This window comes from Salvelinus namaycush, chromosome 1 (genome assembly GCF_016432855.1).
Source record: "Salvelinus namaycush isolate Seneca chromosome 1, SaNama_1.0, whole genome shotgun sequence".
In the NCBI taxonomy this organism is placed as follows: Eukaryota; Metazoa; Chordata; class Actinopteri; order Salmoniformes; family Salmonidae; genus Salvelinus; species Salvelinus namaycush.
In genome coordinates this window covers 56,305,499-56,377,587 of record NC_052307.1, presented here as the reverse complement: position 1 = coordinate 56,377,587, position 72,089 = coordinate 56,305,499, and the positions used below count along the sequence as shown (strand labels likewise).

General features: G+C 43.9%; 1 protein-coding gene across 1 annotated transcript; it reads left to right on the top strand.

Moving 5' to 3' along the window:
- Positions 1-36,296: 36,296 nt before the first annotated feature.
- LOC120052260 (V-set and transmembrane domain-containing protein 2B-like) lies at positions 36,297-60,013 on the top strand. The gene is made up of 5 exons (XM_038999080.1): positions 36,297-36,369; positions 37,090-37,277; positions 38,132-38,161; positions 38,801-39,200; positions 59,925-60,013. Exons 1-5 carry the CDS (start codon positions 36,297-36,299, stop codon positions 60,011-60,013), a joined length of 780 nt encoding a protein of 259 aa, XP_038855008.1.
- Positions 60,014-72,089: the final 12,076 nt, after the last annotated feature.

The following is a 72,089-nucleotide window of genomic DNA, read 5'->3' as shown; positions in this document are numbered from 1 at the left end:
ATGCCCTGTTCCTTCTCCCCGCACTCGCCTTGAGGTGCGTGTCCCCAGCCCGGTACCACCAGTTCCGGCACCACGCACCAGGCCTACAGTGCGCCTCGGCAGGCCTGAGCTGCCCGTCTGTCCAGCGCCGCCTGAGCTTCCCGTCTGTCCAGCGCCGCCTGAGCTGCCCGTCTGTCCAGCGCCGCCTGAGCTGCCCGTCTGTCCAGCGCCACCTGAGCTGCCCGTCTGTCCAGCGCCGTTAGAGCCTTCCGTCAGTCAGGAGCCGCCAGAGCCGCCCGCCAGTCAGGAGCCGCCAGAGCCGCCCGCCAGTCGGGAGCCGCCAGAGCCGCCCGCCAGTCGGGAGCCGCCAGAGCCGCCCGCCAGTCGGGAGCCGCCAGAGCCGCCCGCCAGTCGGGAGCCGCCAGAGCCGCCCGCCAGTCGGGAGCTACCAGAGCCGCCCGCCAGTCAGGAGCTGCCAGAGCCGCCTTTCAGTCCGGAGCTGCCTTTCAGTCCAGAGCTGCCCCTCAGTCCTGAGCTACCCCTCAGTCCTGAGCTGCCCCTCAGTCCGGAGCTGCCCGTCAGTCCGAAGCTGCCCCTCAGTCCGGAGCTGCCCCTCAGTCCGGAGCTGCCCCTCAGTCCGGAGCTGCCCCTCAGTCCGGAGCTGCCCCTCCGTCCAGTGGCGCCCTCTAGGATGGTCTTCAGTCCGGGACCCGCTGCAAGGGTCCTCGCTCCAGAGGCGCCACCTAAGCGGGTTATGACTATGTTGGAGTGGGGTCCACGTCCCGCGCCCGAGCCGCCACCGCGGACCGATGCCCACCCAGACCCTCCCCTATAGGTTTAGGTTTGCGGCCGGAGTACGCACCTTGGGGGGGGGGGGGGGGTACTGTCACGCCCTGACCATAGTTTGCGTTGTATGTTTTATGTTTTGTTTGGTCAGGGTGTGATCTGAGTGGGCATTCTATGTTGTATGTCTGGTTTGTCTATTTCTATGTGTTTGGCCTGATATGGTTCTCAATCAGAGACAGGTGTTTTGCGTTGTCTCTGATTGGGAACCATATTTAGGTAGCCTGTTTTGTATTGTGGGTTGTGGGTTATTGTCTATGTTATGTTGCATGTTTGCACAGTGTTTATATAGCGGTCACGTTCGTCTTATTCGTTTTGTTGTTTTTGTTTAAGTGTTCTTCATTAAATATAGAATAATGTATTCAAACCACGCTGAGCTTTTGTCCGCTTCTTACGACGATCGTGACACAATTAAACACATTTAAAATAGCTCACAGGATTATCCCCCATCCACTACCTCTCTCTTCATTTCCAGCACACAGACAAGCACCAGCTTTACATGTAGATAGCGCCTTGGTTCCAGGATACAGTACATTCAAAACCAAGAGTGCCTTAGATAACTGCAAGCTCTGTGTCACTGTTATTACAAACTGAGAAATCAGAGCTGAATTACATTTATTATAAGTTATGCATTATGTACACTACCGTTCAAAAGTTTGGGGTCACTTAGAAATGTCCTTGTTTTCCATGAAAACATTACATGAAATGAGTTGCAAAATGAATAGGAAATATAGTCAAGACGTTGACATGGTTATAAAATAATGATCTTTAATTGAAATAATAATTGTTTCCTTCAAACTTTGCTTTCGTAATGTGAAGAGTTGAGGACTTGTGAGGCATCTGTTTCTCAACCTAGGCACTCTAATGTACTTGTCCTCTTTCTCAGTTGTGCACTGGGGCCTCCCACTCCTCTTTCTATTCTGGTTAGAGCCAGTTTGCGCTGTTCTGTGAAGGGAGTAGTACGAAGCGTTGTACGAGATCATCAGTTTCTTGGCAATTTCTCGCATGGAATAGCCTTCATTTCTCAGAACAAGAATTGACAGACGAGTTTCAGAAGAAAGTTCTTTGTTTCTGGCCATTTTGAGCCTGTAATCGAACCCACAAATGCTGATGCTCCAGATACTCAACTAGTCTAAAGAAGGCCGGTTTATTGTTTCTTTAATCAGAACAACAGTTTTCAGCTGTGCTAACATAATTGCAAAAGGGTTTTCTAATGATCAATTAGCCTTTTGAAATGATAAACCTGGATTAGCAGCAGTTAGCCTAGTAGCCTAGTGGTTAGAGTGTTGGGTCAGTAACCGAAAGGTTGCTGGATCAAATCCCTAGGCTGAATGTGTCCTTCTGCCAGTGAACAAGGCAGTTAACCCACTGTTCCCTGGTAGGCTGTCATTGTAAATAAGAATTTGCTCTTAACTGACTTGCCTAATTAAGTAAAAAAATAATTAGCTAACACAATGTGCCATTGGAACACAGGAGTGATGGTTGCTGATAATGGGCCTCTGTACTCCTAGGTAGATAATCCATTAAAAAATCAGCTTGTGCTTTTCTTTCCAAAACATGGACATTTCTAAGTGACCCCAAACTTTTGAATGGTAGTGTATTTATGAGTTATATATGGGTTTTGATGAATCAATCAGGATTATAAGCAATACTACAAGTTCATAATATTATAATGTCTTGAATCGACAGTGTTTCCCGTTTTCTCTTGCGGTGTATACATACAGTAGATGTGCATCTCTTAACCAGGCTCATTATGCCTCCATGATTACTCTATTTATCATTACCTGTCACACTTTATAATGGCAAAACCCTTGCTCATAATTGAAAGAATTTAGTCATTTCTTCATGTAAACTTGTTCAAATGAGACCAGGAAGTTTAGCAAAAACATTAAGTTGACCAATTATTTTGACCAATCACAAAACGGCATACTGTAGAAAAGTGAGTAAAGCCCACATTATATTTCTCACTGCACGTAGATCAACTTAATCCTGATCAACTCTTCTCTTGTTGAAATAGATGTAAAGGTATTTTGTTTGAGTTAGCCTTTATCTTGCTCAGGTCTCTGCCTCCAATTGGCGTTTTCCACCTTGACTACCTCTGAAACAATCAATGAAATGGACACAGATTGAGGGAGGCATGTCGATATGGAAGGTGGGTGGGTGGACCAGGGGCTGAAAAACTCAATGAGGCAACAAGACTAGCCATCAGCCATCACCTTCACATACTGTATGAGTACACCAGCAAGAAGAAAAAAATATATATTCTCAGGGTGTGTGTATTATCAACCATTTATTCTGCAATTTACTTTTGTTTTGTCAAATATATGACATTGTTAAAACTCTCAGATGACTGTGGCCTTATAAAGAAATGACCAGTATCATAGACAATACTGCTAGCTTTGAGTATTGGTTGACATTTACTCTCCTATATTCTTTATACGGTACTCCTATCAAGTGTGTCTAGAGAAGAGAGACATAATAACGTAATATAGCATAAGACATTTTTCAAAAATGCAGGGAATGACCTTCACATTAAACCATATTCTGTCTGGCGTCTGGCAGAAAGGTCTATATTATCCACTTTTGCAATCATGTCTAGACTGAAGTTACTGCATCTTCTGGAGAGTTTCAATTGCTTCTGAGCCATCCTCTATGCAAAGAGCTTTCAATTGCCCTTGGATCTCTATTTGCAATGCATTCTGTGTGCTGTGGCTACTACTTAATTTGAACAAGAGCAAAGAAAGACGTATCTTTCAGAAAGTGTATCTGAAAGTTGTGTCAATTTTAGATTCTTGTGTGTAATAAATAATCCTTGTCACCTGCAGAGTTTTTATATTTACTTAATTAAACAACCACTCTTACTATGACGTGTAAAAATTGCTCCAAAAAGTCCCCACTCTCCTCGACCTCACTGCATGGATGTTGACATTCTACAGTAGGTGACATACAGGAAAGGTTTCTGATGGGCTGGGGGGGGTGGGGGGGGATCTTTTGTGAGATTAGGGACGCAATTACAGTTGAGGCCCTTCCTGTGACATACACACATATAGCGTAGTGGAGTGATAGCAGGGTGGGGGTGCTGACAAATGAGCCAGCCACAAAAACTCTCACTCACAGCTAGTAGCAATAACCTGGTATAATGGAGGGTGACCTTAAAGCTCTCACCCTGAAATCTTCACGTTGATTACGCTAGCAGAGAGGCTACACTCAGTCGGCGCTGATGCGTCAGCCTCACTGAAAAACATTGCCTCACTACACTACTGTAAAAGAAAAGGGGTCAGCCAGAAGAACAAGAGGTTGTTTCAATCTTACATTGTTGCTTCAAGTATCAGCCAATTACTGGCCCTTTATACACTGTATTGTCCTCCATTCATTCCTAAAATGTACGCTGTTATAGGCCTACTTCATAGCTGCAACTCGCTTGGCCCAAGAACCAACCAGTGTGAACCGAATGTTTTTAAACCTAAATTCAAGTGAACATGAGATAGGGAAAATAAGGTTCTTTCAAATCAGGGCTAATTGTGTTTTGAGAAAGGGTGGACATTGGGTGAACTATTGGTGCTGTTTCTTTGTAGTGCAAAGTGTGTGGTCTGCCAAACGTAGCGGCTGACTAAACAAGGACGCTCCGCTGTTCCAGGCCAGAAACAACTCACTTGGGCTTGGTACTGCACACATTACCATGTGGCAAACCAGCCAAATTAACAAATTGTTTTGACTTTCAGAAGTTGGATATGCATGACTTGTTTTGATTAAATCTGACATCTCATTATTGTTGTGTAATGGTGGTACCCTGCAACAAAGATGAGTCATTAGGACGTTCCCAGAACGTCACAAAATGGTTACCTAAATTCGTCAGGACGTTGTGTCATTGTCCGGGGGAGGTTTTATGTACTTCCCGGTTTGTTCCCGGGACGTCCCTAAGGTCAATATTAGGACGTTCTCAGGATGTTGTGTCATGGTTACATGCAGGTTTTTGTCTGCTTCCTGGTTTGTTCTGGGGACGCCCTTCCCCCTAAAAAAAATGATTCTATCCAGGGCACGCGCACCCTAGTTTCATTACACATCTCCCTTGTTACTTTTGCCAAGCCATCAAAGACCTGATTGGTGAACCACTGATCCATTCACAGCTCTCTCTGTTGGCAATGTAAGGGCCACCCACACACAAAAAGTGTTTTTAACATACAGTGTTTTCAACTGAGATATTTGACACACATGCATGATTACATTGTGTATGTTTATTTAGTCATTATTATTCAACATGTCCTCACCTGTCTGTGTCAATGACTGATTTCACCTGTATTCCTACATTTTGCACTTTGCTCTCAGCTCTATTAAAAAGACACTCAAGAAGAACTATTATATTTAGGAGTGACATTAAAGCAGAATAATATACCGCACCAACATTAGACAACTATACAGAAAACCCTCAAATTACTGAAACAAGTCAATGGAATCAATGATGAGAAAATAGTCAGATTAACCTTTAGAACTGATCACTCGTGCCTCAATCTAAGTAACATAATAAAACCAAATCCCAACAAAATCCGTCAGTTTAAGATAGAGATATCAGGTTCTTTGCACGGGCTGCGTCTCAATCTACCACATCCGCCTATGTCGGCCGAGCTACATCGGTGTTTGTCAGACCATGAGACACACCAAAAATTGGTCTTCTCACAAAAATTGGCCACAGACATCGGCGAATGCGGTGGATTGAGACAACAGCCCATGCAACAACAACAAAAAAGTCTCTATCTTAAACAGACATATTTTTGATGCCAGTGCTGTTATTATGCTAATTAGAAGGCTTGAATTGGTTCCAAGATTTTGAGTGAGACTACTCTGAAAAGATTAGCTATCAAAATGCATTTTGTCGATGAAGAAACAGGAAAGCTCTAACTTTCATCAGATTGCTAGGTGGTGCCAGCAGTTAGAGCCCTCTTCTCAGCAGCTTTCCCAAAGAGCCATGTTTTATAGGAAATAGGAGTGGAGAAAAGAGACAGCACTAAGCAATGCGGTTAATTCTCTTCAGGGTTTATTGCTCGGCCTCATTAGAAACACTAGACCTTTAAAAGGCTTTTAAATGCCCAGTTAACTGGTGATACAAATGATCAGTGTCAAATATCTCAATGAAAGGAGGAAAAAAATCTGCTGATTAGGACTAGTGATAGATACTGAGTAGAGGAAAGGGGAGAGCGAGGAAGGCTGAGTACAGAGTGCACAAAAGGAGGGTAAGGTGAAGGTGAATTGGAAGAAGGGTGTAGAGACGAGACAGGGACAAGTAAGACCTTCTTTTGAAACAAAGATGTACATTCTGTTTGAACAAGAAAGAATACACAGTGGGTATTTTCAAACGGTAATTCACTGTATGTCACCCAAGGATAACGCCAAGGCACAGAGACCAACATGTTCATCAACATGTTCATGTTGTACTTTTCACCACATGGTGAAATGTTGAGTCAGCCTTGCCTTGCCTTGCTGAGATGTTCGTCACTGAGTGATAATGAACATGTAGAGGAAGAGTTCATTTTGGCGGGAGGACATCCTGTCAGGTAGCTGTATATTTAGCTTGACTGTCACAATAGAAAAGCTTCTTTATTTTAACTAGGCAAGTCAGTTAAGAGCAAAGTCTTGTTTACACTGACAGCCTAGGAACAGTGGGTTAACAGCCTTGTTCAGGAGCAGAACAACAGATGTCTACCTTGTCAGCTCAGGGATTTGATCTAGCAACCTTTCAGTTACTGTCCCAACACTCTAGCCACTAGGCTACCTGCCGCCACAGTGAGGCTTCCAGAAACTAAATTGCATAAGAATCATTGCTAGATCCTGCAGTTTAGCCCAAGTAATCTTAAAATTGGATTAATCAGCAACAATGTCTAAAGGGTTGCTTGTTAACTACCTACCTACCATGGCAATGCTGAGTAATGTAATTGCTCAGCATTGCCATTAAATTAGTGTATGGTATAATGAGTTTAAATTGCCTCTTGTTCCTGAGGTGAGCTTCTGCTGACTGGGGCCAACGTGGCAGGGCTGGAATTGACTCACAATCGCCTCCCGACATATAACTACCTTGGAGAAACATTGAATATGGCGGTGTACAGCTGGAGACCAGCCTGCCCACAATGGATGGAATGATCTAATTGGAAAAATGTCTAGAAAGATAGACAGATGTTAAAGATCAAATAAAATCAGATGTTTTTTGTCACATGCTTCGTAAACAACAAATGTAGACTAACAGTAAAATGCTTACTTACAGGCAGGGGTGTGCCGAGAACTCGGACAAAACTAGTATTGTAACAGATATAGAGAATTTTCAGAATTCAATTATGACACGTATTTTTTGCAATTATCTGTATTTGGAAAGAAAAAAAATCAGCTGCCAGCACTTATCTCTTTCACTCAAACAGTGTGAAGCACTGTGTGCTCCAAAAAACGATCAGATAGCTCTTGTAAAGAAACTTGTGGAGTATCGGTTGAGCCTGCTACAACGATTGGATTAGAACAAGCCACTCTCCATCTGCTCTCATTTCCCCAGACAGACACACGTGCGCAGCTGTTTCAGACACCCACAGTCACGTCTCAGGGCACAAGTCTCCCCTTCTCCAAACATCATGTATGAATCAGAATCCGTAGCTCGTCATTGTTGTTGTGCTCCTCTCAAAAAGTGAAACAATATACTGGGCAAGCAAATTAGCCAATCTTCATCTAAATCTGTGTCTGGAGTAAATGCAGGCAGTAGTAGCCAGCCATGCATTAGTATAGTATTAGCCTATTTCATTGATAATTGAATAGGACTAAGTAAATAGCCCTAATGTGCATTTTCATCTGTCGAGGTCGTGTACCTTTGAACAATGTGTGTGAATGAGTGAAGAAACATAACGATGCGATTTGATTGATAGTGCAGCTGAGGTATAAGCTTTATTCTGGTTTTCCGATCAGGAGTTAAACTGATTACAGGTATCAAGTGTGATAAAACGAATACGAGTATGACGAGATCGGCACACCCTTACTTACTGGTCCTTTTTCAACAAAACAGGGTTAAAGATTTTTTTGAAATACAATCTGTTTGATTGAATGTGTGGACAGGTGTCTTTTATACAGGTAACGAGTTCAAACAGGTGCAGTTAATACAGGTAATAAGTGGAGAACAGGAGGGCTTCTTAAAGAAAAACTAACAGGTCTGTGAGAGACGGAATTCTTAATGGTTGGTAGGTGATCAAATACTTATGACATGCAATAAAATGCAAATGAATTACTTAAAAATCATACAATGTGATTTTCTGGATTTTTGTTTTAGATTCCGTCTCTCACAGTTGAAGTGTACCTATGATAAAAATTACTGACCTCTACATGCTTTGTAAGTAGGAAAACCTGCAAAATCAGCAGTGTATCAAATACTTGTTCTCCCCACTGTATATGAATAGTGACTCGAGGAATAAATACACAGTGAATAACGAATAACAATTTTGTATTTGTATTTATTAAGGATCCCCATTAGCAGCTACTCTTCCTGGGGTCCAGCAACATTAAGGCAATTATATACAATTAAAAATATTACATTACATTTCACAACACATTAAAGGTGCTCCCTCAGGCCCCTACTCTATAATCACATATCTACAAAACAAAATCCATGTGTATGTGTGTTTAGAGTGCGTGTCTTGTCATGTGTATGTGTGTTTAGAGTGAGTGTCTTGTCATGTGTATGTGTGTTTAGAGTGTGTGTCTTGTCATGTGTATGTGTGTCTGTGCCTGTGTCTCTTCACAGTCCCCGTTGTCCCATAAGGTGTATTTGTATCTGTTTTTTTAAATCTGATTCTACTGCTTGCATCAGTTCCTGATGTGGATTAGAGTTCCACATAGCCATGGCTCTATGTAGTACTGTGCGCCTGTTCTTGACTTGGGGATTGTGAAGAGACCTTTGGTGGTATGTCTTGTGGGGTATGCATGGGTGTCCGAGCTGTGTGCTTGTAGTTTAAACATACACCTCTGTGCAATCAGCATGTCAACACTTCTTACAGAAACAAGTAGTGATGAAGTCAATCTCTCCTCCACTTTGAACCATGAAAGATTTACATGCATATTATTAATGTTAGCTCTCCGTGTACATTTAAGTGCCAGCCGTGCTGCCCTGTTCTGAGCTAATTGTAATTTTCCAAGGTCCCTCTTTGTGGCACCTGACCACACGACTGAACAGTAGTCCAGGTGCGACAAAACTAGAGCTTTGTTGATAGTGTTTCTAAAAAGGCAGAGCAGCGCTTTATTATGGATAGACTTCTCCCTATCTGTTGTATTAACATGTTTTGACCATGACAGTTTACAATCCAGGGTTACTCCAAGCAATTTAGTCACCTCAAATTGCTCAATTTCCACATGATTTATTCCAAGATTTAGTTGAGGTTTAGGGTTTAGTGAATGATTTGTCCCAAATACAATGCTTTTAGTTTTTGAAATATTTAGCACTAACTTATTCCTTGCCACCCATTCTGAAACTAACTGAAGCTTTTTGTTAAGTGTTGCAGTGATTTTGCTCGCTGTAGTGAATTATGTGTATAGTGTTGAGTCATCCGCATACATAGACACACTGGCTTTACTCAAGGCCAATGGCATGTCGTTAGTAAAGATTCAAAAAAGTAAGGGGCCTAGACAGCTGCCCTGGGGAATTTTTGATTGTACCTGAATTATGTAAAGGTTAAATGAAAATATATTAATAAGCGTGCTGAAAGTCTGTTATCAATTTGTTTACAGTAAAATAGCATTGTATCTGATCAAACACAATTTCTCCAAAAGTTTACTAAGGGTTGGTAACAGGCTGATTGGTCTGCTATTTGAGCCAGTAAAGGGGGCTTTACTATTCTTGGGTGCCGGAATTAATTTTGCTTCCCTACAGGCCTAAGGGCACATACTTTCCAGTAGGCTTAGATTGAAGAGATGGCAAATAAGAGTGGCAATGTCATCCGTTATCATCCTCAGTCATTTTCCATCCAAGTTGCCAGACCCAAGTGGCTTGCCATTGTTGATAGACAACAATCATTTATTCAACTCTACCCCACTCACTTTACGGAATTCAAAATTACAAAGATTGTCTTTTATAAATGCCTACATTTGATAATCTTGCCAATTAAAAAAATCTTTAAAGTAATTGCCAATATCAGTGGGTTTTGTGATGAATGAGCCATCTGATTCAATGAATGACGGAGCTGAGTTTTTGCCCACAATTGTACTTAAGGTGCTCCAAAGATTTTTACGATCATTCTTTATATCATTTATCTTTGTTTCATAGTATAGTTTCTTCTTCCTTTCTATTCAGTTTAGTCACGAGTTCACTTTTTGCTGTACATTTGCCAAATCGATTGTGCAGCCACACTTATTTGCCATGCCTCGAGCATACAATTTTTCAATTCCATGGGGATTTAATAGTTTTTTCAGTCATTTTCTTAATGCTTATTAGTAACTGGAATAAGCAATTTTATAAATGTGCAGCGTTTGGTTGCTCCTCATTACACACCACAGACCAACAAATATTCTTTACATCAACAACATGAGAAGCACTACATAATGCATTGTATGACCTCTTACACACTATATAAGGCCCAGCCTTTGGAACTTTGGTTTTCCTAGATATGCCTGCTATATTGTGATCACTACATCCAATGGATTTGGATACTGCTTTCAAGCTAATTTCTGCAGCATTAGTAAAGATGTGATCAATAAATCAAATCAAATCAAATGTATTTATAAAGCCCTTCTTACATCAGCTGATGTCTCAAAGCGCTGTACAGAAACCCAGCCTAAAACCCCAAACAGCAAGCAATGCAGGTGTAGAAGCACGGTGGCTAGGAAATGCATGTTGATGATTTCATTCCTGTGCTGTTTGTAACTAGGTTGACTTATAACCTGAACCAGGTTGCAGGCATTAGTTACAGTTTGAAGCTTTTTCTTGAGTGGGCAGCTTGATGAAAGCCAGTCAATATTTAAATCACCCAGAAAATATACCTCTCTGTTGATATCATATACATTGTAAATCATTTCACACATGTTATCCAGATACTGATTGTTAGCACTTGGTGGTCTACAGACTCTTCCCACAATAATGGGCTTTATGTGAGGCAGATGAACCTGTAGCCATATTACTTCAACAGTATTTAACATGAGATCCTCTCTAAGCTTTACAGGAAACTGGTTCTGAATATAAACGGAAACACCTCCACCATTGACATTTCTGTCATTTCTGTAGATGTATTGTATCATCAAAGTATTATTCAACCCTTCTGTAGTCTTAACATTCTGTACTCCCTTTGTCCTACACGGGATCTTCCTCTACGGACTGAGTCGAGGAAACTGTCACAGAAGTTCATTGGTCCGTTTGTGGTGGAGAGAATCATTAATCCTGTTGTGGTTCGACTCAAGTTGCCTGCAACGCTTAGAGTACACCCCACCTTTCATGTCTCCTGCCTCAAGCCGGTTCTCCTCAGTCCTCTGTTGCCCCCTCCTCCTCGTCCTCCTCCTCCTCGGATGATCGGAGGTGGTCCTGTCTACACGGTGCGCCGCATCATGGACTCCAGACGGCGGGGTAGAGGGTTCCAGTATCTCGTGGATTGGGAAGGATATGGTCCAGAGGAGAGGAGTTGGATTCCTCGGCGTCAGATCCTTGATGCTGACCTGCTTCGTGACTTCTACCGCCTCCACCCTGGCGCTCCGGGTAGTACGCCCGGTGGCGTTCGTCGGAGGGGGGGTACTGTCACGAATCCCGCTTCCTGAGTCTGTTTTTGCCTGTGTTCTGTCCTGGAGTGTTTTTTCCGGTGTCCTGGAACGCACCCTGTCTGGTTGCCGGGCGACGTAGCTGGTTGGGAGATCTCTGATTACCGCACCTGTTTCCAATCCGCTATCTGCACACCTGGTCCTGATCATCACCCCTCCACTTCATAAGCACTGACCTGACATCCATTCCCTGCCGGATCGTTAGCCATGAACAGTATGTTGTGCCAGTGTATCAGCCTCCAGTTTGATAGAGTTTGTTTTGTTGTTTTGTACGTTTTGCTTGCCTTGAACTCACCTCCGTTTTTTCTGTCTACAGTCATTCACCCGGAACACTCATCTCATCCCTACCTGGTCGTCGGTGACTTCAGTTACTTCATTGGATCTGCCTATTCAATCCCATCAACTCACCTCCGCTGCCCGCTCCGTCACTTGGATTTTTCTATCACTACATTCAAACTTGTAAATAAATACTCACCTTCGTCTTACTCCCCTTGTCCTGGTCTGCTTCTGGGTTCAACTTTAGAAAACCGTGACAGATATAGCACTTGTATAGCCTAAGAAAGTAGCAGAAATGTGCATGAAATAGTTTGAATGCATTTTATTGAATGGAAACAATAACAGTCTTGAACTTTTTTGGCAACATGGTGAGATATTCTTATAAACTGTACTGTACAATGAGGAATTCAACTACAAAATACTAGTCTTCTCCCATTTGTTTAACCATTGCTCCCACCCACAAGGTGTATAAACAACAACAATAAATACGAATAAGATAATAGATACAAAACAAAAATGTGAAGAACATCAATCAGTCAACTCTAATTAGCACATGTAGGACAGTATACACGTGTGTGTGTGTGCATGGACTTTGCAGATGTATTTCTCACGTGCAGCACATAGTATTAGTTTTACAAACCTTCTTTTGGGGGCAGAATTGGCATCTCCCCCTCTTGCCTGCCCCATCTATTTTGTGAAGTGCACCAGTCCCTCCTGCAGCAAAGCACCCCCGCAACATGATGCTGCCACCCCCGTGCTTCACGGTTGGGATGGTGTTCTTCGGCTTGCAAGCCTCCTCCTTTTTCCTCCAAACATAACCATGGTCATTATGGCCAAACAGTTATATTTTTGTTTCATCAGACCAGAGGACATTTCTCCAAAAAGTACGATCTTTGTCCTCATGTGCAGTTATGAACCGTAGTCTGGCTTTTTTTTTTTTTATGGCGGTTTTGGAGCAGTGTTTTTTTCTTGCTGAGTGGCCTTTCAGGTTATGTTGATATAGGACTCGTTTTACTGTGGATATAGATACTTTTGTACCTGTTTCCTCCAGCATCTTCACAAGGTCCTTTGCTGTTGTTCTGGGATTGATTTGCACTTTTCGCATCAAAGTACGTTCATCTCTAGGAGATAGAACGTGTCTCCTTCCTGAGGGGTATGACGGCTGCGTGGTCCCATGGTGTTTCTACTTGTAAACTTCCAACTTCAACTGTACATATGAGACGGGTGATGCAATATTTATACACAATTAAAGTGACTAAGATACAGTAGAAGTATAGAGTGTAGAGTACAGATTATACATAAGAGATGAGTAATGCAAGATACGGAGACATTATTGAAGTGGCTAGTGTTTCATTTCATTAAAGTGGCCAGTGATTTCTAATCTATGTCTAAAGGCAGCAACCTCTGATTAGCTGGAGATGGCTGTTTAACAGTCAGTGGTGTAGTATAGAATACAATACAGTATATAAATATGATCAAATCAAATTGTATGAGTCACATGCGCCGAATACAATAGGTGTAGACTTTACAATGAAATGATTACTTACGAGCCCCCAACCAACAATGCAGTTTCAAAAAATACGGACAGGAATAAGAGAAAAAAGTAACAAGTAATTAAAGAGCATCAGTAAAACACAATAGCGAGACTATGTACAGGGGGGTACCGGTACAGAGTCAATGTGCGGGGGCACCGGTTAGTTGAGGTAGTATGTACATGTAGGTAGAGTTATTGAAGTGAATATGCATAGATGACAACGTCGGAGAGTGGCAGAGGTGTAAAGAGGGGGGGGGGGGGGGGGGGGGCAATGCAAATAGTCTGGGTAGCCGTTTGATTAGATGAAGAATCTTTTGAGGATCTGAGGACCCATGCCAAATCTTTTCAGTCTCCCAAGGGGGAATAGGTTTCGTTGTGCCCTCTTCACAACTCTCTTGGTGTGCTTGGACCATGTTAGTTTGTTGGTGATGTGGACACCAAGGAACTTGAAGCTCTCAACCTGCTCCACTGCAGCCCCGTCGATGAGAATGGGGGCGTGCTCTGTCCTCTTTTTCCTGTAGTCCACAATCATCTCCTTTGTCTTGATCACGTTGAGGGAGAGGTTGTTGTCCTGGCACCACACGGCCAGGTCTCTGACCTCCTCCCTATAGGTTGTCTCGTCGTTGTAGGTGATCAGACCTACCACTGTTGTGTCATCTGCAAATTTCATGATGGTGTTGGAGTCGTGCCTGGCCGTGCAGTCATGAGTGAACAGGGAGTACAGGAGGGGAGTGAGCACGCACCCCTGAGGGGCCCCTGTATTGAGGATCAGTGTGGCGGATGTGTTCTTACCAACCCTTACCACCTGGGGGCGGCCCGTCAGGAAGTCCAGAATCCAGTTCCAGAGGGAGGTGTTTAGTCCCAGGGTCCTTAGCTTATTGATGAGCTTTGAGGAAACTACAGTGTTGATAGCTAAACTGTAGTCAATGAATGGCATTCTCACATTGGCGTTCCTTTTGTACAGGTGGGAGAGGGCAGTGTGGAGTGCAATAGAGATTGCATCATCTGTGGATCTGTTGGGGCGGTATGCAAATTGGAGTGGGTCTAGGGTTTCTGGGATAATGGTGTTGATGTGAGCCATGGACAGTCTTTCTAAGCACCTCATGGCTACAGACGTGAGTGCTACGGGTTGGTAGTCATTTAGGCAGGTTACCTTAGTGATCTTGGGCACAGGCACTATGGTGGTCTGCTTGAAACATATTGGTATTACAGACTCGGACAGGGAGAGGTTGAAAATGTCAGTGAAGACACTTGCCAGTTGGTCAGCGCATGCTCGCAGTACACGTCCTGGCACGTCCATTCCATCTGGCCCTGCGGCCTTGTGAATGTTGACCAGTTTAAAGGTCTTACTCGCATAAGCTGCGGTGAGTGTGATCACACAGTCTTCCAGAACAGCTGGTGCCCTCATGCATGTTTCAGTGTTATTTGCCACGAAGTGAGCATAGAAGTAGTTAAGCTCCTCTGGTAGGCTCGTGTCACTGGGCAGCTCTCGGCTGTCCTTCCCTTTGTAGTCTGTAATGGTTTGTAATTCATGTCACATCCTACGACCGTCAGAGCCGGTTTAGTACAATTCGATCTTAGTCCTGTATTGACGCTTTGCAAGTTTGATGGTTTGTCTGATGGCATAGCGGGATTTCTTATAAGTCCCGCTCCTTGAAAGCGGCAGCTCTAGCCTTTAGCTCAGTGCGGATGCTGCCTGTAATCCATGGCTTCTGGTTGCGGTATGTATGTACGGTCACTGTGGGGTTGAAGTCATCAATTCAGTTATTGATGACGCCAACGACTGATGTGGTGTACTCCTCAACACATTCCAGTCTGTGCTATTAAAACAGTCCTGCAGCTTAACATCTGCATCATCTGACCACTTTTTTATTGATCAAGTCACTGGTGCTTCCTGCTTTAATTTTTTCTTGTAAGCAGGAATCAGGAGGATACAATTATGGTCAGATTTGCCAAATGGGGGGCTAGGGAAAGTTTTGTATGCATCTCTGTGTGTGGAGTGTAGGTGGTCCAGAGTTTCTTTCACTCTGGTTGCACATTTAACATGCTGATAGAAATTTGGTACAATGGATTTAAGTTTCGCTGTATTAACTTCTTCGGGGTAGGGGGCAGCATTTTCACTTTTGGATAAATTGCATGCCCAAATTCAACTGCCTGCTACTCATCCCCAGAATATAAGATATGCATATTATTAGTAGATTTGGATAGAAAACACTCTGAAGTTTCTAAAACTGTTTGAATCATATCTGTGAGTATAACAGAACATATGTAGCAGGCAAAACCCCGAGGACAAACCATAAAAATAAAAAAAGATTGAGGTCACTGTCTTTTCAATGAGGTTTCATTGGGACACCAGATTTCTAAGGGACTTGTTTGCAGTTCCTACCGCTTCCACTGGATGTCACCAGTCTTTGGAAATTGGTTGAGGTTTTTCCTTTGTGTAAATGAAGAAGTACGGCCATCTTAAATGAGGGTCACTTAAATTGTTTGAGAGAGGGACATTACCAGAAAAGTTGTGTCAGTTTGTTTTCTTTTTGTTTTGAACACAGATCATCCCGTCTTCAATTTGATCGATTATTAACGTTTAAAAATACCTACCGTTGTATTACAAAAGTAGTTTGAAATGTTTTGGTAAAGTTTACATGTAACTTTTGATATATTTTGTAGTGACGTTGCACAAGTTGGAAGCTGTGTTTTTCTGGATGAAACGCGCCAAATAAATTGACATTTTGGATATATATCGACGGAATTAATCAAACAAAAGGACCATTTGTGATGTATATGGGACATATTGGAGTGCCAACAAAAGAAGTTCGTCAAAGGTAAGGCATGAATTATATTTTTATTTCTGCGTTTTGTGTCGTGCCTGCAGTGTTGAAATATGCTACTCTCTTTGTTTACTGTTGAGCTATCATCAGATAATAGCATCTTATGCTTTCGCCGAAAAGCCTTTTTGAAATCTGACATGTTGGCTGGATTCACAACGAGTGTAGCTTTAATTTGGTATCTTACATGTGTGATTTAATGAAAGTTTGATTTTTATATCATTTTATTTGAATATGGCGCTCTGTATTTTCCCTGGCTTTTGGCCAAGTGGGACGCAATCGTCCCACCTACCCCAGAGAGGTTAAAGTCCTCGGCTACTAGGAGCCCCACCTCCGGGTGAACGTTTTCTTGTTTGCTTATGGCGGAATACAGCTCATTCAATGCTGTCTTAGCGACAGCCTCTGACTGTGGTGGTATGTAAACAGCTACGACAAATACAGATGAAAACTCTCTAGGTAGATAGTGTGGTCTACAGCTTATCATGAGATACTCTACCTCAGGCAAACAATAGCTCAAGACTTCCTTAGATATCGTGCACCAGCTGTTATTTACAGAAATACATAGTCCACTGCCCCTTGTCTTACCAGACACTGCTGTTCTATCCTGCTGGTGTAGCGTGTAACCAGCCAGCTGTATGTTGATAGTGTCGTCGTTCAGCCACGACTCTGTGAAGCATAAGATTTTACAGATTTTAGTGTTGAATTGGTTGTTTAATCTTCCGCGTAGCTCGTCAATTTTATTCTCCAAAGATTGCACGTTTGCTAGCAGAATGGAGGGAAGTGGGGGGTTTATTCGATCGCCTACAAATTCTCAGAAGGCATCCTGGCCACTATTTCTCCGCCTCGTCTTCACGCAAATCGTGGGGATCTGGGCCTGTTCCTGAGGAAGCAGTATATCCTTCTCATCGGGCTCGTCAGAGTCGTGAAAGGAAAAAAAGGATTCTGCTAGTCCGTGGTGAGTAATCGCAGTCCTGATGCCTAGAAGGTATTTTCAGACATAAGAGACGGTAGCGACAACATTATGTACAAAATAAGTAAAAAAGTAAGTTACAAACAACGCAAATAAATTAACAAAACAAAAACAAAGGTTGGGGACACGTAAAACATCTGTCTTCCTCTCCGGCTCTATCTTAATGGCGCCAGAGAGGGTGATAGTGGTGATGCAATATGTAAACACAATTTAAAAGGGACTAAGATACCATAGAATAGTGTAGAGTGCAGTTTATACATATGAGATGTGTAATGCTAGATACGGAAACATTATCAACCCTTTCACACGTACCATCACACGGGTGTGATCATTCTACAGTGGACCCTGTAGCATACGATCACACCGATGTGATTAGAACGCTTATTTAGAACTCTTAATAAGAACGGCCAGTTGTGAATGACGTAACAATCAGCATTTGAGTTGGTCACACTTTTTTCAGAAACTTTTTCCACAAACACAGTCCTTACAAAGTTATGTCCAATGTGAGCAGTTTATTTTTGGATGCAATGTTCAGCCATTCACAGAAGTTGCTACAGCATAACACAATCATCCAAACCGGAAAAAATGTAGGCTACATTTATCCTAGCGCTAACTGAGGAAAGATTGACGTAACACAAGCGGTCATATTTGTATAACTCTCGGCTGACAAACTACAATATGAATTAGCTAATAGCAATTACTATAATTACTGCTCCTCCAGCAGCTCTCTCATGAGGTTCTCTCTATACTTTTGGTGGGTAATTACTTTACCTATGAGGGAGTGGGGAGGATGAGAGAAGGGAGAGGATGATGAGGCAGTGGGTAGGTGGGTGAGATATTGTCACTATAATTGCATAATGAATTTGTATCATATGCTCAAGCACTATTGAGCACATCTGCAGCAATTAGTGACTGACTGAGCTGACAGATGACTTGACAGGTGACCTGCCATGATACTATGCCTTTAGAGGTGGGTTGGTGGAAATTCAGTTGTTGTTCAGTCACTGCATGAATATTAAATATGGGTTATGCATATTCAGTTTTTCCCCCTCTAGTTAAACAAGTTGTTGAACCAACCACCACCAAAACTGTAATATTACATGCTGTATTGGCCTATGTGCTTTCTTGCTGTGTTCTCATCCAGTAAAACTGTTAAGGAGTGTACGCTAGCGTACAAAAGCTGGCCTCAATCTTCAGCTCGAAAGATATCCCTGTCACGAACGTTGTAGAGAGGAGACCAAGGCGCAGCGTGATTAATATTCATCTTCCTTTTAATAAAGAAGAAGACTGAACAAACTATACAAAATAACAAAACGAACATGAACACTAATAGACATGCGTGCAGACATGCAACATGACATAGACAATAACCCACAAACCAAACTGGAAAAATGGCAACCTAAATAGGATCCCCAATCAGAGACAACGATAAACAGCTGCCTCTGATTGGGAACCAATCTAGGCCACCATAGACCTACATATGCCTAGACTACACACACAACTAGACATACAAAAACCCTAGACAATACAAACAATCATATCCACCCTCGTCACACCCTGACCTGACAAAAATAATACAGAAAACATAGAATACTAAGGTCAGGGCGTGACAATCCCGCTCGAGTTCCAGTTATGATATTGGCAAATACTGTTTGTGGTTTCTGAAAGTACAGAATAAAGAGGAATTATTCATTAGAATACAATATAAGGATATAGCAATCAAGTCATTTAACCTTTACTGCTCCAGCGTTCCGCCAGCGGAACTCCTCCCACATTCCACTGAAAAGGCAGAGCGCGAAATTCAAAATATATTTTTTAGAAATATTTAACTTTCATACATTAACAAGTCCAATACAGCAAATGAAAGGTACACATCTTGTGAATCCAGCCAACATGTCCGATTTTTAAAATGTCTTACAGCGAAAACAGCACGTATATTTATGTTAGCTCACCACCAAATACAAAAAGGACAGACATTTTTCACAGCACAGGTAGCATGCACAAAGCCAACCTAACTAACCAAGAACCAACCAAACTAACCAAGAAACAACTTCATCAGATGACAGTCTTATAACATGTTACACAATAAATCTATGTTTTGTTCGAAAAATGTGCATATTTGAGGTATAAATCAGTTTTACATTGCAGCTACCATCACAGCTACCGTCAAAAATAGCACCGAAGCAGCCAGAGTAATTATAGAGACCAACGTGGAATACCTAAATACTCATCATAAAACATTTCTGAAAAATGCATCGTGTACAGCAAATGAAAGACAAGCATCTTGTGAATCCAGCCAATATTTCAGATTTTTTAAGTGTTTTACAGCGAAAACACAATATAGCATTATATTAGCTTACTACAATAGCCTACCACACTACCGCATTCATTCATCAAGGCACGTTAGCGATAGCAATAGGCACGTTAGCGTTAGCGAATAAACCAGCAAAATATATTAATTTTCACTAACCTTCATAAACCTTCCTCAGATGACAGTCCTATAACATCAGGTTATACATACACTTATGTTTTGTTCGAAAATGTGCATATTTAGAGCTGAAATCAGTGGTTATCCATTATGCTAACGTAGCTTCTTTTTCCCAGAATGTGCGGATATTTCTATTAGACTCTCACCTATTCTGACCAAATAGCTATTCATAAACATTACAAAAAAATACATGTTGTATAGGAAATGATAGATACACTAGTTCTTAATGCAATCGCAGTGTTAGAATTCTAAAAATATCTTCATTACGACATAAGGCTTATGTTATAGCGAGAGAGTGGCCAAAACCTGGGCGCAAAACTACTAGTACACAGTTCGACAGATATATGAAATAGCATCACAAAATGGGTCCTACTTTTGGTGATCTTCCATCAGAATGTTGGACAAGGGGTCCTTTGTCCAGAACAGTCGTTGTTTGGATTTAGAACATCGTTTTTCCCTCTTGAATTAGCAAGCACACTGGCCAAGTGGCACGAAGCTCTCCTTTCTGAACAAAGGCGCACAACGCAACACGCCTAACGTCCCGAATAAATTTCAAAAATCTAATAAAACTATATTGAAAAAACATACTTTACGATGATATTGTCACATGTATCAAATAAAATCAAAGCCGGAGATAGTAGTCGCCTATAACGACAGCTATTCAGAAGGCAAATCCAGGACCAACTTCGCGCCTTCCTGAAAACATGAAATGGGTGACACGTCATTCCAAGAGGACGTATTCCATCTCAGACCAAGATAAACACTCCATTTCTTCTCTCACTGCATCTTGACATCCAGGGGAAGGTGTATGACGTGCATGTATACTAATAGGTATCATGCCCATTTATAGGCAGGACCCAGAAGAGAGCATAGTTTTCAGATTTTCCACTTCCTGGTCAGGAAGTTTGTGCCAAATGAGTTCTGTTTCACTCACAGATATAATTCAAACGGTTTTAGAAACTAGAGAGTGTTTTCTATCAAATAGTAATAATAATATGCATATTGTACGAGCAAGAATTGAGTACGAGGCCGTTTAAATTGGGCACGTTTTTCCCCCAAAGTGACAACAGCGCCCTCTGTCCTCATCAGGTTAACAACAAATTATTATTTACAATGACGGCCTACACCGGCCAAACTCGGACAATGCTAGGCCAATTGTGCGCCGCAGTATGGGACTCCCAATCACAGCCGGTTGTGATACAGCCTGGATTTGAACCAGGGTGTCTGTAGTGACGCCTCTAGCACTGAGATGGAGTGCCGTAGACCGCTGTGCCACTTGGGAGTCATAAGGCCAGGGTAGCTTCAAAATAAAACACAAGATAATACTTCTCTGATGCAATTAGCATTGTTTTACAGAGCTAATAGAAGAATGTAGCTCGCTGCATAAGCATGATTGAATATAACACCATAAAGGTTATGAAATGAGGAACGTTACCTCACGTGTCCGCGGTTATAAGGAATATGCACAAATATATTATGCTCCATACATACAGTAAGCTACAATAGAAACGACATACAGAAACTATTATAACGTAATAAGGCACTTACTTTGATAGAAACGCACACATTTCCAAAGTTATTATAAGTAATGAAAACAACAATGACTGCGATGCAGGCAACAGATGGAAAATGTGAACACGTGTGTGTAGATCCTGTTCTGACGGGAGATGCGCAAATGTCTGCAGACTTGAACAGCACAAACAACTGGGAAGTGCTTGGGGAATTTTGTCCGAGTCAGAAATGTCCCAAAAATTCATTGTCCGCAGAAGTAAAAAGGATTATTTTTATGTGAATGAATGAGGAGGCGGAACACACCTCAATTCAAACTGTTCTTAGAAAATAAAAACTTGTTTGAAAATCATTTGGAATTGATGTTGAAACAGCCTATGAATAAAAACAGGCTAAGTGCCTTGGTTTGAGGGCAATATACTGCTGAGTAACAATCATATTCTGGAATGGAGAGAACGTTCAAACATCCCCAGCATAAAAAAACTCACGCTGGGGCGACCATTAGAGATTATTGGAACTCACGCATGAAAAGGTTAAAGTGGCTAGTGATCCATTTCTAAAAGTGGCCATTGATTTCTAATCTATGTCTATAGGCAGTCGCCTCTGATGTGCTAGTGATGTCTGTTTAGCAGTCTGATGAGATAGAAGCTGTTTTTCAGTCTCTCGGTCCCAGCTTTGATGCACTTGTACTTACCTTGCCTTCTGGATGATAGAGGGGTGGCTCGGGTGGTTGATGTCCTTCATCATCTTTTTGGCATTCCTATAGCATTGGGTGCTGTATGTGTCCAGGAGGGCAGGAAGTTTGCCCCCGGTAATGCGTTGGGCAGACCGCACCACCATCTGGAGAGCTTTGTGGTTGTGGGCGGTGCAGTTGCCGTATCAGGCGGTGATACAGCCTGACAGGATGCTGTCAATTGTGCATCTGTAAAGGTTTGTGAGGGTTTTAGGTGTTAAGCCAAATTTCTTTAGCCTCTTGAGGTTGAAGAGGTTCTGGTGCGTCTTCTTCACCACACTGTCTGTGTGGGTGGACCATTTCAGTTTGTCATTGATGTATACGCAGAGGAACTTGAAGCTTTCCACCTTCTCCACTGAGGTCCCATCCTTGTGGAAAGGGAGATGATTCCTCTGCTGTTTCCTGAAGTCCACGATCATCTCCTTAGTTTTGGTGATGTTGAGTGAGAGGTTATTTTCCTGGCACCACACTCCCGGAGCCCTCACCTCCTCTCTGTAGGCTGTCTCATCGTTGTTGATAATCAAGTCTATTAATGTTGTGTCATCTGCAAACTTGATGATTGAGTTGGAGGCATGGGTGAACAGGGAGTACAGGAGGGGGCTGAGCACGCACCCTTGCAGGTCCCCAGTGTTGAGAATCAGCGAAGTGGAGGTGTTGTTTCCTACCTTTACCACCTGTGTGCGACCCGTCAGGAAGTCCAGGACCCAGTTGCACAGGGCGGGGTTCAGACCCAGGTCCTCAAGCTAGATGATGAGCTTGGAGGGTACTATGGCATTGAACGCTGAGCTATAATCAATGAACAGCAATCTAACATAGGAATGCCTCTTGTCCAGATGAGACAGGGCAGTGTGCAGTGTGGTGGATCTATTGGGGCAGTAAGCAAATTGAAGTGGGTCTAGGGTGGTAGGTAAGGTGGAGGTGATATGATCCTTGACTAGTCTCTCACACCACTTCATGATGACAGAGGTGAGTGCTAGGGGGCGATAGTCATTTAGTTCAATTACCTTTGCTTTCTTAGGTAAAGGGACAATGGTGGCCATCTTGAAGCATGTGGGGACAACAGACTGGTATATGGAAAGATTGAATATATCTGAAAACACAGATATATTCTCCATTATAATCCCAGTCCCCATTAAAAATAAAAACAGTTGCTGGAGCCAGGTAGAGTATCTGTATTGACCAGTGCTACCCAGAGTGTAATGTATGTTCAGTTGATATTTCATGGCAAACTTTCCAGCAAAGAGTTGACCAACTGTCCCACCACATCTGATTCTTCACAGAGAACAAGTTAACTCTTAAGTGCATTGTCACAAGCTCTGTAGAATGATGTTGCTGTGGTTACTCGTAAATCACAAATACACGCTGTCCCATTTTGCCATTTGTTATAACATCATATGTACAGTTGGTGGCGAAAGTATTCACCCCCCTTGGCATTTTTCCTATTTTGTTGCCTTACAACCTGGAATTAAAATTGAATTTTGGGGGTTTGTAGGAACACCTTCCTAATATTGACTTGCATCCCCCTCCCCCTTTTGCCCTCAGAACAACTTCAATTCTGCAGGGCGTGGACACTACATGGTATCAAAATCGTTCCACAGGGATGCTGGCCCATGTTGACTCCAATGTTTCCCACAGTTATGTCAAGTTGCCTGGATGTCCTTTGGGTGGTGGACTGTTGTTGATACACACATGAAACTGTTGAGTATGAAAAACACAGCAGCGTTGCAGTTCTTGACACACAGAAACCGGCGCACCTGACACCTACTAACATACCCCGTTCAAAGGCACTTAAATATTTTGTCTTGCTCATTCACCCTCTGAATGGTACACATACACAATCTATGTCTCAATTGTCTCAAGGCTTAAAAATCATTCTTGAACCTGTCCCCTCCCCTTCATCTACAGTGATTGAAGTGGATTTAACAAGTGATCAATAATGGATCATAGCTTTCACCTGGATTCACCTGGACAGTCTGTCATGGAAAGAGTGTTCCAAATATTTTGTACACTCAGTGTACATACGTGTAGGACAGTATGCTTTACTTAAAGCATTACATGAACAGGTGAATACATGGTCACATTCCAGAGCTTTACATTGCATAAACGCAACTGGCTTATCCAGTCAGATCCGGATTTACCCCAAGGCGAGGCATTGATTGGATTTAGTCTCCACTCACTGAGGTCAAAGTGCGTATGGGTACCCCCTGGATGGACATACAAGCACCAGAAAAGAGAGATGTAGATAGAGGTAGAAAAGGTAGAAGCCCTACATGTCTCCCTAATGACGAGGGGGCCTCCTAGGTGCAGTGAGCTGTCACTAAGAGTTGCTGACGTGAGAGCTTTAACACGCCAGGCCCACATCCATAGAGTCGTGTAGACAGTTGGATATGATGGCATAATTGATTTTTTATCTCATTGACAAATTCATTATTTCACAGAATCCATCAGTAATGCTGGTGGCAAGAGTGACTCCAGAATCATAATTGTGATTGTGTTTAACCTGCTAATGATAATAACGTAATGATGACCTGGCAAAGGCATCTTCTCTCAATGATGCATAGTAAGGAGGAGAGGGGAGGACAGGTGAAGACTGAAGAGTCTGCTTCAGCTTCTGCTTATTAAGCAGGTAGAGACCCGAAAAGCTTTGGGCACCTGGCAACATGCTAGAAATACTCAGATAAATATGACTTGTGCAACCAGAACCATGCAGAGGTTTGCTTCGTCACGTCTTCATCATCTCTCTCTTTTCCTCCTTCTCCTGTTCCCACAACACACTACTCTGAAAACTTGCTGGTGTCACGCTACACTGCACATTTGCTAGTCCCCATTTTTGGGAAAGGGGGATTATGCAGTCTGAAAAAGATATTGTGCTTAATTATTTTATGATCTGTCTCAAAGGTAGAACTGCATGGCGGACGGTGGGGCCATTTCTGTTGATGAATGTAGGAAAGCTGTGAATCATTTCAGTGAGAAAGGACATATGAGTCACATTTTATCAGCAAGGTTTCAGCTGAAGAAAGAGCACAATGTAAACGTATGATGATTTCCCCATCCCCTTTGTCTCTCATGTACATTGAAAATATGCCAATCAATCTGTGCCCATGGTAGCCACCTCCACCCCACTGTCACAGCTATACAAATAGCTAAGGTGCACTGCTGGTTTGGCTCCGTAGCTTCTATCAAGTAATGAGGCCTGAAATGAAATGCAGAGCATTTGGCAATAAAGGCTGCCATTCTATACTCCTTTCTGTGCTTTGGTGTGATTAATGAATGTATAAATGTTCAGATAAGGTTTAGCTCCTTTGGCAGAGAGTCTGCATGTATCTTTACCTTTGACTACTCTCTATATAGAATGTAATCTAGTGTACAGTACGTCACACACTAACATACACTACCTGACCAAAAGTATGTGGACACCTGCTCGAACATCTCATTCCAAAATCATGGACATTGCTATGGAATCGGTCTCCCCTTTGCTGCCATAACAACCTCCACTCTTCTGGGAAGGCTTTCCACTAGATGTTGGAACAATGCTGTGGGGACTTGCTTCCATTCAGCCACAAGAGCATTAGTGAGGTCAGGCACTGATGTTGGGCGATTAGGCCTGGCTCGCAGGCGGCATTCCAATTCATCCCAAAGGTGTTCAATGGGGTTGTGGTCAGGGCTCTGTGCCAGTCAAGTTCTTCCACACCGATATCGACAAACCATTTCTGTATGGACCTCGCTTTGTGCACGGGTGCATTGTCATGCTGAAACAGGAAAGGGCCTTCCCAAAACTGTTGCCACAAAGTTGGAAGCACAGAATCGTCTAGAATGTCATTGTATGCTGTAGTGTTAAGATTTCCGTTCACTGGAACTAAGGAGCCTAGCCCGAACCATGAAAAACAGCCCCAGACCATTATTCATCCTCCACCAAACTTTACAGTTGGCTAATTTGCATTTGGTCAGGTAGCGTTCTCCTGGCATCTGCCAAAGCAAGATTTGTCCGTCGGACTGCCATATGGTGAAGCGTGATTCATCAATCCAGAGAACGCGTTTCCACTGCTCCAGAGTCCAATGGCGGTGAGCTTTACACCACTCCAGCCGACGCTTGGCATTGCGCATGGTGATCTTAGGCTTGTGTCCGGCTGCTCTGCCATGGAAACCCATTTTATGAAGCTCCCGACAAACAGTTATTCTGCTGACATTGCTTCCAGAGGCAGTTTGGAACTCAGTAGTGAATGTTGCAACCGAGGACAAATTATTTTTACAAACTGCGCGTTTCAGCACTCGGCGGTCCCTTTCTGTGAGCTTGTGTGGCCTACAACTTTGAGGCTGAGCCGTTGTTGCTCCTAGACGTTTCCAATTCACAATAACAGCACTTACAGTTGACCAGGACAGCTCTAGCAGGGCAGAAATTTGTTGAACTGACTTGTTGGGAAGGTGGTATCCTACGACGGTGCCACATTGAAAGTCACTGAGCTCTTCAGTAAGGCAATTCTACTGTCAATGTTTGACTGTGGAGATTGCATGGCTGTGTGCCCGATTTTATACACCTGTCAGCAACGGGTGTGGCTGAAATAGTTGAATCCACTAATTTAAAGGGATGTCCACATACTTTTGTATATATTGTGTATATGATTGTGAATATATACTATTGTTCAGCAATGTATAGTGTTAGAGCTATTTCTGAGGGACTGAGAACCAGGGAAACTCTCACAACTGTAGGGGATCCCTGTTAATCGCATTGAAAATATGGCTAATCAAGATCAAACTTGGCACTCTCACCAGTATCTCTTTTTTTCCAGTTGTATTGAACTCAAACAATCAACACAATATCCTCGAGTGTTACATGCTGCATGTTTGCCATTGTAATTCGTCTATGATTTAATTTTTTGGGCAAAGGAAATAATTTAGTGAAGTGTCTCTTCTTGTTTGTCTTTCTCTCAGAGGCACAATTTCAATAGGTGAACTGTTGCAACGCTTCCAACTGTCTGTCTGGTCCTTGTTTTTTCAGAGGGAGCAACATAAAAGGGAAAACAAATGTACAATTAAGATTAAGAGAATGAGTGAAACAGTTTTACGGTGTTTGTTTTGTTTTTTTCCTTTCTGAAACTAATAGGTGGATAATGTTGCTCAGGTGCATACAGTGGCTTGCAAAAGTATTCACCCCTTGGAATTTTTCCTATTTTGTTGCCTTACAACCTGGAATTAAAATAGATTTTTGGGGGGTTTGTATCATTTGATTTACACAACATGCATACCACTTTGAAGATGCAAAATATATTTTATTGTGAAACAAACAAGAAATAAGACAGAAAACTTGAGCGTGCATAACTATTCACCCCCCCAAAGTCAATACTTTGTAGAGCCACCTTTTGCAGCAATTACAGCTGCAAGTCTCTTGGGGTATGTCTCTATAAGCTTGGCACATCTAGCCACTGGCATTTCTTCCCATTCTTCAAGGCAAAACTGCTCCAGCTCCTTCAAGTTGGATTTGTTCCGCTGGTGTACAGCAATCTTTAAGTCATACCACAGATTCTCAATTGGATGGAGGTCTGGGCTTTGACTAGGCCATTCCAAGACATTTAAATGTTTCCCCTTAAACCACTCGAGTGTTGCTTTAGCAGTATGCTTAGGGTCATTGTCCTACTGGAAGGTGAACCTCCGTCCCAGTCTCAAATCTCTGGAAGACTGAAACAGGTTTCCCTCAAGAATTTCCCTGTATTTAGTGCCCTCCAACATTTCTTCAATTCTGACCAGCTTCCCAGTCCCTGCCAATGAACAACATCCCACAGCATGATGCTGCCACCACCATGCTTGACTGTGGAGATGGTGTTCTTGGGGTGATGGGAGGTGTTGGGTTTGCGCCAGACAGAGTTTTTCTTGATGGTCATAAAGCTACATTTTAGTCTCGTCTGACCAGAGTACATTCTTCCATATGTTTGGGGAGTCTCCCACATGCCTTTTGGCGAACACCAAACATGTTTGCTTATTTTTTTCTGGCCACTCTTCCATAAAGCCCAGCTCTGTGGAGTGTACGGCTTAAAGTGGTCCTATGGACAGACACTCCAATCTCCGCTGTGGAGCTCTGCAGCTCCTTCAGGGTTATCTTCGGTCTCTTTGTTGCCTCTGATTAATGCCCTCCTTACCTGCTCCGTGAGTTTTGGTGGGTGGCCCTCTCTTGGCATGTTTGTTGTGGTGCCATATTCTTTCCATTTAAAAAAAATGGATTTAGTGATGTTCAAAGTTTTGGATATTTTTTTTATAACCCAACCCTGATCTGTACTTCTCCACAACTTTTTCCCTGACCTGTTTGGAGAGATCCTTGGTCTTCATAGTATTGCGTGCTTGGTGGTGCCCTTTGCTTAGTGCTGTTGCAGAACAGGTGTATATAGACTGAGATCATGTGACAGATCATGTGACACTTAGATTGCACACAGGTGGACTTTAGTTAACTAATTATGTGACTTCTGAAGGTAATTGGTTGCACCAGATCTTATTTAGGGCCTTCGTAGCAAAGGGGGTGAATACACATGCACGCACCACTATTTCTTTAAATAAGTTATTTTTTTCATTTCACTTCACCAATTTAGACTATTTTGTGTATGTCCGTTACATGAAATCCAAATGAAAATATATTTCAATTACAGGTTGTAATGCAACAAAATAGGAAAAACGCCAAGGGGGTGAATACTTTTGCAAGGCACTGTAGTAATTCTTGACGTTATGTATTTATTTGCATTGATAGCCATTCCCAGTATTTGAGAGCTAATAACTAATCTTCATATATACTGTACATACAGTCTTATCCTTACTCTACAGTCTTATCCTTACTCTACAGTCTTATCCTTACTCTACAGTCTTATCCTTACTCTACAGTCTTATCCTTACTCTACAGTCTTATCCTTACTCTGCAGTCTTATCCTTACTCTACAGTCTTATCCTTACTCTACAGTCTTATCCTTACTCTACAGTCTTATCCTTACTCTGCTGCCCCTATCCGTTTTTAGAATCGTACTTTGTGCCAAGTTAAGCTATACAGAGGCCTGCCGCCATCAATATAAATGCAAATAAACCGTGGGGCATCGAGAGGTCGTGGCATGGTTTTGTCATGATAATATTATAGGTTTGCCTTAGAGGAAGGTTCAAGACTAGGTATTGAGCTGCAGATGAGGGCCAGGCTTTGAAGATCTAACACATTATCCCAAGTGGAAACACATGAAAAGGCAATGATTCTTTAGCGGGAAGATCATAAGGCCTGAAAGACTCCTTGTTGATTCACCAAGACTGGGAGGGTGCCAAAAACAATGAGATATCAAGTAAACAGTGCAGAGGAGGGTCATCTTTGTATAGTATTGTAAATAGTAGTGTCTTTGGTACCCGTGTTTATTTTGCACATCAACTGGGGACTATGGAGTCATAACAGTCAAAGAGTCATGTGCCATGATGTGTAGATTTAGATGTAATGCATGGAAAGCTGTTCGCATTCATTGCTTATTACATGTCAAACCTATTACTGCTCTCTCATACACCTCCCTCTCCCACGACTTGTCATGGACAATCTCAGGATATCTTTTTTTATATATATTGACACAGTAGTCGAAGATACAAAATTGGACACATCCTAGATTGAGGCCTAGCCATGATGAATTGTTAGCCAGAGGCGGTGGGTTATTTTTGCCGATTCAGGCGGTTTTGGCAAATAACCTTGTGGAAGGGTAGACACCATTAGTGTGGTCACATGGGATTTTATAGCATTGAGAGCTTCCAATCCTCAACACTTAGCAGAACCCAAAATCACTGATCAATTACACCAGCATAGAAGGGCAAACCTAAAACGCCTGTCAATCTATGCATACAGGTATTCTACCTTCAACTCTACTAGGTTAGCCATTATGATAACATCTTCAAAGCACAGTTTCATCTCACAGATAAAGTGATGACCTTATCTGTGAGAATGTACTTCAAGACCTTACATTTCCTCAGCAGTTTCATCTCAGATCTCGTTTCACCTGAAAAGTAGACAGGACATGGACAACAATGTCACTCGAGAGATGATATGTACATTTGGGTGTCTTATTTCACATGATTATCACAACAGTGTTAGACTATCTCCGTAAGGTGTGATTTATCAATTGAAGGCAGAGGGCACAGTGGGTCAGGTCATGTTTCAATTCCTGGTTGCATAACTATCACATAAAGTACCAAATCAAATCTATTTCACAAATCGAATCTCAATGAGGCTTTTCTGACTCGGATCAAATAAGTACTGGTGACTCAGGAGTCTTCAAAATCCAACTTAGTGGCACAGCACAGTACTCTCTACACAAATCATATGTTTAGTACACGCTTAGAACAACAACAACAATTTAAGTGTGGGCATAACACTTTGAATACAGTTAGTTATGTTGATACTTTGAACTTGCAGAGAACTATAGTTTGAGGGAGAAAGTGGTGGGAGAGAGTGCTAGTTTCCACAGAAGAATGCGTGGGTATGTAAGGAGAATGACTAGAACCGGAAGATAAAGCGAGGCAAAGATGGATGGGGTAAAAGAGTGCAAAGACAGAGATAAATAGTTAAAAGTGGGATAGTGTGAAAGAGAAAGGGATAAAGGAAGAGGGAAGAAAAGACAGTCTGCTAAACAGAGTGACAACTCCTTGTATAATGCAGCGGCGAGGAGCCTGCTGTTTTTGTTTCCCCATGCCGAGAACAAATGGTCGTAATCAGGGACTCTCCAACTGACAATAAATATCAGGATGTGTTCCCTCGCTCAGAAAACAGAGGCGGAGGAGAACATAAAGACATTAGACAAAAAGCTTGCCTTACTTCTCTGAAAAGAGATGCACTAAAAGCCACTTAAGATGCAATTTCAGAAACTGGTGTGCGACATAATGTTTTAAAATACCATATCAAGCTATAAAGAGAAAAAGCAGTGGTGATGGTTTGTACTTCTGTTGTCAATATTTCTTAAAAATGGTGCTGTAACGCGACAAGGCCCTTTTTTCGATTGCGACTACCAACCCAACATTTACAGATTTAAGCAGGCCTAATCGCTAGCAAATTGAATGCCAAACACGTTAAAGAGAATGAATACAATTCATTACAGGTTTTTCATGCCTGTATTTAGTATATTGACCCTAACGTAGAGGTCAAAAACGACGTTGTATAATGAAGGCTTTGGAAAACATTGAATCTTAGTGTGGTATTCCATCAATTGCAGAAAGCGGCTTCCAAATAACACATTATCAACCACACTTCTAAAAGTGCTACAGAAAGCCACTATCTGCAAGTGTTTGAATACCATATTTAGGCTCATGATTATGATGTCAGAGCACATAAACACTGAATATTCTATACCAGCACCCCTCCTACCCAGTCATGATGAAAATAACTTCCGTTATCTACTTGATCAATGTCTTCATGACTCATTTCTAAAACTTATGAGAGTCTGGACAATTTTTATCCCTCCGCTCGCCTCAGTCTGTCGTTATGTCAGCGGGCTTTTGTTCCCCTTCCTCCAGTAGTTTGCTGTGATTAGGGGATGCACAGCGGGGTGCTGGCAGAGCCTCTCCCCACGCTTAACCACGGTAATTTACTGCCTGTGAAGAGGCCTGCTGAGTGCACCGGGAGAAAGGGTGCCTTACCCGCACTGCCCGCTACCTAAACCTTTCATTATCCCGATTCCACTGCTTCCTGTGCATTAAAACTGTCACCTGTTCATTTCCACCTAATCGAAGGGGCTTTGGTGGGTTATCTTTTTTCCTGGAGCCTGTGGCATATTCAAGGGAACAGAATAAACAAGGAAGAGAAAGGGAGAGTTAATTTCATAAAAATGTAAAATGACATCTTTTTTCCTCCCTCACCTCACTGTTTCAAAATGGCCTATGTTTCGTAACAAGGCTTCATTCGAATAATGAGTCTCCATTCTTTCCCATTTCAAGAGTATTCACTGTCGACCTGACTGTGCTGGTATTTGGAGTGTTTTGAGTTTGTTTCATCTCAAAGTCATCTCCCTATCAAAACAGTTGCATTACAAGGAATGGACTTCATCATTTAGTCTTATCTCGGCCAAATCCAGACTGTGGAGCCACGTACAGTCAATACATGGAAACCAGCCACTGTGATAGTGCTGTAAAAATGCTTCCGTTGTAAACATGCAAATTAATCAAGACAGTCGCTGTATCTTGGAGGTATACATCAATCTCTCCTCTCGACTGACATCCACCGGTCTCTTTGTCTCAATTAAGCTGGGGGTTTGTGAAAGTGAAAGTGAAAGTGAAATGCCTTTGCTGTTTTGTGTGTGAATGTGTGTTTGTTTTTTTTTCAAGAAAGAAGAGGAGTACTCTCAATTTAAAACAAGCAATGAGGTTGTTCAATTCTGCATAACAAAGAGAACAGGACACCTTCCACTGATAGTGTATCAACAGTCGGGGTGTGATGTGTTACCCTCCAAAATTATTATCTTTCTAATCCTTAAAGCTGTACACAAAAATCTTGTGTTATGAAGACATATACACAAGCAGATAAATTCAATTTCTTTATATCATATTGGACAACACAATTCCCAGACAGGATCTGTCTCTCTCCCTTCCCCCCTCCTCTCTCTCTCTCTCTCTCTCTCTCTCTCACTCGTCCTCAAATCTAGCATACTCCAAAGAAATCTAAGAGAGACAGATTCTGTCTGGGAATTGTGTTGTCCAATATGTCCAGAAATTGAATTTGGTGAGGTCAGGGATAGAATATATAACATCAAACAACCAGTAAGATATACAAGCCTATTCAAGAGAGAGATACAAGGCCACAACTTGTTCATTTTTATGACACCCTCTACATACAGTGGACAATATTTTTTTTCATCGTATTTGATATATAATGGATTTTCTTAACCATAAAGCTGTCCTTTTTTATTCCATGGCTGTTTTAATAGGAGTGATTAAGATGTGCAGATTTGCACAGGAGAACAGAGAATGTAATTTATTTTTCTACTAATCTGGCTAATGGTCAGCACTGAGTTGTCCCAAGGTCAGTCAGTATCATAATATTATCACTGTTTGCAAGTATATAGGGTCTTGAGCTTGGAGGACATTGCCAGCGCAATAGTATTGTAATGATCGTCCTACCAGAACCTTTGGTTGAGTCTTCGAAAAGAAGTCCAAGTTCATATTCATATTTGTAAGCCAATGAAAAAAAACTTAAAATGCATGTTACAGAAGGATGATGACGATGATGATGATGAAGATAATAATGATGATAAATAAATAAAACAAACAAATCTGGAAATGCATGGAGATGGAACAAATGACAAAAACAATACCTCAACCAGGGGTAGTCAAATGTAGGGTTAACTCAGGTAAAACAAAAAACATGAAAGGGTCTATCTTCTGTAAAATGGACGAATAACACGATTGAGAATACAGCCATGTAGCCTGAAGCTGCACGACTGGATTTTCTGCGTAACATTAATATCATATGTTTTTTTTTATCATGAGTAAGACAGAAAGCAGCCTCCATGTCACCCTGAGACACCGTTCCCCGTCATACTGTAGGACCAACAGCCAGCCATGCAGTAAGGTCATGAATTACTAAACATGATCCTCGGCTAAATGTAAGAGACTGCACATCTGAGGAGGATTGCCTGACACAAGCAGGCTCCTCATATAGCGCCTACGCTGCCTTTTACGGCTGTATGCGGGAAGAGCTAAGACCTACGTCACCAGCTATGTCTCTTTAAACACATTTGAGGGAACATGACATCTCATTCAGCCAAATTCCACTCAATGTGCTCTAATAGGCCAAGAATGAAAAGCAGTCTTACAAAGAGGAATGTTTTGATGAGCACACAGATGCAACCAGTGGAGCCTGTATACATGAGAACCCTTACTCATTTACAGAAATAGAGAATTAGTATAGAATTGACTGTTTTGTTTCATTTGTGAAAATTAACCAATTGGGTCTTGGGAAAATACCACTTGGGAAAATGCAGAGAGGTCAATGGCCATAACATATGAGCAATGCCTTCCGTCCTCCTCTGGCCCATGATGGGTGTCGATGGAACAATCAATAGGTCTTACTCGAGGTCAGTGGTACATAATGGCTGGTTTTGATGGTGTGGATCTCTAGGAGTCTGGGGGCTCGGAATGCTGAAGATCATGATCCATCTTGTGGAATCAGTTGCTCGACTCAAGCTGCCCGTTGTTATTCAGCTCAGGCTGTTCTTCTATTGATATTTCTCTACTGTCAAATAAGACCAGGGGCTTGCTGTTCCATGTAAGGAGGTAATCAATAGCACAGTTTGAAAATTCACCTTTATTGGATAGCATTCATGCGCTTTAAATAGAGATATTTTTCCTGATTCATCTAGTACATGTTTTTACTTTATAGTTTGAACATGGTGCAGTTTACAGTATGAGCACGCTCACAAACTGCAGTATGGTCTACAGCCTTCAAACTCAAATCTGGACCTCGAAGCCAGGTCCACTGTTTGTTTTTATTGTTCTAATCAGGGACTGATTTAGACCTGGCACACCAGGTAGGTGCAATTAATTATCAGGTAGAAAAGAAAACCAGCTGTAACTGTCCATAGGGTAAGAGTTAAATACCCCTGACCTACAGTATCTGTGTGCAAGTACAAGTGTGTGTACAAGGCTTGCTGCAAATTCAATTATGAGCCCCTAAGTGCATGTAGAGGGGTTCTGGTTAAGGAAAGAGAATGTCAGTCTCCTGACACTAACTCATTGTCAAGGGAATGCACCAATGCTGCTCCTGGAAATAATGAGGCCATCAGAACTGAAATGGACCTTCCAGCATAACCTTCCAGCATAACTCTTTATTCAAAATGAATTGAGCGCTACTGTTAAAACTAGTGGAAGTTATCATTTCCCACAGCCAACCCTTTCTCTAGCTCTCATGTCCTCTTCTCCAAATTCTCTCTGACTCTAGCACTCTATACTAGCTTTGGATGAAGTGCTAATGGGAAGAATTCAGTGAACAAGCAATGCATTATTGGCAGCTTGGCAGCTGGGAGAGACGTTTTAGGATTCAGCCAGGGGATCAGTCTGCTGCACCATCCAGGCATCTCAGAAAGACCCTAGATTAAAGCAATAATGGTGGCAATCCACCATGGTCCATACTCCATATAGGTGTGTGTGTGTGTGTGTGTGTGTGTGTGTGTGTGTGTGTGTGTGTGTGTGTGTGTGTGTGTGTGTGTGTGTGTGTGTGTGTGTGTGTGTGTGTGTGTGTGTGTGTGTGTGTGTGTGTGTGTGTGCGTGTCACAGCAGGCTGGTCACACCAATCATCATAATCATCAAACCATAAACAGTTATGACATGTATTGGGTGACATTAACATAATTATGTATTTATTTTCAAAGCAAATAGCACAAAATGATTAAATAGGAGCAAGATTGTGTTGAATGGTTCAATATCATAGTGAGATTGATTTTAATCCGAATTACCACATTGTCTGTTTGAGGGAATACGGATTATCCCGGTGGTTATAATACCAGAGGCTGTCTAAAGCACTGCTCTTTTTTCTGTAGGCCTATTTTTCACATTAAATAAATAAAAAGCTCGGCTCCGGCTAATTTCAGGGTGGCTTGTTGATTTTGGAGAGAAAACAGCATGAATCATCTTGATTCTATATGTTTTAAGGTTTGACATTTCGTTTGGACGTCAGGTTGTGAGAATTGCCCTCATAGGTTGAGCCGCGCGTTGATTTGAGGGAAGGGTTGATTAGGCTTCAACGCGAGTCAGGCTATCCGTGGCGTCGCGCGCATGCCACACTAAGTTAGTGGGTTTGGAAATGCTAAAGCGCCTCCTCGCTGATATGCACTCGCACACAAAGCAAAGGGATCCGCTCGCGAAACTGGGAACTATCTACTGATCCTCCAGGTCTTAGTACAAAACACGGGAATCTCGTCCTCGGCAGGTCCTCTTTATGGGAGCGGACACAAGGATGGTTATGTAATGGGTCTTGGAGAAGTGCCCGGGAAACCTTCCCTTCATGTGGAAAGCAGAATGAGCAGGTTTCTTTCAGCTGAGAAGAAGTTTGGTTTCGACCTGAAGCACATCAGGAAATAAGGAATCACAGTTATAAAGGGATAATAACAGAATATAGAGTAGCTGCAGAACATTCTCACTAATCAAGAGAGGGTATTCTGGTTCGCACCTTTGGATTGTACGTTTTTCGCCTGGCTGGCAGGAAAACATTTTGGAGTACGTTATTTGGATCTTGTGAAATATCCTAAATCTTTGGAAAAGCAGACGAATAAGCCCGACAGATCAGAGACCAACGCTTGCCCATCATGGAAATTGAAATGCTGATGTTATAAAGATACATTTATGGTCAAATGACCGTCTTTACGCGCTCTCTAATCTAACTACCCGAGGATATCTATGAGATGGAAAAACGGGGACTCAACGGCGTCCTTTATTATTTCCTTCTTAATGCACCCTTGTTATTCTGTGTAAATGGTAAGTCAACTTTGTCAGTCGTAGCATGCCGTGCTATTGATGGTCAACACAAATGATGTCAATCGAACAGCCCCTGTCGTTAGATTTTTGATTTCAAGCTGTTGTGATATGGACCGGACCCGGTCATTATTTGAAGTCAAGCGCATTATTCTGCTGCAGTAACTTGATCGTTATAAGAAAAAACAATCGACGTTGTCGATTAAATGATATATGGGTGAGAGAATAGATTGATAGGAATAAAGTATTAGACGCACGCACGTCAAGACTGCGCTTCAGTAGTTATGCATGTCCACATTTCCCCAGTTATGCTAAGCCTAATGCTAAATGAACGTGATCTCTCAAAACACGTAAAGCAACAATAATTAGTATTGTCATGGTGACCAAATACTTGTATTTATTGTGTTACAGGTTATATCAAAAGCCATGGTCATTTCAATTCACAGTGCACGGGTCACATAACGCTAATATGCCTAGTTGTGTAGGCTACCTTTGCGTCATTGCTTCATTGTTTATTTTAAGTCTTAAACTATTATAAACTGATATTTTAGATTGAATGGCAACCTGAATGTGATTGTATTGCGGAATAAAGATACATTTGGTTACGGATATCACTAAAGCGCATTTCAGTTGTCTGTCATGAGGCTACGTAATCTCAGACCTTTGTTAATTTGTTATTCCACCATTTAATCTATTATATCTGTTGTCTTTTCCCAATGGTAGCTACATTTACTGAAGTGCCCAAAGATGTGAGTGTCAGTGAGGGAGAAGACGTTGAGATGCCGTGCGCCTTTCGGGCCATCGGATCATCGCCCTTCTCGCTTGAGATCCAGTGGTGGTACCTAAAGGAGACAACACCTAAAGAACATGTACACGAACTGCAAATAAGCGCTCCGGCGAACAGAGCCAAGGTAAAGCTGTCCCCATGACAGGGAGGGCAGGTTGGGCTGCTCCCGGGCAGCTACTGAGAGGGGCTCTGTTTAAATGTTCGAAGATGCACCAAAAGTGATTGACACTTACAGCTACGGCTGTGTGCAATCTGTCTTTTCATGATGGCATCGCCATATGTACGACATATATCGCTATTTATTTTATGGACTTTATTACAACATGTTGCCAACTAAAAGCATGCGAGTGGATATACTGGAGATTATTAACACTGTGTGGCCATTTATATTAAGAAGGGTTGGGGGGGGGGGGGGGGGGGGTATTGGGGTGGGCGGGAGGGGGGACGACACACCTAATGATAGAAATGGTACTTGTTGGCTTTTAAAATCAGTTCAGGGAGAGTTCTCATGCATGCGACGGAAATGCCCGTGTTGGAATATTCCATAATGCTGTTGGATAACTGTGATATGATTACGCCCTCTGCGCCTCTGTTGCAATCGACTCAGGGACATAGAACAACCCCATCTGTAGTTTCTGCTCTGTTATTTAACCACATTAAACATGCACTAGAAAACACAACCGACTATTTATGACAGCTCGAGAGCTAATGTAGCGGTCGCTGTCCATGGTGCTGATGTCAATGCAGGCTGTTTGGGACAAGTTTGGTGACAGCGCAACTGTTGCTGTCCATGGTGCTGATTCTAATGCGCGCAGTTTTAGAAACAATTTTACACTGTCGAAAGCGATTCAAAACTGCACAGAGGGAATTCCATTGTGGTGAGGCTCATATCCTAATGTGTAATTGCTATAAAAGAGAGTATTATGCAGTCTTGTGTCTCTGGCTGACCATAACACTTCGACACATTTCTTGTTTCAGGTCACTCAAAAGGATGCCACAAAAATAAGCGTAAGTGTTTCCTCTTGTCACTAACCATGTCCAGCTGAAGCATTCACGCTAAAACTTTATCATAGTGGAGATATCTATCTGATTTCTTCAAATGTTCGCTTTTTATTGTATTTGGATATGGCTGCACAGTTAAGAGCCATAATGCATTTGAGCAATAAAATGTTTATTTTGTCATTCAAGGCTAGCCACATGATATGGCCAAGTGGCACTATGAAGGCCGATGGCCAATGTTTTAGCACAAGTTATGGAGGTAACTGTCCAGGCCTTTGGTGCAACTGGGAATTTTTCCAGGCATTTTTTTTCTAGACTTAGGACTCCATTTTGTACAGTTGTCTCCAACCTGGCTGGCTCACCATTAGCATGTCGCCTTTGGAATATAAAAATAGCCTAATCTTGTTTTGAAATGTATTCAGACTCTTGCCACACAACAGGCAGCGTTAAATCTCCAAATGTTTTAGCATTTTTGGATAATAGGCCTTTAGGCTTTCAAACGCATAAGCCCTCATCACGTGATACATATGTGGCAGTAGTCTAATGAGTGGCCGGCCTAGTCTACTTTGATATAGACATATTTCTTGTTGAAACCAACAGGTTATATTGTACATGTAGCAATTTCTCCTTTTCTGTTTCTCTTTGTAGACTGTGAGGGTGCAGGGCAGCGCCATATCTCACAGGCTTAGTCTGTCCAAGGTGCGGAAGGAGGACGAGGGGGTGTATGAGTGCCGAGTTTCCGACTTGTACTCCGACGAGACTCAGGAATACAAGGTTCAAGCCACCCTCCGGGTGAGTCCGCGTGATGGCATGGTGGCCGAGGAGGCCGTGTCCCACATCCAGAATAGATGGCCACTGAGGAACAGCAAGGACGCGGTGGCAGGGGGGCGGGCTACCTCTGAGCCGGGTCAGGGAAAGCCTCGTGTGCCTCCTCCGGCGGGACATGGCCCCCTTCCCGCCAGCACGACGACCACTGCCTCCGCAGCAAAGTCCTCAGCTTCGCCGAGGCCCGGCAATGCGGCCATCCTCCGACAGCAGCATGGAGCAGGTAAGTTGAAGTGCAACAGTGACACCTAGTGATATAGGGCGAGAATACGGGAGTTTGTGTGTGTTTCTCCTCAATCTCCAGTCAGACCCTCAGTAGCATGTCATTCTGACCAGTGATTTGTCCTTTTTAAAGTGAATGATAAATTACACTGACAGTTTCATTGTCATTGAATAATTCAATGTTATTTACAAATAATACATTTGATGATGCTTGTAGAGTACAACACCTGTTACATGGAGTTATATTGCTTACAGGGCAGTGTTTCTTAAGGGGAGGTATTGATTCTTTCATCATACCTTAATAAATAAATACAAATGATACATGCTGGGACATATATGCCTATAGTCAGACTATGGAGAGTGAGGGAAGGTGTGTATGTACAGTGGGTATCATAGATACTCCATAATGTCAAAGTGAAAAGAATATTCTACAAATGTTAACAAATTAATAGGCCTACAAAATGAAATAACTAAAATACAGTTGTTTCAAAAGTATTCACCTCTTTTCTTTTGGCAAAATCACATAATAAATTACATCGACTCACTCTGTGTGAAATAATATGGTTTGACATGATTTTTGAATGACTATCCCTTCCTCTGATCCCCATACATAAATGATCTGCAAGGTCCCTCAGTATTGAATTTCAACCACAGATTCAACTACAAAGACCAGGGAGCTTTCGAAAGACTCGTAAAAATGGGCAGTGATTGGTATATTGTTGACCATGAAAAATCAGACATTGAATATCACTTTAAGCATGGTCAAGTTAATAATGATGCTGTGGATGACGTATTAAACCACCCAAACACAACAAAGACAGTTGTCCTTCTGAACTAAGCTGCAGGACAAGATGGAAACTGCTCAGTGATGTCACCATGAGGCCATTGGTGTTTTTCAAACAGCTACAGAATTCAATGGCTGTGACGGGAAACTAGTCAGGATTGAGGGAAAGATGAACGGAGCAAAGTACAGAGAGTTCCTTGATGAAAACCTGCTCCAGAGTGCTCAGGACCTCAGACTGGGGCAAAGGTTCACCTCCCAACATGACAATGACCCTAAGCACACAGCCAAAACAACACAGGAGTGGCTTCGGGACAAGTCTTTGAATGTCCTTGAGCGGCCCAGCCAGAGGCCGGACTTGAACCCTGGCGAACATCTCTGGAGAGACCTGAAAATAGCTGTGGAGCGACGCTCCCCATCCAACCTGACAGAGCTTGAGAGGATCTGCAAAGAAGAATGTGAGAAACTCCCCAAATACAAATGTGCCAAGCTTGTAGCGTCATACCCAAGAAGACTCGAGGCTGTAATCGCTGCCAAATGTGCTTCAACAAAGTACTGAGCAAAGGGTCTGAATAATTAAGTAAATGTGATATTACATTTTACGTATTATAAATTAACAACATTTCTAAAAAACAGTTTTTGCTTTGTCATTATGGGGTATTGTGTGTAGACTGATGAGGGTGAAAAAAACAATTTAATCAATTTTAGAATAAGGCTGTAACGTAATAAAATGTGGAAAAAGTGAAGGGGTCTGAATAATTTCCCGAATGCACTACATATACTGTATATATACAAAGTATGTGGAAACCCCTTCAAATGAGTGGATTCGGTTATTTCAGCCACAACTGTTGATGACAGGTGTATAAAATCGAGCACGCGGCCATGCAATCTCCATAGACAAACATTGGCAGTAGAATGGCATGGCAGAAGATCACAGTGATTCAATGTGGCACCGTTCCAACTAGTCAGTTCGTCAAATTTCGGCCCTGCTAGAGCTGGCCCGATGAGCTGTAAGTGCTGTTATTGTGAAGTGGAAATGTCTAGGAGCAACAATGGCTCAGATGTGAAGTGGTAGGCCACACAAGCTAACAGAACTGGACCGCAGAGTGCTGAAGCGTGTAGTGAATAAAAATTGTCTGTCCTCGTATGCAACAATTACTACAAAGTTCCAAACTGCCTCCGGAAACAACTTCAGCACAATAACTGTTCGTTGGGAACTTCATTAAATGGGATTCCATGGCCAAGCAGATTCGGGCTAGGCTCCTTAGTTCCAGTGAAGGGAAATCTTAATTCTACAGCATACAATGACATTCTAGACAATTCTGTGCTTCCAACTTTGTGGCAACAGTTTGGGTAAGGTCCTTTCCTGTTTCAGCATGACAATGCCCCTGTGCACTAAGCAAGGTCCATACAGAAATAGTTTGTCTAGATCGGCGTGGAAGAACTTGACTGGCCTGCACAGAGCCCTGACCTCAACCCCATCAAACACCTTTGAGATGAATTGGAATGCCGACTGCGAGCCAGGCCTAATCGCCCAACATCAGTGCCCGACCTCACTAATGCTCTTGTGGCTGAATGGAAGAAAGTCCTCACAGCAATTTTCCAACATCTAGTGGAAAGGCTTCCCAGAAGAGTGGAGGCTGTTACAGCAGCAAATGGTGGACCAACTCCAAATTCATGCCTATGATTCTGGAATGAGATGTTCGAAGAGCTTTTGATCATGTATTATATATATATATATATATATATCTTGTTTCTTGTTAACAAACTATAGTTTTGGCAAGTCGGTTAGGACATTACTTTGTGCATGACACAAGTAAGTTTTCCAACAATTGTTTACAGACAGATTATTTCACTAGGAATTCACAGTATTACAATTCTAGTGGGTCAGAAGTTTACATACACTAAGTTGACTGTGCCTTTAAAAAGCTTGGAAAATTCCAGAAAATTATGTCATGGCTTTAGAAGCTTCTGATACGCCAGTTGACATCATTTGAGTCAATTGGAGGTGTACCTGTGGATGTACACTGCTCAAAAAAATAAAGGGAACACTTAAACAACACAATGTAACTCCAAGTCAATCACACTTCTGTGAAATCAAACTGTCCACTTAGGAAGCAACACTGATTGACAATAAATTTCACATGCTGTTGTGCAAATGGAATAGACAAAAGGTGGAAATTATAGGCAATTAGCAAGACACCCCCAAAAAAGGAGTGATTCTGCAGGTGGTGACCACAGACCACTTCTCAGTTCCTATGCTTCCTGGCTGATGCACAAAGGCGGAGGTAGCGGTCCTGCTGCTGGGTTGTTGCCCTCCTACGGCCTCCTCCACGTCTCCTGATGTACTGGCCTGTCTCCTGGTAGCGCCTCCATGCTCTGGACACTACGCTGACAGACACAGCAAACCTTTTTGCCACAGCTCGCATTGATGTGCCATCCTGGATGAACTGCACTACCTGAGCCACTTGTGTGGGTTGTAGACTCCGTCTCATGCTACCACTAGAGTGAGAGCACCGCCAGCATTCAAAAGTGACCAAAACATCAGCCAGGAAGCATAGGAACTGAGAAGTGGTCTGTGGTCACCACCTGCAGAATCACTCCTTTTTTGGGGGTGTCTTGCTAATTGCCTATAATTTCCACCTTTTGTCTATTCCATTTGCCCAACAGCATGTGAAATTTATTGTCAATCAGTGTTGCTTCCTAAGTGGACAGTTTGATTTCACAGAAGTGTGATTCACTTGGAGTTACATTGTGTTGTTTAAGTGTTCCCTTTATTTTTTTGAGCAGTGTATTTCAAGGCCTACCTTCAAACTCTGTGCCTCTTTGCTTGACATCATGGGAAAATCAAAAGAAATCAGCCAAGACCTCAGAAGAAAATTGTAGACCTCTACATGTCTGGTTCATCCTTGGGAGCAATTTCCAAATGCCTGAAGGTACCACGTTCATCTGTACAAACAATAGTACGCAAGTATAAACAACATGGGACCACGCAGCCGTCATACCGCTCAGGAAGGAGACGCGTTCTGTCTCCTAGAGATGAACGTACTTTGGTGCGAAAAGTGCAAATCAATCCCAGAACAACAGCAAAAGACCTTGTGAAGATGCTGGAGGAAACAGGTACAAAAGTATCTATATCCACAGTAAATGAGTCCTATATCTACATAACCTGAAAGGCTGCTCAGCAAGGAAGAAGCCACTGCTCCAAAAAAGCCAGATTACGGTTTGCAACTGCACATGAGGACAAAGATCGTACTTTTTGGAGTAATGTCTTCTGGTCTGATGAAACAAAAATAGAACTGTTTGGCCATAATGACCATTGTTATGTTTGGAGGAAAAATGGGGAAGCTTGCAAGCCGAAGAACACCATCCTAACCGTGAAGCACGGGGGTGGCAGCATCATGTTGTGGGGGTGCTTTGCTGCAGGAGGGACTGGTGCAATTCACAAAATAGATGGCATCATGAGGAAAGATAATTATGTGGACATATTGAAGCAACATCTCAAGACATAAGTCAGAAAGTTAAAGTTTGGTCGCAAATGGGCCTTCCAAATGGACAATGACCCCAAGCATACTTCCAAAGTTGTGACAAAATGTCTTAAGGACAACACAGTCAAGGTATTGGAGGGGCCATCACAAAGCCTTGACCTCAAACCTATAGAAAATTTGTGGGCAGAACTGAAAAAGCGTGTGCGAGCAAGGAGGCCTAAAAACCTGACTCGGTTACACCAAATCTGTCAGGAGGAAGGTGCCAAAATTCACCCAACTTATTGTGGGAAGCTTGTGGAAGGCTACCCTAAACGTTTGACCCAAGTTAAACAATTTAAAGGCAATGCTACCAAATACTGATTGAGTATATGTAAACTTCTGACCCACTGGGAATGTGATGAAAGAAATAAAAGCTGAAATAAATCATTCTCTCTACTATTATTCTGACATTTCACAGTCTTAAAATAAAGTGGTGATCCTAACTGACCTAACTGACAACTGACATTGTAGAATAATAGTGAAGACATCAAAACTATTAAATAACACATGGAATCATGTAGTAAGCAAAAAGGTGTTAAACAAATCAAAATATATGCTACATTTGAGATTCTTCAAAGTAGCCACCCTTTGCCTTGATGACAGATTTGAACACTCTTGACATTTTCTCAACCAGCTTCACCTGGAATGCTTTTCAAACCGTCTTGAAGGAGTTCCCACATATGCGGATCGCTTGTTGGCTGCTTTTCCTTCACTCTGCTGTCCAACTCATCCCAAACCATCTCAATTGGGTTGCGGTTGGGTGATTGTGGAGGCCAGGTCATCTGATGCAGCCCTCCATCAGTCTCCTTCTTGGTCAAATAGCCCTTACACAGCCTGGAGGTGTTTTGGGTCATTGTCCTGTTGAAAAACAAATGATAGTCCCACTAAGTGCAAACCAGATGGGATGGTTATTCGCTGCAGAATGCTGTGGTAGCCATGCTGGTTAAGATTGCCTTGAATTCAAAATAAATCACTGACAGTGTCACCAGCAAAGCACTCCCACACCATCACACCTAATCCTCCATGCTTCACTGTGGGAACCACACATGCAGAGATAATCCGTTCACCTACTCTGCGTCTCACAAAGACACGACGGTTCGAACCAAAAATAAAAAAATTGGACTCATCAGACCAAAGGACAGATTTCCACCAGTCTAATGGCCATTGCTCATGTTTCTTGGCCCAAGTAAGTCTCTTCTTCTTATTGGTGTTTAGTAGTGGTTTCTTTGTAGCAATTCGCCCATGAAGGCCTGATTCACGCAGTCCCATCTGAACAGTTGATGTTGAGATGTGTCTGTTATTGTAGAATATATTTGGGCTGCAATCTGAGGTGCAGTTAACTCTAATGAACTTATCCTCTGCAGCAGTGGTAACTCTGGGTCTTCCTTTCCTGTGGCGGTCCTCATGAGAGGCAGTTTCATCATAGCGCTTCATGGTTTTTGCGACTGCACTTGGAGAAACTTTAAAAGTTCTTGACATTTTCCAAATTGACTGACCTTCATGTCTTAAAGTAATGATGGACTGTCTCTTTGCTTATTTGAGCTGTTCTTGCCATGATATGGACTTGGTGTTTACCAAATAGGGCTATTTTATGTATACCACCCCTACCTTGTCACAACACAACTGATTGGCTCAAATGCATTAAAAAGGAAAGAAATTCCACAAATTAACTTTTAACAAGGCACACCTGTTAATTGAAATGCATTCCGGGTGACTACCTCATGAAGCTTGTTGATGGAAAGAGTGTGCAAAACTGTCATCAAGATATGTAAAAAAATGTTTACCATTTATTTAACTAGGCAAGCCAGTTTAGAACAAGTTCTTATTTACAATGACAGCCTACCGGGGAACAGTGGGTTAACTGCCTTGTTCAGGGGCAGAGTGACAGATTTTTACCTAGTCAGCTCAGGGATTCGATCCAGCAACCTTTCGGTTATTGGCCCAATGCTCTAAACACTCGGCTACCTGCCGCCCCAGGTAAAGGGTGGCTACTTTGAAGAATCTAAAAGATAAAATACGATTTGATTCGTTTAACACTTTTTGGTTTATACATGATTCCATATGTGTTATTTCATAGTTTTGATGTCTTCACTATTATTTTACAATGTAGAAAAATGTAAAAATAAAGAAAAACCCTTGAATGAGTAGGTGTGTCCAAACTTTTGACTGGCACTGTATATATATATATATATATATATATATATATATATATATATATATATATATATATATATATATATATAGAAACATATTCCAAAACATGCATCCTGTATGCAAAAAGGCACTAAAGTAATACTGGGAGAAAAAAACACAGCAAAGAAAAATACTTTTTGGCCTAAATGCAAAGACTTATGTTTGGGGCAAATCCTTCACAACACATCACTGAGTAACTGCCTCATTATTTTCAAGCATGGTGGTGGCTGCATCATGGTATGGGTATGCTTGAAATCAGCAAAGATTGGAGAGTATTTCAGGATAAAAATAAACGGGATGGAGCTAAGCACAGGCACAATACTAGAGGAAAACCTGCTTCAGTCTGCTTTACACCATACACTGGGAGAAAAACTCACGTTTCAGCAGGACAATAGCATAAACTCAGCAAAAAAAGAAACGTCCTCACTGTCAACTGTGTTTATTTTCAGCAAACTTAACATGTGTAAATATTTGTATGAACATAACAAGATTCAACAACTGAGACATAAACTGAACAATACCACAGACATGTGACTGACAGAAATGGAATAATGTGTCCCTGAACAAAGGGGATGTCAAAATCAAAAGTAACAGTATCTGGTGTGGCCACCAGCTGCATTAAGTATTGCAGTGCATCTCCTCCTCATGGACTGCACAAGATTTTATGTGAGATGTTACATCACTCTTCCACCAAGGCACCTGCAAGTTCCCGGACATTTCTGGGGGGAATGGCCCTAGCCCTCACCCTCCGATCCAACAGGTCCCAGACGTGCTCAATAGGATTGAGATCCGGGCTATTCGCTGGTCATGGCAGAACACTGACATTCCTGTCTTGCAGGAAATCACACACAGAACGATCAGTATGGCTGGTGGCATTGTCATGCTGGAGGGTCATTACAGGAAGGGTACCACATGAGGGAGGAGGATGTCTTCCCTGTAATGCACAGCATTGAGATTGCATGCAATGACAACAAGCTCAGTCCGATGATGCTGTGACACACCGCCCCAGACCATGATGGACCCTCCACCTCCAAATCGATCCCGCTCCAGAGTACAGGTATAACGCTCATTCCTTCGAAGATAAATGCAAATCCGACCATCACCTCTGGTGAGACAAAACCGCGACTCGTCAATGAAGAGCACTTTTTGCCAGTTCTGTCTGGTCCAGCGACGGTGGGTTTGTGCCCATAGGCGATGTTGTTGCCGGTGATGTCTGGTGACGACTTACCTTACAACAGGCCTACAAGCCCTCAGTCCAGCCTCTTTCAGCCTATTGCGGACAGTCTGAGCACTGATGGAAGGATTGTGCATTCCTGGTGTAACTCGGGCAGTTGTTGTTGCCATCCTGTACCTGTCCCGCAGGTGTGATGTTCGGAGGTACCGATCCTGTGCAGATGTTGTTACACGTGGTCTGCCACTGCGAGGACGATCAGCTGTCCGTCCTGTCTCCCTGTAGTGCTGTCTTAGGAGTCTCACAGTATGGACATTGCACTTTATTGTCCTGGCCACATCTGCAGTCCTCTTGCTTCCTTGCATCATGCCTAAGGCACGTTCACACAGATGAGCAGGGACCCTGAGCATCTTTCTTTTGGTATTTTTCAGAGTCAGTAGAGAGGCCTGTGTCCAGTGTCCTAAGTTTCCATAACTGTGACCTTAATTGACTACCATCTGTAAGCTGTTAGTGTCTTAACGACCGTTCCACAGGTGCATGTTCATTAATTGTTTATGGTTCATTGAACAAGCATGGGAAACAGTGTTTAAACCGTTTACAATGAAGATCTGTGAAGTTATTTGGATTTTTACAAATTATCTTTGAAAGACAGGGTCCTGAAAAGGGACGTTTCTTTTTTTGCTGAGTTTACAGCACAAGGCCAAATTTACACTGGAGTTGCTTACCAAGAAGACAGTGCATGTTCCTGAGTGGCCAAGTTACAGTTTTGACTTAAATCTGCTTGAGATCTATGACAAGACTTGAAAATTGCTGTCTCGCCATGATCCCCAACACCTTGACAGAGCTTGAAGAATTTTTAAAAGAATAATGGGAAAATATCGCACAATCCATCTGTGGAAAGCTCTTAGAGACTTACCCAGAAAGATTCACAGCTGTAACCGCTGCAGAAAGTGTTTCTAACATGTATGTATTGGATTTATCAGACTCAGGGGTGAATACTTATCTAATCAAGGTAAATTAGTTATTTATTTTTCATTTAAAAAAATGTTTAGAATTTTTCTTTCACATTGATATTGGAATATTTTGTCTTGCTCGATGACCCAAAAAAATCACAATTAAATCCATTTCATTCACACTATGTAATGCAACAAAATGTGGAAAATCCAACGGGGGGTGAATACTTATGATTACCCACTGAGGAGAGGGACATGTTCTTGCCTTCATAGTGTCCACCATACAGAGAAAGAAATGATGAAGATATGATTCACAATGGATATGTCTCCTCATGATCTCCACATTATAACGTGAGAGCGCCTTAATGTATCCTTTGGAGAGAGCGAGCAGAGGGGTTATCTCACACGCCAGACTCGCTACTGATCGATGAAGCATACTGCTGAATAATTAAATTTCACAGACTCCGCAGGAGGGTTTCATTCGCCGTTCTGCCATATCAGACTTACAGCTGCTGACGCAGTGGTGGTGCAGCAAGGGAGACATGTCTGGCTGGGGATAGGGAAGGTGGATACTTATATTTCTCAGTATGTGGGATCACACTTGTCTGTTTATGTGCATTATCATGTAGCTGTGTGCTGATGTATGTTTTGATTGTGCCTGCGTGTGTGTACAGACATGATGTGAAAGCAGCCAGGGAGACCATGTTCATTTCTCTGGCTGGAAGCATGTCTCCAGACTTCTCCTCCACTTTCATGGCTGTTGCTGTCAGTGCGTTGGTGGTTTGCAGGGTAATGTAGAAAAGGCCCCTCCTCTAATGATAGGCTGTTGCCAGGGTTGTGACCTCTTTACTTGGGGGTCCTCAAGGGTTTTTAGAAAGACCTTAGAGGCCCTTGGAGGAGACATGGTGGGGAGTTCCATTCTCTGTTCCTTCCCTATTGTGTCTATCTTACTCAGTGTTGTGCCTGCTCAACGTATGTTGTGGCTAGTCGGGATGGCTGTTCTCTCCTCGCTGTGGCTTTGTCTTCAGGGCAGAGGAGGAAAGCTGGTGGGCCATGACTGGAGGAGATGACTCCAGAGGAAACATTTCTACAGTTTTACAACTCTACCTGTGTCCTTGAGTGCAGTGCTTCACCTCTGCTTTCACATCTAGTCCAGACTTATGATTCAGTAATGTCACCCAACAACTCATATATCTAAATGTATGCTTGATGCCAATGCCATCTACAGAGCCTTGGGTTCCATTGAAAATGTAACGAACAGAGTTGTGCAAGTTAGTAATCGGAGCATACATTTACTTCTACATGTGAGTCATTCAGCAGACTCTCTCATCCAGAGGCCAGGGATCCATTTGGTCTTTTCTATGTGAGTCGAATCCCTTACTTTCTGAATGAAGCTAACTGCCAACCGAGGGGTAATCATGCAAAAAACACCAAGCTAATAGAATGGCACCATGCTGTTAGTCCTCCTCGTGTTGGACTGTTCATAACACTGATGCTGCCATCCTGGACATGTACTGTGGACGTGAGAATAGCCTGGAGCACGTTAAATGCCCTCTCCTAGGAACTGGCACTGTGGAATCAGCATGCTCGGCCAGCCCTGTCCTTAGCGAAGCGAGACGGAGGCGGCCATTTGGCAAGAAAATCAAACAATACCACTGCCAGTTCACTGACTCTCCACGTTCTCTCTCTCTCTCTCTCTCTCTCGCTCTCTCTCTCTCTCTCTCTCGCTCTCTCTCTCTCGCTCTCCCTCTCGCTCTCTCTCTCTCGCTCTCTCTCTCTCTCTCATTAACCTAAATGTCCAAATAGTCTAATGTCATCGATTTTCAATATTACCCCTAGGCCCTAATTCTAAAATCAGAATCCTTTTCACTGTTTGATTGGTAGACTTGAATACAATTGTGCTCTGCTTTGCTTACACAACGAGCTAAGGTCAGGCAGCCATTGTCAGGGCAATTGGATTGACTGACCAACATTCGTATATGCCTCATACTGAGTAGTACTACTTGTGTGCTTCAGTTCTAAATACTGATTTAGTATCGAAAAAGACTGACCTCTGGGCTTGTTGTCTAAACATGATTGTCCAGGACAGAGCAGGGCAACCTCACCTGTTTATTTAGGAGAATCTGATGGATATTATTTTTCATATTTTACTGTTTGCTCATGGCTGCTATATTCCTTCAAATTGGCTGGTCAGTATTTGCTTCTCTGTCTCTCATCATGTATCTCTGTCAGACTAAATCAAATACAGTAAATAAATCCATGTAAAAGTGCCTCCCTGACACTTTTACATTGACGGGGGGGATACAGAATTTGTCTTGGCTTTTTTGTATTGCTTTAAGTGAACCCCTCAACATATTTGTCAACAGATTGTGAAGGTTAAAAAGCACCCTGGCATATTTGAAAGATTGGCCCCCTCCTCTCCTACCACAATAACGACAGCTGAGGGGGAAAAATGCGATCTGCCCACCTCTCGGAAATGCGTGCATCTGTCACTTTTCTGCAATGTCATCTGTCTGAGTGGCAGAAACAATTAATATTAAAGGGGAAATGTCACGGGCATGTGGCAGATAAGCCGGGCCCTCAGCACACTGTCAGGTGTCTCAAATTGCCTCTCACATTTTCATTTTTCATCTGGGGGTTTGGTGGCCTTGCTGGGGTAACATAAACTTGCAGTGCACCATTCTCCAGTGCTTCACAGATAGATAGTCCCATGGAGGATCAGTGGCTAACTAACACTTTGGGGATGGAGGTTGTCTATCATGAATTCAGAGTGGAATGTGTGGAGACTGCATAGATGTGCATGTTCCTCCAGGTTCCAGAAAATCTCCAGAAAATCTACTACATAGCAGTGAAATGGAACCGTGTTGAAACTTTAAACGGTGAATACAACCATCCATGGAATCACAATTACTAATCCCAGCATTTTTCGACATTAGAAACAGAATATTATTGTAAAGATTTTAATCTCATCACATTTCTTTGTTTGCGGCACCTCCCAAGCATAATATACAATACTGTTTTCCCTTACTTTAAATTAATCTGAAATATATATTTTTTTACATATCTCAGTAATTTGGCTCACTTGTTTCACAAAATCAACCTGTATATAGGCCAATCTGAAAGCCAATTACAATTACAATAATCATCAAATTAATTCACTGGAATATTCTAATTAGAATTTTATTGACTATCTATATTGATTACGGACTGCGTGATTAAAAGGAACATTTAGTTAGTGTAAATATTCCACATTGTGGATGTACAGTTTAAGTCGGAAGTTTACATACACCTTAGCCAAATACATTTCAACTCAGTTTGTCACAATTCCTGACATTTGATCCAAGTAAAAATTCCTTGTCTTAGGTCAGTTAGGATCACCACTTTATTTTAAGAATGTGAAATATCAGAATAATAGTAGTGCGAATTATTTATTTCAGCTTTTATTTATTTCATCACATTCCCAGTGGGTCAGAAGTTTACATACACTCAATTAGTATTTGGTAGCATTGCCTTTAAATTGTTTAACTTGGGTCAAACATTTAGGGTAGCCTTCCACAAGCTTCCCACAATAAGTTGGGTGAATTTTGGCCCATTCCTCCTGACAGAGCTGGTGTAACCGTGTCAGGTTTGTAGGCCTCCTTGCTCGCACACGCTTTTTCAGTTCTTTTCTATAGGATTGAGGTCAGGGCTTTGTGATGGCCACTCCAATACCTTGACTTTGTGGTCCTTAAGCCATTTTGCCACAACTTTGGAAGTATGCTTGGAGTCATTGTCCATTTGGAAGACCCATTTGCGACCAAGCTTTAACTTCCTGAATGATGTCTTGAGATATTGCTTCAATATATCCACATAATTTTCCTCCCTCATGATGCCATCTATTTTGTGAAGTACACCAGTCCCTCCTGCAGCAAAGCACCCCCATAACATGATGCTGCCACCCCCATGCTTCATGGTTGGGATGGTGTTCTTCAGCTTGCAAGCTTCCCCCTTTGTCCTCCAAACATAACAATGGGCATTATGGCCAAACAGTTCTATTTTTGTTTCATCAGACCAGAGAACATTACTCCAAAAAGTACGATCTTTGTCCCTATGTGCAGTTGCAAACCATAGTCTAGCTTTTTTATGGGAGTTTTGGAGCAGTGGCTTCTTCCTTGCTGAGCAGCCTTTCAGGTTATGTCGATATAGGACTCGTTTTACTGTGGATATAGATACTTTGTACCTGTTTCCTCCAGCATCTTCACAAGATCCTTTGCTGTTGTTCTGGGATTGATTTGCACTTTTCGCACCAAAGTATGTTCATCTCTAGGAGACAGAACGCGTCTCCTTCCTGAGCGGTATGATGGCTGCGTGGTCCCATGGTGTTTATACTTGCGTACTATTATTTGTACAGATGAATGTGGTACCTTAAGGCATTTGGAAATTGCTCCCATGGATGAACCAGACATGTGGAGGTCTACAATTTTTTTTCTGAGGTCTTGGCTGATTTCTTTTGATTTTCCCATGATGTCAAGCAAAGAGGCACTGAGTTTGAAGGTCGGCCTTGAAATACATCCACAGGTACACCTCCAATTGACTCAATTGATGTCAATAAGCCTATCAGAAGTTTCTAAAGCCATGACATCATTTTCTGGAATTGTCCAAGCTTTTTAAAGGCACAGTCAACTTAGTGTATGTAAACTTCTGACCCATTGGAATTGTGATACAGTGAGTTATAAGTGAAATAATCTGTCTGTAAACAATTGTTAGAAAAATTACTTGTGTCATGCAGAACTACTACAGTTTGTTAACAAGAAATGTGTGGAGTGGTTGAAAAACGAGGTACAATAACTCCAACCTAAGTGTATGTAAACCTCTGACTTCAACCGTAACTGTGGGAGTTAGTTCAATAATGTTGATGTTAGTATTATTCTCAATGAAAGTGAGGTGAGAGAGAGAGAGAGAGAGAGAGAGAGAGAGAGAGAGAGAGAGAGAGAGAGAGAGAGAGAGAGAGAGAGAGAGAGAGAGAGAGAGAGAGAGAGAGAGAGAGAGAGAGAGAGAGAGAGAGAGAGAGAGAGAGAGAGAGAGAGAGAGAGAGAGAGAGAGAGAGAGAGAGAGAGAGAGAGAGAGAGAGAGAGAGAGAGAGAGAGCAATAGGAGCAGTTGACTATGCAATAGGATATGAAAAAATATAAAAAACTGACTGTGTTCACTCAGCAGTTCGGGAGCAATGACTTGGCAGGTGAGCTTGTTTGGTAGGAGGTGAGGAGGATGGCATAGAGCAAGAGGACAGCCAGACAGTAGTGATGCAAGAGCTCACTCAAATACACCTACCCAAGAGTACTTGTCTCTGGCTGGACAGCTGTCTCAATCCCTTATTAAACACCCAGTCTATCTCATCCTATGTGTGTTTGTGTGTGTGTTTATGCCATGCATGCCTATTAGTTGCAATACTATCAAATGTGGTTAAAATACATTTAAATATTATAGACTGTATATTGGACATGGCTGATTTTCCTGTCCATTTGTGAAGACTTGGCGAGGGAGGTAGCAATGTGAGAGAGTACATTCGTCTGAGGTAATGGCCACTGTGTGTGTCTGCATGTTAACAGGCTGATGTGGTTTTTCAGTTGTCAGTCTCCTCTCCAAGGACAATTATGACAAGTGTTAGGTAACTGTCAGACTGTGCGGGAAGCACTTTACTTCTCCCAATGTGGTGTTGATTGACTTCCGTTCGTTTTTTGCCTGGCAAAATACTTTTTGTCATCTCTGTGACAGATGACGGCTGGACGGTTATGGGGACTTTACATTACTCTATTATTATTGGGCCTTTGTGTTGCTGCCTATAGCTCATCCAAAACCACGAGACAGTGGGATAAGTGGTAGAGAGGTGGAGAGTTCTCACTTAAATGAGTGGTCACTTTCACCTATAAGGAAAGACACTACATGACATATAGGAAACAATGGTAGCTGGCTATCCATAACGGTAGATCTCTGTAGCAGTTCTCTGTGTTGCAGCTACCCCAAGCAGTCAGAGTTAAAAACCTATAGCGCACTGCAAGCTGAGGGTGAAGTGATGGAGGAGGCCTTGTTTGCCTCGCCCTCAGCTTGCTTGTATTATTGAACTTCCAAGGCGTTTTGTTTCCTTGTGGCGAAGAAGCCTGTTGGAGTTCAACCTCCCCCTAACGAAAGAGAACGTTGATTTTTGACCTGTATGTATCCATGATGACAAACTTAGGCACACACCAGAGAAAATATCATACAAAATCCTTCTTTGTATGTACAGTCCAATGAAACGAATAGAACAAAGTCAACCACCTGTCAATAGTTCCCTCTTTTTTTTCTCTGTTTGTTCTCCCCCATATGCGATTCCTAATCATCCCCCTTCTAGCAGATGCCAACCGTAACCTTTGAGAATAGTGATGTCATCCTAACGGTCATTAGTTACAGGTCTACACAGTGTATAGCTGCTACTCTACAGAAACACTCGTATCTAACCAAGGGGTTCTGTTTTAGGTAAATTGTCAATGTATGCTAATGTTTGAGAGAGAGAGAGAGAGAGAGAGAGAGAGAGAGAGAGAGAGAGAGAGAGAGAGAGAGAGAGAGAGAGAGAGAGAGAGAGAGAGAGAGAGAGAGAGAGAGAGAGAGAGAGAGAGAGAGAGAGAGAGAGAGAGAGAGAGAGAGAGAGAGAGAGAGAGAGAGAGAGAGAGAGAGAGAGAGAGAGAGAGAGAGAGAGAGAGAGAGAGAGAGAGAGAGAGAGAGAGAGAGAGAGAGAGAGAGAGAGAGAGACCTTCCAACCTCACAGCGCTGGTGTACTAATGACAGTAATTATTGCTCGAACAGAGCATGTAGCTGAGTCATAGCTAGTTTTGTACACTGTATGAAAGGTATATTGTTTCTGCTTCCCTTTGGCCCCAATGAGCTGGAATGTGATCTCCAAATAATGTGTTGGGCCCATTCAACACCCCCACTTCATATACCACAGATGGCTTTTTAACCCAATGCCAATGTCCAGGTTTTAGTTTACGAATATTTGAACGTGGCGGGTTATATAAAGTATAGCAGATTGTCGGCAGTTAAATAGACTATTGAATTAATTGTATTTTTAAAGGTCGAGGTTACTCTCACAAACCTACATTTCCATTGGATGTAAAATATTGGCTAAATGATTTATCTGCAGTAGACAGATGATCTTACAGACACTGTGTTCTGAGGTTAAGTGTATGCTTTGATTGATTCAAAACTCAGGGGAGAATCATCTGAACCTCAAGGCAAAGCAATGTCATTCCTACAGAGAGATATCCACTGGTACTAAAACATGGTTCAAAGATAAACAAGACAGATCCCAAAAGAGTGTTGTGTAAATTTGGAGTTGGAGCAGTGTTTGCTTTTATGAGAGTAAACAAATAAATCAAATCAAATCAAATTGTATTGGTCACATACACATGGTTAGCAGATGTTTTTGCGAGTGTAGCAAAATGCGTGTACTTCCAGTTCTGACGGTGCAGTAATATCTAACAAGTAATATCTAACAATTGCACAACAAATACCTAATACACACAAATATAAGTAAAGGAATGGAATAAGAATATATAAATATAAATATATGGATGAGCAATGTCAGAGCAGCATAGGCTAAGATGTAATAGATACTGTAGTATACAATACAGTATATACATATGAAATGAGTAATGCAAGATATGTAAACATTATTAAAGTGGCATTATTAAAGTGACTAGTGTTCCGTTTATTAAAGTGGCCAATAATTTAAAGTCTGTATGTAAGCAGCAGCCTCTCTGTGCTAGTGATGGCTGTTTAACAGTCTGATGGCCTTGAGATAGAAGCTGTTTTTCGGTCCCAGCTTTGATGCACCTGTACAGACCTCGCCTTCTGGGTGGTAGCAGGGTGAACAGGCAGCGGCTTGGGTGGTTGTTGTCCTTGATGATCGTTTTGGCCTACCTGTGACTTCGGGTGCTATAGGTATCCTGGAGGGCAGGTAGTTTGCCCCCGGTGATGCGTTGTGCAGACCGCACCACCCTCTGGAGAGCCTTGCGGTTGAGGGAGGTGCAGTTGCCGTACCAGGCTGTGATAGAGCCCAACAGGATGCTCTCAATTGTGCATCTGTAAAAGTTTGTGAGGGTTTTGGTTGACAAGCCACATTTTTTTCAGCCACCTGAGGTTGAAGAGGTGCTGTTGCGCCTTCTTCACCACACTGTCTGTGTGGGTGGACCATTTCAGTTTGTCAGTGATTTGTATGCCGAGGAACTTAAAACTTTCCACCTTCTCCACTGCTGTTCAGTCGATGTGGATAGGGGGGTGCTCCCTCTGCTGTTTCCTGATGTCCACGATCATGTCCTTTGTGTTGTTGAAGTTGAGTGAGAGGTTATTTTTCTGACACCACACTCCGAGAGCCCTCACCTCCTCCCTGTAAGCTGTCTCGTCGTTGTTGGTAATCAAGCCTAATACTGTTATATCGTCTGCAAACTTGACGATTGAGTTGGAGGCGTGCATGGCCACGCAGTCATGGGTGAACAGGGAGAACAGGAGGGGGCTGAGCATGCACCCTTGTGGGTCCCCAGTGTTGAGGATCAGCGAAGTGGAGATGTTGTTTCCTACCTTCACCACCTGGGGGCGGCCCGTCAGGAAGTCCAGGACCCAATTGCACAGGTTGAGACCCAGGGCCTCAAGCTTAACGATGAGCTTGGAGGGTACTATGGTGTTGAATGCTGAGCTATAGTCAATGAACAGCGTTCTAACATACGTAGGTATTCCTGTTGTCCAGATGGGATAAGGCAGTGTGCAGTGTGATGGCGATTGCATCGTCTGTGGACCTATTGGGGTGGTAAGCAAATTGAAGTTGGTCTAGAGTGACAGGTAAGGTGAAGGTTATATGATCCTTGACTAGTCTCTCAAAGCACTACATGATGACAGGAGTGCTACGGGGTGATAGTCATTTAGTTCAGTAATCTTTGCATTCTTGGGTACAGGAACAATGGTAGCCATCTTGAAGCATGTGTGGACCCCAGACTGGGATAGGGAGAGATTCAATATGTCCGTAAACACACCAGCCAGCTTGTCTGCGCATGCTCTGAGGACGCGTCTAGGGATGTCGTCTGGGCTGGCAGCCTTGCGAGGGATAACACGTTTAAATGTCTTACTCACGTCAGCCACGGAGAAGGAGAGCCCACAGTCCTTGGTAGCGGGCCGCGTCGGTGGTACTGTATTATCCTCAAAGCGGGCAAAAAAGGTGATTAGTTTGTCTGGAAGCAAGACGTCAGTGTCCGCGATGTGGCTGGTTTTCCTTTTGTAGTCCGTGATTATCTGTAGACCCTGCCACATACGTCTCGTGTCTGAACCGTTGAATTGCACTTTGTCTCTATACTGAAATGTTGCTTGTTTTATTTCCTTGCGGAGGGATTGCCTACTCTGTTTGTATTCTGCCATATTCCCAGCCGCCTTGCCATGGTTAAATGCAGTGGTACGCGCTCTCAGTTATGCGCGAATGCTGCCATCTATCCACGGTTTCTGGTTAGGTTAGGTTTTAATAGTCACAGTGGGTACAACATCTCCTATACACTTCCCTAGAAACTCACTCACCGAATCAGTGTATACGTCATATTGTTCTCTGAGGCTACCCGGGACATATCCCAATGATCAAAACAATCTTGATGCGTGGATTCCAATTGGTCAGAAAAGCATTGAATAGTCTTAGCACGGGTACTTCCTGTTTGAGTTTCTGCCTATAGGAAGGGATGAGCAAAATGGAGTCATGGTCAGATTTGCCAAAAGGAGGGTGGAGGAGGGCCTTGTATGCATCGCGGAAGTTAGAGTAACAATGGTCCAGTGTTTTTCCAGCGCGAGTGCTACAGTCGAAATGCTGATAGAATTTAGGTAGCCTTTTTCTCAAAGTTGCTTTGTTAAAATCCCCAGCTACAATAAATGCAGCCTCAGGATATATGGTTTCCAGTTTGCACAAAGTTCAGTGAAGTTCCTTGAGGGCCGTCGTGGTATCGGCTTGAGTGGGGATATACACGGCTGTGACAATAACGAAGAGAATTCTCTTGGGAGATAATACAGTTGGCATTTGATTGTGAGGAATTCTAGGTCAGGTGATCAAAAGGACTTGAGTTCCTGTATGTTGTTACAATTACACCATGAGTCGTTAATCATGAAACATATATCCCCGCCATTCTTCTTCCCGGAGAGATGTTTATTCCTGTCGGCGTGATGCACTGAGAATCCAGGTGGCTGTATCGACTCCGACAGCATATCCCGAGAGAGCCATGTTTCCGTGAAAGAGAGGATGCTACAATCCCTGGTGTCTCTATTCTCTTATGTAGTGCTTACAGGAGGGGGATTAGTGTGGATTGAGTAATGCCTTTGTGTTACATCTTTGATGACTGCTGTGTTAACGTGTGGAGTGATTATGGCTACAATGGTCCTAGGAGAAGTTCTCAGGTTTTAGCTGATTCGTGTGGGTTTATTCATTTTGTTATTTTCATGGCTTTTGTTCGACCTTTGTATTTAACATAACTTTACCTGCATTCCATCTACAATGAACACATACTTTAACTGTCTGAGTAGGAGAGTGTCTGATAAAGATTACCATAGATGACACAGGGTGAACCAATTGGTTTAATGTAGTTAAAGGTGAGGTGGGGTGCGTCACGGGGGGAAGGGTGACTGACAGGGGTCGTCAGAGCCGGCTGTCTCCAGATAGCCTCAAATAAACACCTGTCATTTGTATCCTTGGTGAGGAGGGTCAGATAAGATGCCCTGTCCAGATGCTGTCCATCACTCTACAGCCAATCTACTCAATGACCATGGAAGACAGAGAGAGTGCAGATCGGACAGAGAGAGATTTTAAAGGGCAAAGAAAGAGAAATGTGGCAAAAATAAAATGGGGGTGGGACACAAAAGAACAGATACAGTTTACAAAGAGGTACAGAGCCAGAGACATAAACAGAGAGCGGCTGGAGGGACATGAGAGATTGAAACTATAGAAGTGGAATGAGGGAGAGACAAGGGGAATTGATGCGAAGATTAGAGCCAATCAGCAAATCAACAAATCAGCGCAGTACGGAGAAAGACATTTGGTCTAACGCTTTCTCACTCACGCCATTTTGTCCTGAATACACTGCAGTTCTGTTTGGGATTAAGACAGCTGGCCTGGCTCCGGGTGAGTCTTGTAAGTCACTGTTAAGCACGTGTATTGCCCTGTTTGCGTGTGGTAGAGTTCATGTCTTTGAGTTGATGCTGTGTCTTTGGGCTGGGGGATGATGGAAACGTTGGTGTGTGGATGTGTAGTGGGGCATGGCCCGGGGAAGACACGAGAATGGTAAAACAGACTGCTGTTTCACACTGTATCTGTCACAGAAACTCCAGCCTAGTTAAACATTGACTCATTACGCTTGTTTCTGTGTGTGTGTGTGTGTGTGATCTGAAAAATCCATCTGGGCTGATTTTTGTTTGTTCGGTGTCTGTTTTTCGGGCAACCGTGCGTGTCCATTTATGCACATGTGTGTGTAAACGAGCATGTGTGCTCGTGTGAGAGAGTGTGCGTGTGTCGTAATGAAACAGCTTTTAGCCAGCAGTTGCTCTACTGCTCAAACAGGAAATGAAACGTGTCAAACAGGGATAAGGAGCTATATCCAAGGGTGACTATTCCTCATAGCCAGGTTCTACCCCGGGATGTCTCCCACCTTTCCTGTACAAAACCATCAGCATAAATAGATGCCGCCATTTCATCTACTCAAAGGTAGCCAGGCAATGTGGATGAAACTCTCACCTCTATCTCACCTTTATCTGCAAGTGGCAGCAGAAGCGTGAACAAAAGTCGATTTGAGATTTTCTGCGACTGACATTTTGTCAGCCATAATTGTGTGAAATATGGCCCAGGTAATACAGAATTCTACTCCTGGCAGGGAGTTAATAGCTATCATGAGCTACTGTGATCTTCCTTTATTCTGGAGGATCCCCCATTGTTCCCATTCACCACAGCCAGGCATCCATGGTACTGTCTTAACACTGTATCTCTCCTCAGTTTCTGTGTGCAGGTTTGATTTGAAGCACAGAGACATTTCCACTGACCTTTCTACCCCCTCTGGTTTTCTTTGTCTGGCCAGGTTCTGGAGCCATTACCACCACTGACCCGTTCCTCTTCATCACTCTCCTGATCCTGCATAAGCTCCTCCCCTCCCTGTTTGCCCAGTAAGAGACTTCAACCAAACGACGACCCGAAGGTTTTTACTTTATGTACCAAACAACGAAAGGGAAATATATATAGATGTAAACCGTTATGGCACATCACTGAGGATGAGGAAACGAATGGCAATGAGAGGAGAAGAACGGACTGATGACATAAGGACTGAATGAAAGAAAAGGAGGAGACGGTGGTCTTCTGACTGGGACTAATAGAGGACACGTCTAAGAACTGGAATCATATGGATTGTATGAGAAGCATGAAACAAGGAATCTATGTGAATAGGAACTTCACCTCTGTGTCATACACACAACCGACATCCACTAAACGCTGCATCCAGTTTCCAAATAGTATCTGCCGTGCTTCATGCATGGCTGTTCTTATTTATTTTCGGGTGGATATGTTTTTATGTTTTATTTTCTATTTGTATTATATTTTCAGTTCTATGGATTTTATTTGGAATTCATTTTTCAGGATTTTGAAATTATTTTGATCATATCTGCTTTTGGTTGTTTTTATTTTTTGTATTCTAAAAGAGATCCACTCCTCATGTTTGTTCAAGTTGATTTGCATGAGCTGTTGAACAGAAACCCATTATGTTTGTTCACAGACATCAAAGATGGGGCTTTCTTTAATGTTTGGTTCATTCATGGAGACTGTGAGTCTAAGTAGTTATGTTGCCTCTCTCTCTCTATCTCTCTCTCTCTCTCTCTCTCTCTCTCTCTCTCTCTCTCTCTCTCTCTCTCTCTCTCTCTCTCTCTCTATATATATATATATCTCTCTCTCTCTCTCTCTCTCTCTCTCTCTCTCTCTATCTCACTCTCTCTCTCTCTCTCTCTCTCTCAAGCGTTGTTTCATGATGTAAACAAATATGACCTTATATATTTTGATTAAATAAGGCACACATTACCATAGTTGTTGTTAGTCACCTTCAATAATGTTTATTTTTATTAAAGATATGGTGGTCAAAGGTAAGACATTCATTTATAAAATCAAAAAAAAAACGTATTGGTATGTTGCCAACACCAGTTGAAATAAAAGTTGTTGTTTTTTTAAATAAAAATTGACATCAAAGGCGTTATATGTGAACATTGAATCTATGACGCTTTCTTTGACCATACAGGAAGCCATGTCTTAGTGCTCTCTAAAGTATATGGTTGACCCATATCATGAGATTAATCTTTCCATGAACTAGAGGTGAATTAGGCACGTAGGTCACTGTCCAGACAGATCTTTCTTGCCAGTGCCACACGCACTAATGTCTAATGAAGCGCCTGCGTGCATCCCTGTCCAAGTGTATCTCCAAAGTCAGTTGCAGAACCAGTGTCTGAGCTCTATTGAATCCATGGGAGATATGTGACAGCTGAGCAGCTGTTGATCCTGGCAAAGCAGACGCAAGGTACCACTTGAGCGCCCACGTTGTAGACTGAGGGTCGCAACGCAGTCCCCTGGGAGTAGTGAGCTGTGATGTAGTCTTTCCGGCAGGATAGGCACACATTCAGCGGAAGAATTCTTGCTCGTTTAAGCATGTCTAACTAACAAACCAAAAAAAGGAGCACGATACGCCACTACAGTTCATTTCATTAGTCGAATGTGCATCCCAGGGAAGAGCAACGGAAATTCCCTACCTAGTCTCCTCTTGTTGTCTGTTTCAAGATCTTTCATCGTTTATCAGTTTATCACATTAATATTGGTGGAGAATGGGAAGACTGGATCCACTTTGAACTTTAGTTTGGCTCCAGACAGTCCTTTGGTCTCAATAGATGCCTAGCAGACATGATATAAACACAAACAGAATTCTCATTGCAAGTGCTGAATGTCAACATCTTTGAACATTCGGTAGTTTATTATCTTTCCCTAAAACTATCGTTGTGATTCACTCTTGTGTACGGACTGCATTTGTCCCGAAAATGAATATCACCACAAAATAATAAACAGGTCAGATAGTTAAAAGCAAACAGCAGCAAAGCGGCAGCAACATTAAAACATTTTCGGTTATGTTTCAGTGCCTTTTTAGGGGCTGTTTGCCCATCAAATTAATGGGTGTTTGACAAGGGCATTTAAATGTGTTACACAACATCCGACAAGAATACATTTTATGTCTCCCTCTCGCCCTCTAAAGCCATTCTTATAACCAATGGCCGAGGTGGACAATGACATCCAGGGTATTGGATGCGTATTAGGAAGTTTCGCCACATCTCGTTTGCGTAATACATTACCGCGTTCTGGCAGTCAACAAAGAGCCCAATGATTATTCCTCGTCAGTGTCTGATTAATTCTGGCGCACACCCCTCCCCTGCCGTTATAGATAGACTGCATTAAAGTGACAAAGCCAAGTGAGAGTAAAGGAGATACTCTCCTGCTCTGTGGATTGTGTATCAGGAAATAAAACTTTGGCTTAGTGCTGCACAGAGAAAAGCACATGACAAATGTGAGAATATCTTAAATAAAGAATAGTTAGCCTCCTTTTTTCTCTGAAGATACTTATTGAGGAACTAACAAGCTGTTTCTGCCTTAGTTAGGCCGGACTAAGAATGCACTTGAATCAGCAATGGGGCCATTAGACCTTCTCTCTTTTGTTCTACTGGAGCACAACATCAGTCTGGTTTATATAAGACCTATAAATATATAATTTGCTGCGTTTACTGGCTCACCGAGAGGTAGAAGTATTACCTTCACCATAATCCAGACTTTACGACAACAACAAAAAAAAGATCAGCCAAAACTAGAAAAAGAAATGCATTATAAACATGTCTTTTCATTTACAGTATTGGGGCATGGCAGAACATTTAAGGTCAGGGTGAGAACACATAATTCATATCCTGTGGTGTGAGAGTAAGGTCAAAGTCGTTACAAGGAGTGGCTAGAACAACAATTCGCCACCAACAACTGTTCGTCTGTCTGGAAGATATCCAGCAGATCAACAACTACAAATAAAAGACCCCCCCAGGCACCAGGCGACCCTCTACTACCAAACCAGCTGAACTAGTTCTACTGTCGTTTTGAAACACAAAAGGGCCCTCTGCCATCTAGCCCCTCAGCTGACAAAACCCTCAGCCATTAGGACTCTACCCCCCCCCACCCTGCCCCCATCCCATCTTGTATTATCCAAATGCTAAAATATGTATTATATTCTGCTCAGCCATTTACTTTATGTTCCTTTTCTTATCTTTTCTTATTTCTTATTGTCGTCGCATTATCGAGACTGAACCTGCAAGTCAGCATTTCATTGGACGGTGTATACCAAATGTATCCCGTACATACGACTAATACAACATGAAACTTAAAACCATCTACTCCCTATCCCTACCCCCCTCCTGACTACACTCTCCCCTGCCATCCCCTCCTTCACTCCCACCCCCCTTTTAACCCCCTCCTCCCTTCCACCCCCCTCCTCCCTCCGCCCTAGGTCTGTGGACGGTGCCGTCAACATCGGCCTTCAACACAATCATTCAGGACCTGCTACAGCACAAACGTACCCAGCTGAACGTATCTGGCTACAGGCAGGTGGATCACTGACAGGACACAGCACATAAAGCTGGGGAAACATATTTCAGATTCCGCAGGGTTGCGTGCTCTCCTCCCTCCTCTACTCACTCTACACCAATGACTGCATGTTATGCTGGTGAATGAGGACCCAAAAGCGACTTAATAGAAACAGAGTCTTTATTCCAGTCTTAACAAAACACGATACTCCTGGATATTATCTTAGGTAAATCCAAAACAGGAAAACTGAAATCCTCTCGTCGGTAGAGAGGAACGACTGGAGACGCGACCACAGACTGCAGGTCGCTTCGGGAAGGCACAGGCCGTAGCTGACATAGACACCTGCTAACACGCAGCATCTGAAGAAGGCAAAAACACGACAGGGCGGAACAAGGACACAGAACAGCAAACATCAAACAAGGATCCGACAAGGACAGAAGCGGAAAACAGAGGGAGAAATAGGGACTCTAATCAGAGGGCAAAATAGGGGACAGGTGTGAAAGAGTAAATGAGGTAGTTAGGAGAATGAGGAACAGCTGGGAGCAGGAACGGAACGATAGAGAGAGAGAGCGAGAGAGGGAGAGAGGGAGGGGGAGAGAGAGGGATAGAAAGAGGAAAATAACCTAATAAGACCAGCAGAGGGAAACGAATAGAAGGGAAGCACAGGGACAAGACATGATAATCAATGACAAAACATGACAGTACCCCCCCACTCACCGAGCGCCTCCTGGCGCACTCGAGGAGGAACCCTGGCGGCAACGGAGGAAATCATCAATCAACGAACGGTCCAGCACGTCCCGAGATGGAACCCAACTCCTCTCCTCAGGACCGTAACCCTCCCAATCCACTAAGTACTGGTGACCACGTCCCCGAGAACGCATGTCCATGATCTTCCGTACCTTGTAAATAGGTGCGCCCTCGACAAGGACGGGGGGGGGGGAGGGAAGACGAACGGGGGCGCGAAGAAAAGGCTTGACACAGGAGACATGGAAGACAGGGTGGACGCGACGAAGATGTCGCGGAAGAAGCAGTCGCACAGCGACAGGATTGACGACCTGAGAGACACGGAACGGACCAATGAACCGCGGAGTCAACTTGCGAGAAGCTGTCGTAAGGGGAAGGTTACGAGTGGAAAGCCACACTCTCTGACCGCGACAATACCTAGGACTCTTAATCCTACGTTTATTGGCGGCTCTCACAGTCTGCGCCCTGTAACGGCAAAGTGCAGACCTGACCCTCCTCCAGGTGCGCTCACAACGTTGGACAAAAGCCTGAGCGGAGGGAACGCTGGACTCGGCGAGCTGGGACGAGAACAGAGGAGGCTGGTACCCAAGACTACTCTGAAACGGAGATAGCCCGGTAGCAGACGAAGGAAGCGAGTTGTGAGCGTATTCTGCCCAGGGGAGCTGTTCTGCCCAAGACGCAGGGTTTCGAAAAGAAAGGCTGCGTAATATGCGACCAATCGACTGATTGGCCCTTTCTGCTTGACCGTTAGACTGGGGATGAAACCCGGAAGAGAGACTGACGGAAGCACCAATCAAACGACAGAACTCCCTCCAAAACTGTGACGTGAATTGCGGGCCTCTGTCTGAAACGGCGTCTAACGGGAGGCCATGAATTCTGAACACATTCTCAATGATGATTTGTGCCGTCTCCTTAGCGGAAGGAAGCTTAGCGAGGGGAATGAAATGTGCCGCCTTAGAGAACCTATCGACAACCGTAAGAATCACAGTCTTCCCCGCAGACGAAGGCAGACCGGTAATAAAGTCTAAGGCGATGTGAGACCATGGTCGAGAAGGAATGGGAAGCGGTCTGAGACGACCGGCAGGAGGAGAGTTACCTGACTTAGTCTGCGCGCAGTCCGAACAAGCAGCCACGAAACGGCGCGTGTCACGCTCCTGAGTAGGCCACCAAAACCGCTGGCGAATAGAAGCAAGCGTACCCCGAACGCCGGGGTGGCCAGCTAACTTGGCAGAGTGAGCCCACTGAAGAACAGCCAGACGAGTAGAGACAGGAACGAACAGAAGGTTACTAGGACAAGCGCGCGGCGACGCAGTGTGAGTGAGTGCTTGCTTTACCTGTCTCTCAATTCCCCAGACAGTCAACCCGACAACACGCCCTTCAGGGAGAATCCCCTCGGGGTCGGTAGAAGCCACAGAAGAACAAAAGAGACGGGATAAGGCATCAGGCTTGGTGTTCTTATTTCCCGGGCGATAAGAAATCACGAACTCGAAACGAGCGAAAAACAACGCCCAACGAGCTTGACGTGCATTAAGTCGTTTGGCAGAACGGATGTACTCAAGGTTCTTATGGTCAGTCCAAACGACAAAAGGGACGGTCGCCCCCTCCAACCACTGTCGCCATTCGCCTATGGCTAAGCGGATGGCGAGCAGTTCGCGGTTACCCACATCATAGTTGCGTTCCGATGGCGACAGGCGATGAGAAAAATAAGCGCAAGGATGGACCTTATCGTCAGAATGGAAGCGCTGGGACAGAATGGCTCCCACGCCCACCTCTGAAGCGTCAACCTCGACAATGAATTGTTTAGTGACGTCAGGAGTAACAAGGATAGGAGCGGATGTAAAACGCTTCTTGAGGAGATCAAAAGCTCCCTGGGCGGAACCGGACCACTTAAAGCACGTCTTGACAGAAGTCAGAGCTGTGAGAGGGGCAGCCACTTGACCGAAATTACGAATGAAACGCCGATAGAAATTAGCGAAACCGAGAAAGCGCTGCAACTCGACACGTGACTTAGGAACGGGCCAATCGCTGACAGCCTGGACCTTAGTGGGATCCATCTGAATGCCTTCAGCGGAAATAACAGAACCGAGAAATGTGACAGAGGAGACATGAAAGGCGCACTTCTCAGCCTTCACGTAGAGACAATTCTCTAAAAGGCGCTGGAGTACACGTCGAACGTGCTGAACATGAATCTCGAGTGACGGTGAAAAAATCAGGATATCGTCAAGGTAAACGAAAACAAAGATGTTCAGCATGTCTCTCAGTACATCATTAACTAATGCCTGAAAGACAGCTGGAGCATTAGCGAGACCGAACGGCAGAACCCGGTATTCAAAATGCCCTAACGGAGTGTTAAACGCCGTTTTCCACTCGTCCCCCTCTCTGATGCGCACGAGATGGTAAGCGTTACGAAGGTCCAACTTAGTAAAGAACCTGGCTCCCTGCAGAATCTCGAAGGCTGACGACATAAGGGGAAGCGGATAACGATTCTTAACCGTTATGTCATTCAGCCCTCGATAATCCACGCAGGGGCGCAGAGTACCGTCCTTCTTCTTAACAAAAAAAAACCCCGCTCCGGCGGGAGAGGAAGAAGGCACCACGGTACCGGCGTCGAGAGAAACAGACAGATAATCCTCGAGAGCCTTACGTTCGGGAGCCGACAGAGAGTATAGTCTACCCCGAGGGGGAGTGGTCCCCGGAAGGAGATCAATACAACAATCATACGACCGGTGAGGAGGAAGAGAGTTGGCTCTGGACCGACTGAAGACCGTGCGCAGATCATGATATTCCTCCGGCACTCCTGTCAAATCACCAGGTTCCTCCTGAGACGCAGCATCTGAAGAAGGCAAAAACACGACAGGGCGGAACAAGGACACAGAACAGCAAACATCAAACAAGGATCCGACAAGGACAGAAGCGGAAAACAGAGGGAGAAATAGGGACTCTAATCAGAGGGCAAAATAGGGGACAGGTGTGAAAGAGTAAATGAGGTAGTTAGGAGAATGAGGAACAGCTGGGAGCAGGAACGGAACGATAGAGAGAGAGAGCGAGAGAGGGAGAGAGGGAGGGGGAGAGAGAGGGATAGAAAGAGGAAAAGAACCTAATAAGACCAGCAGAGGGAAACGAATAGAAGGGAAGCACAGGGACAAGACATGATAATCAATGACAAAACATGACACTGCACCTCCAACGACGCAATGTCAAACTGCTCAAGTTTTCTGACGACCCCCCCGGTCGGTCTCATCTGTGACGGTGTATCATCTCACCAAGTACTGTGGAGAGGTTGACCTCCTGGTGCAGTCGCAACAACCTAGAACTAATCACAGTCAAAACCATGGAGAAGGTGGTTGACTACAGGAAATGATCCCCACCATCTCTCCCCCTTAAGATGAATGGCTCAGCCGTCAGCACGGCCAAGTCATTCAAATTCCTGGAGACCATCATCTCCCACGACCTCAAGTGTGAGGACAACATCACGGTGGTCACCGAGAATGCTCGACAGAGGATGTACTATCTGCGCCTGCTGAAGGAACTCAAACTCTCTCGATCAATTCTGGTTCGGTTCTACAGAGCCAGTTGATCCACACCTCTTCTACCACCGTGTGGTTTGGGTCTGCGTCTGCCCGCTGCAAGGGCAAACTGAAGTGCATCATCTGGTCTGCAGAGAAGGTCATCGGCTGTCACCTGCCTCCATCAAGGACCTGCACATCAACAGGACAAGGAAACGTGTAGGAAAGATCATCGCCGACCCTGCCCACCCCATCTTTCAAAGACTCCCCTCTGGCATACGGTTTAGGTCAATCTGACCAAAACCACCTGAACAGTTTCTTCCCCATGCTGTGGCCCTCATCAACCCATCATCAGGCTCATAGGAATTAAGTGACTGCCTCAAATATGAATCTGCACTATACTGCATTGGCACTAGGTACACCTCCGCACAGCACTGTATATATTTGTCACAGCAGAATCCCTCCCCCTGTATATTTAAGCAATGCGGTACGAGGGAGTGTGGTATATGGCCAATATACCACAGCTAAGTGCTTGTCACGTTCCTGACCTGTTTTCCTTGTTTTTGTATGTGTTTAGTTGGTCAGGGCGTGAGTTGGGGTGGGCATTCTATGTTATGTGTTTCTATGTTTAGGTTCATTGTCTATTGGCCTGATATGGTTCTCAATCAGGGACAGGTGTTTTACGTTTCCTCTGATTGAGAACCATATTAAGGTAGGGTGTTCTCACTGTTTGTTGGTGGGTGATTGTTCCTGTTTCTGTGTCTGTTGCACCACATGGGACTGTTTCGTGTTTTCGTTCGTTTGGCTAGTCTTACCTGTTCATGCGTTCTTCGTGTCTATGTAAGTTCTTATGTTCAGGTCGGTCTACGTCGTTTGTTGTTTTGTAATTTTCCAAGTGTTTTTCGTGTTCGTCTTTGCTTTAATTAATAAATTCATTATGTCATCGTACAACGCTGCGTGTTGGTCCGATCCCTACTCCTTCTCCTCATCCGAGGAGGAGGAGGAATTAGACAGCCGTTACAGAATCACCCACCAACCAAGGACCAAGCGGCGTGGGAGAAAGCAACAGCGATCGCAGGATTCATGGACATGGGAGGAAATATTGGACGGTAAAGGTCCATGGGCACAGCCAGGAGAATATCGCCGCCCCAAAGCTGAGCTGGAGGCAGCGAAAGCAGAGAGGCGGCGGTATGAGGAGGCAGCACGGAAGCAGGAGAAGGATCTGGGCTACACTACGTGGGAGGAGATCGACAGGTGGGCGATCGACCCAAGGAGAGTGCCGGAGCCCGCCTGGGATTCTCTGGCGCAGTGTGAGGAGGGATACCGGCGAATGGAGGCAGCACGACGACGCGGTAGGAAGCCTGTTAGTCAAGCCCAAAAATTGATTGGGGGGGAGGCTAAAGGGTAGTGTGGCGAAGTCAGGTAGGAGACCTGCGCCAACTTCCCGATCTTACCGTGGAGAGCGAGAGTACGGGCAGACACCGTGTTATGCGGTAGAGCGCACGGTGTCTCCTGTACGTGTGCATAGCCCGGTGAGGGTTATTCCACCTCCCCGCACTGGCAGGGCTAGATTGAGAATTGAGCCGGATGTCATGAAGCCGGCCCAACGCATCTGGCCTCCAGTGCGTCTCCTCGGGCCGGCATACATGGCACCAGCCTTACGCATGGTGTCCCCGGTTCGCCTACATAGCCCAGTGCGGGTTATTCCACCTCCCCGCACTGGTCGGGCTACGGGGAGCATACAACCAGGTAAGGTTGGGCAGGCTCAGTGCTCAAGGGAGCCAGTACGCCTGCATGGTCCGGTATCTCCGGCGCCACTTCCCCGCCCCAGCCCAGTACCACCAGTGCTTACACCACGCACCAGGCTTCCTGTGCGTCTCCAGAGCCCTGTTCCTCCTCCACGCACTAGCCCTATGGTGCGTGTCTTCAGCCCGGTACCACCAGTTCCGGCACCACGCAACAAGCCTCCTGTGCGTCTCCAGAGCCCTGTTCCTCCTCCACGCACTAGCCCTATGGTGCGTGTCTCCAGCCCATTACCACCAGTGCCTACACCACGCACCAAGCCCCCTGTGCGTCTCCAGAGTCCTGTGCGTCCTGTTGCTGCTCCCCGCACTAGCCTGAAGGTGCGTGTCCTTAGCCCGGTACCTCCAGTTCCGGCACCACGCACCAGGCCTACAGTGCGCCTCAGCCGGCCAGAGTCTGCCGTCTGCCCAGCGGCGCCTGAACTGCCCGTCTGCCCAACGCCGTCTGAGCTGTCCGTCTGCCAAGCGCCGCCTGAACTGCCCGTCTGTACTGAGCCTTCAAAGCCGCCCGTCTGTACTGGTCGGGCTACGGGGAACATACAACCAGGTAAGGTTGGGCAGGCTCAGTGCTCAAGGGAGCCAGTACGCCTGCATGGTCCGGTATATCCGGCGCCACTTCCCCGCCCCAGCCCAGTACCACCAGTGCTTACACCACGCACCAGGCTTCCTGTGCGTCTCCAGAGCCCTGTTCCTCCTCCACGCACTAGCCCTATGGTGCGTGTCTTCAGCCCGGTACCACCAGTTCCGGCACCACGCAACAAGCCTCCTGTGCGTCTCCAGAGCCCTGTTCCTCCTCCACGCACAAGCCCTATGGTGCGTGTCTCCAGCCCATTACCACCAGTGCCTACCCCACGCACCAAGCCCCCTGTGTGTCTCCAGAGTCCTGTGCGTCCTGTTGCTGCTCCCCGCACTAGCCTGAAGGTGCGTGTCCTTAGCCCGGTACCTCCAGTTCCGGCACCACGCACCACGCACCAGGCCTACAGTGCGCCTCAGCCGGCCAGAGTCTGCCGTCTGCCCAGCGGCGCCTGAACTGCCCGTCTGCCCAACGCCGTCTGAGCTGTCCGTCTGCCAAGCGCCGCCTGAACTGCCCGTCTGTACTGAGCCTTCAAAGCCGCCCGTCTGTACTGAGCCTGCAAAGCCGCCCGTCTGTACTGAGCCTTCAAAGCCGCCCGTCTGTCATGAGCCTTCAGAGCCGTCTGCCAGACAGGAGCCGCTAGAGCCGTCTGCCAGACAGGAGCCGCTAGAGCCTTCCGCCAGACAGGAGCAGCCAGAGCCTTCTGCCAGACAGGAGCAGCCAGAGCCTTCCGCCAGACAGGAGCAGCCAGAGCCTTCCGCCAGCCATGAGCAGCCAGAGCCTTCCGCCAGCCATGAGCAGCCAGAGCCTTCCGCCAGCCATGAGCAGCCAGAGCCGCCAGCCAGCCATGAGCAGCCAGAGCCGCCAGCCAGCCATGAGCAGCCAGAGCCAGCAGCCCCTCAGTCCGGAGCAGCCCCTCAGTCCGGAGCTGCCCCTCAGTCCGGAGCTGCCCCTCAGTCCGGAGCTGCCCCTCAGTCCGGTGTTGCCCCTCATTCCGGTGTTGCCCCTCATTCCGGTGTTGCCCCTTAGTCCGGTGCTGCCCCTTAATCCAGTGGGGTTAATTTGGAGGGTGGCCATTTGGAGGAGGCTACGGAGGCGGGGTTTGACTATGGTGGGGTGGGGACCACGTCCGGAGCCGCAGCCGCCACCGTGGACAGATGCCCACCCAGACCCTCCCCTAGACTTTAGGTGGTGCACCCGGAGTTCGCACCTTGAGGGGGGGGGGGTTCTGTCACATTCCTGACCTGTTTTCCTTGTTTTTGTATGTGTTTAGTTGGTCAGGGCGTGAGTTGGGGTGGGCATTCTATGTTATGTGTTTCTATGTTTAGGTTCATTGTCTATTGGCCTGATATGGTTCTCAATCAGGGACAGGTGTTTTACGTTTCCTCTGATTGAGAACCATATTAAGGTAGGGTGTTCTCACTGTTTGTTGGTGGGTGATTGTTCCTGTGTCCTCATCCGAGGAGGTGGAGGAATTAGACAGCCGTTACAGTGCTGTTCTTAAGCAGGACAAAAATCGGAGTGCCTGGATTCACCCCTAGCCGGGGTATATTGGTCATATACCACAAACCCCCGAGGTGCCTTATTGCTATATAAAAACTGGTTACCAACGTAATTAGAGCAGTAAAAATAAATGTTTTGTCATAACCGTGGTATACGGTCTGATATACCACGGCTGTCAGCCAATCAGCATTCAGGGCTCGAACCATCCAGTTTATAAATAGATATACCCCTCTGTAAATTGTGTATTCGCACTCTAGTCAGTCTATACTCCAGAGTTTTATGTTTTATGGTTACTGTTTCGATACTCTATATTCTGTATGATGTCTATGTTGGCTTGTGTATGTATTCTGTTTGTATATTGTCTATTTCCGGCGGCACCTTCTCACCAAGGCAAATTCTAGGTATGTGTAAAGGTACTTGGTGAATAAAGGTGATTCTGATTCTGATGTGCAATGTGATCACAAGCTGTTCTA

Bases quoted from the DNA above. Each gene is read 5' to 3' on its own strand.
- LOC120052260 (XM_038999080.1), top strand. From the start codon at position 36,297: ATGGAAAAACGGGGACTCAACGGCGTCCTTTATTATTTCCTTCTTAAT. The intron at 38,162-38,800 runs GTAAGTGTTTCC...TTCTCTTTGTAG, and splicing joins AGGATGCCACAAAAATAAGC to ACTGTGAGGGTGCAGGGCAG. The intron at 39,201-59,924 runs GTAAGTTGAAGT...TTGTCTGGCCAG, and splicing joins CCGACAGCAGCATGGAGCAG to GTTCTGGAGCCATTACCACC.